Genomic DNA, 69,167 nt, shown 5'->3' on the forward strand with positions numbered 1-69,167 from the left:
GGCCCGGTGGTTTGATCAGGCCCACAGGATAATTTAAAAGTGAAAAAATGCATTAAAGACTCGGAATAAATAGTTTTAATAAGGTGCAATTCATGGAATATCCGCTAGGGGAACCACCGTTTTGATCAGAGGAAAAGACAACATTGTTTTGATCAGAGAAGAAGACAACAACTGCCTCAATGGGTCACTGAGACAGACCCAACACAGCAGACGCTATCAATGACGTGAATATTCTTTACATATATTATAACAATAAATAATCAACATAGATGACTTCTTGCTGGTGTGGCGCACGCATTCGCGTGCACACACACAAACACATTTTTAAATCTACTCACAAACAAGCACATTCACATAAATTCAGACACACACACACACACACGGTTGCCGGTTGCCGAGGGTAACCAAGAAAAAAAGGAAGTACGATGGGATTTTTTTTTCCCAGACAACACTTTGACTTTCAAGATTGCGAGGGGACGAGTGAGTATTTGTGTCAGTATATGTGTTCACGCGTGATTGGTGGTATCCTCCGCTCAGGGGACATTTAAACTTTTCCGATATTGTAATACTATGGAATAGGGTGGCCCGGTGATCCAGTGGTTAGCGCGTCGACCTCACAGTGCAGAGGGTGTGGGTTCAATTCCAGCGCTGGCCTTCCTGTGTTCTCCCCGAGCCTGCGTGGGTTTTCTCCGGGTACTCTGGTTTCCTCCCACATACAATACCTCCAAATACATGCATGGCAGGCTGATTGAACACTCTAAATCAGGGGGTCAAACATACAGCCCGCGGGCCATAACCGGCCCCCAAGGAGGTTCGATCAGGCCCGCAGAATCATTTTAAAGTGAAAAAATGCATAAAAGACGCGGAATTAATTTTTTTAATAAGATGCAATTAATGGAGTATCCGCTAGGGGAGACACTGCTTTGATCAGAGTAAAAGACAACATTGTTTTGATCAGAGAAAATGACAACAGCAGCCTCCAGTCTGTCACTGAGACAGACCCAACACAGCAGACGCTATCAAGGACATGTGAATACTTTATTCTTTACACATATTATAGCACTCTCCTTAGTTTGTAAGGTGTAGGCAGGGATTACATTTAGATTTTATATGCTCGTGTAAATGGTTTAAAAATTCCTTTCTTTATAAATCTCGTTTAATCTTAAAAGTGCATTACTATAACAAATAATTGGTATTGAAAAATAAAGTTTTGTGCCTTTGTACAGTCAGTGGGATCAGTTGCAATGCATATATGTGAATGATAAAAGTAAATTGCACATTTGTCTCAGGAAATCTTAGGTGCTTCTTGAAATGTTTTGTAAAAGACATGTTCATTAAATTTCAACATTTTCCTAGTGGTCTTGTGCTTCTTTAGACCAAAACAAAGGAAAGACATTATTTTGGTTATTTATAGCAGAGTATGGGATAATTTTTAATGGTCCGACCCACTTGACATCTACCGAGGCCGTATGTGGCCCACAATGTGAAATGAGTTTGACATCCCTCACTTAATTGTTAAAATAGGCTTTTTTCACATTTTCAGTTAGTGGTGTGCCGTGCCAGTTTTTCAGTGAAAGAAATGTGCCCTGGCTCGAAAAAGATTGAAAAACACTGGGGTCGATAATTGTCATTTATTTACCTCTTCTTTTTATTTAGTGACCGTAAGGCAAAATTGAAGTGTCACTTTTTATGTTGTTACTTTCTCCCTCTGAAGTGAATAAAATCTGCTTAAAGGTGCCACTTTTATCCCAGTCTCGGAGAACTTGAGACACAACCTGAATAGGTGCTCCCCAACCCGTCTTCCTACCCACAGAAACGACAGTGACATAAATTCATAAGGACCACTTTTTATTCACTTCAGAGGGAGAAAGTTACGACATAAACCATAACACTTTAATTTAAATATACCTCTCCTACACAAAAAGTAGAGGTAAATAAATACATGACAAATATCTAACCTCCTGAAAGGGTTAAAAACAGAAAGGGCCTCTCCCTACTACTATTGCTCTGCTTGAACAAATATTTACAGGGTTGTGTTCTAACTTTCAGCTTTCAAGAAGCTCCAATTGTCATGATTCGGTTTAGGGACCAACAGGTGGCACTGTAGGGCTCCCCCGGCAGCTGCACACCTGTTGGTCATTTGGTAATTAGTTGTTTAAAAGGACTCCCAGCCCGAACATTCAGTGTTAGGTCATTTTTGCTTCTTGCTACTGTCATGTGTGTTGCTGTTTGCTGTTGGCTTCTGTTATGTTTAGTTCATTGTTATGTTTTAGTTTTAGTCATGGGTTTTGTTTGATACTTTGGACTTCGTTTGTTTTGGATTTAGTTTTCTTTGTTTTAAATACAATTCTTCAAATACACCCTGCTCCTCCCTCCTGCCTGCTTTTTGGGGTCCACCACCACCTCGCAACGTGACGGAATGACCCGACCACCTGGACCCCGCAGGTACTACGGATTGGTCCCTGTTCCACCATGTGCCTGGCGGAGCGCGTCTGCGGCAGACACCCCTTTCCCCTTTCAGGCAGCGCTGGTGATGCGGCTGTCCTGTTTTCGTCTCGTCAAGCCGCGTCTACGGTGGGCCGAGCCCCGTCCGCGTCTACGTTGAGCCGAGGCTCGTCACGTGTCTGTTGGAGTTGAGTCACATTCACGTCGACGACGAGCCGTGCCACGTCCACGCCCACGTCAGGCCGAGCCCCTGTTCACGTCTGGCTGTTCCTTGTCCCCCGTTACGTCGAGCTCCGTCCACGTCAGGCCACGCCCAGCCAAAAGGATTGCCGTCGCTTTTGCTCCTGTTCCCTGGCGAGGTGAAGGTCACTGTCGCTTATAGTTCCTGTATTTCGGCGAGGCGAAGGTCGCCGTTGCGTTTGTTCCCGTTTTGCGACGAGGCAAGGATTGCCGTCGCTTTTAGTTCCTGTTCCCCGGCGAGGCAAGCTTTTGAACAACTTTGGGACGTCTGGGATCCGTCCCTTGAGGGAGGGGTACTGTCATGATTCGGTTTAGGGACCAACAGGTGGCACTGTAGGGCTCCCCTGGCAGCTGCACACCTGTTGGTCATAACTAATTAAGGCTTTAAAAGGACTCCCAGCCCGAACACTCGGTGTCGGGTCATTGTTGCTTCTTGCTACCGTCATGTGTTTTGCCTTTGCTACTGTTTGCTCTTAGTTTCTGTCATGTTTAGTTCATTGTTATGATTTAGCTTTAGTCATGTTTTTTTTTGTTTGATACTTTGGACTTTGTGTGTTTGGGACTTAGTTTTCTTTGTTTTAATACAATTCTTCAAATACACCCTGCTCCTGCCTGCTTTTTGGGGTCCACCACCACCTCGCGCACGTGACGCCAACAAAGCATAAAAAATGCACACACCCCGCACCACTCCTGACAGAAGTGAACAATATTTGTTGGTTTTTGCTTTATTTTACAAAATAACTTACAAATTCAATATTACAGTCATGTTTCAACAACGTCCACAAAAATAAGAGACAAATAATAGTGATTAGGTATTTATAAAACACCAAGAATGGCACCAAAAACTCAAAGAAATAAAAATAAATTTACAAAAATAAGATAAATGCCTCTACTGTTAACAAATTAAAATTGTTGATCATCTGAAACTTTCACTTGGCCTTGAGTTATTCCTTGAACATATTGAAGCATTGATCATATATGCTGAAATACAAGACAAGATATCCAAAGATTCTTCAAGAAGTAAATATAGTTTTGAACCATGGTACAAACCTTTTCTAAATTATATTATGTTGGCCTATATTTAAAACACAGGTACGTGAAAATGTCAGTATTCTACCTTTATAGGCAAGGACTGATGGGACACTATATAAATATTCTGGACATCATGTGAAAACTGGGAAACTGGAAAACGGGTGGCGTGATGGTCCAGCGGTTAGTGCGTCAACCTTACAGTGCACAGGTACCGGGTTCAATTCCAGCTCTAGCCTCCCTGTGTGGAGTTTGCATGTTCTCCCCGGCCTGCGTGTTTTTTTTCCCCAGTACTCCGGTTTCCTCCCACATTCCAAAAACGTGCATGGCAGGCTGATTGAACACTTACAAATTGTCCCTAGGTGTGAGTGTGAGCGCAGATGGTTGTTCGTCTCTGTGCACCCTGCGATTGGTTGGCAACTGGTTCAGGGTGTCCCCCGCCTACTGCCCGAAGACGGCTGGGATAGGCTCCAGCCCCAACAACTTAGTCTTTTGCTTCCCCCTGCTGCTCATGCGGGGTAAAGCAGACATTCAAAAGATCTCGTTATGCGCAACAAGTCCATCCATGTGAGGATAAGCGGATCGGAAAATGAATGAATGTGAAAAACGAATATGAAAGGGAGAAATCTGCACAGCATGAAGATCGATTTTTTTTTTTCCAAATTAAGTTTGACTAATCGATGAGCCTCTTGAAAATGTCGGCATAATTGTTGCAGGAAAAACAACTTTCTCTCGTAACATTCCATTTAATTTTCAAAGCGTAATCAATGTGCAGGTCACGGCTTTTCCACAACAGCGTTTTGTTGTTTTTGGCGAGCATGTACAACGCAATCGCCATGAGCATTTTTGAGGTACAACAGTTGGGTCGGGAACCTGGAGGCAGACAAGAGAGACGGGTGGCAGGGCACCAAAGCTATCCTGACGAGAGGTCTGCACAGGAGGTTCATGTTTTTGCATAAATAAGCCTACGTTGTTTTTGTATTACAACTACGTTGCTATTTATTAACGCGGCCCGGTGGACTAGGGGTTATCGTGTCGATCTCATGGTGCAGGGTTCGATTCCGGCTCTGGCGTCCTTGTGTGGAGTTTCAGTCTTATCCCCGTGCCTGCGTGGGTTTTCTCCGGGTACTCCGGTTTCCTCCCACATTTCAAAAACATGCATGGGAGGTTCATGTAACACTCTGAATTGTCCCTATGTGTGACTGTGAGTGCGAATGGTTGTACATCTCTCTGTGCGAGCTTTTTTTTTTTTTAATACCCCCTGCCCCCAAGCTGTTGGCGCCCTACGCGCAGTGCGTGATCAGCACATGCAGAGCCCCGGCTAGTCAATCGCAGGGCACCCATAGATGAACAATGGTTCGCACTGACAATTACAGTACACCGTGGGACAATTTCAGGCAGGGGGAGTGAACTCCGGTATCCTGCCTGTTTGAGATCTCTCCCTACTCTCCCGAACACACCTAATTCAATGGATGATGATTGTTTCAGATTTTTACAGAGCTAGCTGATGAGCTGATCATTTGAATCAGGTATGTTGAAGTAGAGAGAAATCCAAAACAAGCAGGACATACCCCTGATTTAGAGAAACGAGAAACGTTCAATTCTTCATTTAAAACAGCTAATACAGACCTCAAGCGGTACAAGAATGACATGTAACTTCATCCTTGAGAAGCAGTAGCCACTTTATTAGGTCCCATGTTTTATTAGATTAGATTAAAAAGACATCAGACCATTTTGATTGACACCTATGACACGTTTATTTACACCTGCCACAAACACATGCTCCGATTTGAAACAAGTCTTAAGATATATGCCCATTATTGACTGACATACGACTAATTGACAACCGCCACATACAGTACGATGATTGAAATCTGTCATTGACATGTTCATTATTTAGTAACACCTATTAAATACGTGCATATGCTTGACTGACACCTGTCCCCGACACGTTCATAATTGTGCTTGTGTGTATTACATCATACGTGTCTCACTGTTATCTTGTTGCGCAAAAGAGATCTTTTGAATGGCTGCTTTAACCCGCATGAGCAGCAGGGGGAAGCAAAAGACTAAATTGTGTGTGAGTGTGCGCGAAGCTGTGTGCGCGTGAGTTGCGGAGCCGCTACTGGCCCCACAGACCCTGCAAGACTTTCATTCACTCTGCCGCGTTCGTCCCAGAAAGGAACAGCCCAACCACGGGCCGTTGGCCCCTCCCCACTCTAACCACCACCACCATCACGACCACCGACATCATAATCATCATCCTTCCTCCATCTATCTCGAGCACAGATGGCATGTTGAGGTCCAACTGTGAACACATGAGGATCTAAAAACAAGAACCCCATTTGGAAAGTTAACTTTGGAACTTCCTGCTTGGACTCTCTTTGGATCTTCCACCATGGCACAATCTGTCACATTGGTTCTGGCTCTGTCTCTGTGGCAGATGTTTGCTGCGAACACAGTTCTCAATGAGCCCACTGAGGGCCCGGATGTATACCTGGAGCAGCACCCACGCCTGGCTCGCGGGGCCGACGAGGAGGAGCAGCAGTCCACCTCTGGCCAGTACTTTGAGAAAGACTCTGTGACGTCGCCGCAAGTCACCCAACTCTCCAACATGTCAGATCCAGAGGATGCCTCTTGGGACCACTCCCCGGGACTCTTCAATCCTTTCTACCCACTGAGGCAAGGTTCCTTCACTGCCTATACGACCGTGCTGGCAGCTGGCCTGCTGCTGGCAGTAGGTGTGGTGGGCAACATGGCGATCATGTGTATTGTGTGGAACAACTTCTATATGAGGTCAGCCTGGAACTACCTACTGGCCAGCGTTGCATTCTGGGACTTCCTGATGTTGCTGTTCTGCCTGCCTGTCGAGCTTGTCAACTGGCTGTCACACCGGCGCATCCTGCCCGACATCACCTGCCGATTGGTGCCCTACATGGAGGTAGGCGAGGCTTGGGCAGGTGTGCTCTTGAGAGTGTTCGTCTTGTCATGATGACGGTCAACTCTTTTCCTCGCACATGAATTCATTCACTGCCAGCCCTTTTTTAAAACAGTGTATAGCTATATAACGTGTGTGTGTGTGTGTGTGTATATATATATATATATATATATATATATATATATATATATATATATAAATGTGTATATATATATATATATGTGTGTGTATATACATACACATACATACACAACATACACACACACACATATATATATATATGTGTATGTATATATATATATATATATATATATATATATATATATATATATATATATATACATTACATGCATACACAACATACATACACACACACACACACACACACACATATATACTGTACCTTTTATATACAGTATATGTATATATATATAGACACACACACATATACAGTATATATCTGAGGCGATTGCTCTATGACTGAAGGGAAGCTCAGCTTCTGCGAAAATGTCCAAAAATAAGTGATCAAAAACATATGTGTACATACAATTGTGTGCACATGTCATTGACTAAATATGCGCGACAACACGCTCAAGTTTTTTTCCGAAACAGCTTCTTATGACTGGTTACAACACGACTCTTCTCATTCAGTCCAGCAGCTTCACTGCGCTTTAAACTGTGTGGACGCTGGGCGTCGACAGCGCAGACGCTGGGCGTGTAGAGAGTTCAGAGCCCGTTGTCCCAATTCATTGAAACGAGACGAGTCATTGGATAAATGCTGGTTTTGTCCCGCCCATCGGACGCTCAGCGTCTCTGGGAGTCTATGGACAATGGGCGTTTATGGGCTGGCCCGGACGCTGAGCTTTTCTGCATGATGATTGGATGATCTGTCTGAGGCTGAATCTCTTTTGGATTGACAGAGAAATGAGCCAATCACCGATCTTTTGGTGTAGGCATCGTGGGAGCATTTTTCAATTCTCATTCTGTTCTGAGTTGAACTGGCGACTTCTTCTAATCATCTGAGCGACACTCTCTTTGTTGAAAATGACTAGCGACAAATTAATCTTTCATTTCTGGTGGGTTTTATTGTAGTTGCTGTAGTTGTAGGACACTAGTTAAGTCCCTGGAAAAGATGCCTTGTTGGTATGACAGAGTCACAGATAATTTTCTTGAAAATGAATGGAGAGTAGAATCCACGTATAAAAAAACGGACACATTTTATGATGTAGGCCGAAATTGAGCTTCCCCTCCTTGACAGACCAGCATCTGCCACTGATATACTGTATATATATATATATATATATATATATGAATGGAAAGTTTACTTTTAAAAAGTTGCCAGATTGCTACACTGACAAGACCAAAGTGACCTGTATGTTTTGCAGTCGTAAACTGAGCTATTATCATAGCACGTCGAGTCTGAAATACCACACAATGGCCAAGCACACAGCTGATGTGAGTACTCCGCCCCCTCGTCTAAGACAGACAGCTATGGATCATTTCAAATCGAAGAAAATGGATAACACGATGAAGAACAAATTTGCTGAAGCCATAGCTAAATGTATGGCTTCTGCATGCAAGCCTGTCAACATTGTCCACAGCTCGACTCAAGCTGAAATCATTCACATTGCATCGAACGACTCCACTACGGATTGCCAGCGAGAGCCTCCATTACAAGCTATGAACAGAAATTGTACGTAGCGGAGAAGGCTAAGGTACACCAAGCTGGAGAAGACACTGTTTCGGGAGAGAAATAAGAGACTAGGTTGATGAGCCTCTGGTGAATAAAGAGCAGGCATTCTGTTGAGTTCGATGTATGCCACTGACACGATTGTTACTTGTTTGGAACTATTTTGTGTGGAAGGACACCGTGTTCCGTGTCCATATAAATAATGGGGTTGGAGCTTCTCTGTGTTCGTCTGACAGCGACGGTGCGCTGAGGCACGTCGAGAGTTCAGCGGTGCAGTGGTAGCGAACTAGCGACCACAACTGAAAATAAAACGTCTCCAGTGTAGTCATCCGAAATGCTGTCCACACAAAACCATAGAGAGACTTCCGCGCAAGAAGGACCAACAGAATCAACATAGCCTGACTGCTGTGTTCAAAGCAAACTTGAGCAAAACGAAGTATGCAACCATGGCTTAAATCCACTATAGGCTGAGTACTAGTTTACCTTAGATGTGCACTTTATAATTTTATATTGCTCTGTTTTGATTCCCTCAAGAGCTGTTAAAGCAGCTGTTGTGTGGCAAAATATTTTTTTCACTGTTGTTGATAGACAGTAATATTGTGTGGGAGATTATGTGTGAATACAGTGATCCCTCGCTATTTTGCGGTTCGTTTATCGTGGCTTCGGTGCATTGAGGATTTTTTTGAAGTCCGCAAAAATCAGTGTCTAAGTGTTGTTTACTATGCGTGCTAGTGTGTGCGCACTCTGCTCAAGCGCGGAAGGTCCACGTGGGGCACGCGTGTGTGCGTGCACGCATGGGCCGTGCAGTTGAGTGTATGTGTGTTGCTGAGAGAAAGAGAGAGACAGAGAGAGGAGGCTTATAAGAACAAAAGCAGGTCTCTTTCATCCTTAATTGTCTGAATTGACTCATCATAAACACGTTTGATGCACAAGCTGGATCGCTGGCCTGTGTGTGTGTGTGTGTGTGTGCGCGCGCGTGTGTGTGTGTGTGTGTGTGTGTGTGAGTGGCGGGGAGAGAGAGAGACGGAGAGAGGGAGAGAGAGAGAGATTTATAAGAACAAAAGCAGGTCTCTCCTTCCTCAATTGTCTAAACAACCTTAATTGACTAATCATAAACACGTCTGCTGCACACGGGCGGGATCGCTGGCCTGTTTGTGTGTGTGTGTGCGTGTGTGCGTGTGCGTGCGCGCGCGCTCTGCTCAATCGCAAAGGCCCACGCGGGGCATTTTTTAAAATATATATGTTAATTGGTCGCTCCTTCGCGGATTTTCATTCATCGCGGGTGGTTATGGTCCCCATTAACCGCGATAAACGAGGGATTACTGTATACACACACACACACTGTGTCTGCTGTGATGCGGACGTTGTATCGGTCTGTCGTGGTGAAGAAGGAGCTGAGCCAAAGGGCGAAGCTCTCAATTTACCGGTCGATCTACGTTCCAACCCTCATCTATGGTCACGAGCTATGGGTCGTGACCGAAAGAACGAGATCCCGGTTACAAGCGGCCGAAATGAGTTTTCTCCGCAGGGTGTCCAGGCTCTCCCTTAGAGATAAGGTGAGAAGCTCGGTTATCCGGGAGGGGCTCAGAGTCGAGCCGCTTCTCCTCCACATCGAGAGGAGCCAGATGAGGTGGCTTGGGCATCTGATTCGGATGCCTCCTGAGCGCCTCCCTGGTGAGGTGTTCCGGGCATGTCCCATCGGGAGGAGACCCCGAGGAAGACCCAGGACACGCTGGAGAGACTATGTCACCCAGCTGGCCTGGGAACGTCTCGGGATCCCCCGGGAGAGCTGGAAGAATTAGCTAGGGAGAGGGAAGTCTGGGCTTCCCTGCTAAAGCTGTTGCCCCCGCGACCCGGCCCCGGTTAAGCGGTAGATGATGGATGGATGGATGGATGGAGGACTCCTTCTTCAGCTTGACAGCATCCCTTACTGCTGGTGTCCACCAGCGAGTACGAGGGTTGCCGCCACGACAGGCACCAACCACCTTACGGCCACAACTCAGATTGGCCGCCTCAACAATAGAGGCACGGAACATGGTCCACTCGGACTCAATGTCCCCCGTCTCCCCCGGAACGTGGGAAAAGCTCTGTCGGAGGTGGGAGTTGAAACTCCTTCTGACAGGGGATTCCGCCAGACGCTCCCAACAAAACCTCACAATACGTTTGGGTCTGCCAGGACGGACCGGCATCTTCCCCCACCATCGGAGCCTACTCACCACCAAGTGGTGATCAGTTGACAGCTCCGCCCCTCTCTTCACCCGAGTGTCCACAACATGCGGCCGCAAATCCGATGATACAACCACAAGGTCGATCATCGAACTACGGCCTAGGGTGTCCTGGTGCCAAGTGCACATATGGACACCCTTATGTTTGAACAAGGTGTTCATTATGGACAGTCCGTGATGAGCACAGAAGTCCAATAACAAAACACCACTGGAGTTCTGATCGGGGGGGCCGTTCCTCCCAATCACGCCCCTCCAGGCCTCACTGTCATTGCCCACGTGAGCATTGAAGTCCCCCAGTAGAACAAGGGAGTCCCCAGCAGGAGTACTCTCCAGCACACCCTCCAAGGACTCCAAAAAGGGTGGGTATGCTGAGCTGCTGTTGGGTGCATATGCACAAACAACAGTCAGGACCCGTCCCCCCACCACAAGGCGGAGGGAGGCAACCCTCTCGTCTACCGGTGTGAACCCCAATGTACAGGCACTGAGCCGAGGGGCAATGAGCATGCCCACACCTGCTCTACGCCTCTCACCAAGGGCAGCTCCAGAGTGGAAGAGAGTCCAACCCCTCTGACAGAATTTGCACAGAGCCCAGGCTGTGTGTGGAGGCAAGACCGACTATATCCAGTCAGAACTTCTCTACCTCGCACACCAGCTCGGTCTCCTTTCCTGCAAGAGAGGTGGCATTCCACATCCCTAGAGCTAGCTTCTGTAGCCTTGGATCGGACCGCCAAGGTCCCCGCTCTTGGCTGCCTTCCAGCTCACATTGCACCCGACCCCTTTGGCCCCTCCCATAGGTGGTGAGCCATGAGAAGAGGGACCCACATTGCCTCTTTGGGCTGAGCCCGGCCGGGCCCCATGGGTGTAGGCCCGGCCACCAGGCGCTCGTCAACGAGCCGCAACTCCGGGCCTGGCTCCAGAGGGGGGCCCCGGTGACCCGCGTCTGGGCAAGGGAAACTGAGGTCCATGTTTCTCATTCATCATAAGGGTTTTTTTCAGCAAAATTGAGAATTTTTTTTTTTACCAAAAAGACCTACAAATATCAGCCGATTGAACGGTCTGTCTCTTGTTCAATTGAGAGTGCATCAAATGAGGAGGGAGGCTACGCTGAACGCATCTTGTATGACTGTGATTTTTTTTTTGGGATCTTTTTTTGTTCGTGCATCAAATGAGGAGGGAGGATACGCTGAACGCATCTTGTATGACTGTGATTTTCTTTTGGGATCTTTTTTTGTTCGTGCATTAAATGTCATCATGTTATATGACAAGTGGCGACCGATCCGCTGATCGTGGCATCTCTCAGGTGGTGTCTCTGGGTGTCACTTCCTTCACACTGTGTGTTCTGGGCATCGACCGTTTCCACGCCGCCACCAGCTCGTCACAACGAAAGACACGGCGAGTGGAGCGCTGTCGCTCGGTACTGGTCAAGTTGGCCGTGGTATGGGTCGCCGCTGTGCTGCTGGCCAGTCCTGAGCTCTTCTTATGGCACGTCACAAGGACTGCCCACACCACCGCTGTCGACTCCTGTTCCATCAGCGTCTCCTCCCCACCTTCCTTGCTCCTACCCGACTCCCTGCACTCGCTCCTGCACAGATACCACCAGGTGAGACTACACCTACTTTGCCAGTCGACACGCTAACCAGATGCCATTAACATCTTTCCAGCAGGGTTATGATATCCGTCCATCCATCCATCCTTTTTCTAATCCATTTATCCTCACAAGTGTCGCGGGTGTGCTGGAGCCTATCACAGCTGTCTTTGGGCAGTAGGCTGGTTGCAAGTCAATCGCAGGGCACAGATAGATGAACAACCATTCGCGCTCACAATCACACTTCGGGACAATCTCAGACCGTTCAATCAACCTACCATATTTATTTGGAAATGTGGAAGGGAACCATAGTACCCGGAGAAAATCCACGCAGGCACGTATGGGGAGAACATGCAAACTCCAGCCTGGAATATATTTTTTTAAGCTTTCCCGTATTCTATTTCGTGAACGAAACCATTTTTTTTCATTTTTAGTTTTTTGGACGTTTTCATTAACTACAATAACCTTTGGTTTTCAGTACTCGCAGCGGGCTGTGTTATCTTAATATTTTCCAGGCTCGCATGTGGTGGACTTTTGGCTGTTACTTGTGCCTGCCCGTCCTCTTCACTGTCCTCTGCCAAATGGCGACCCGCAACGTCCACAGTGACTCCAGCTCCACCTACAAGCAGCGGAGCCATGACGACATGTCCTCCAATCACAAGCGACATCATCAGAAGGCGCAGGAGCAGCAGCTCAACTGCACATTGTTAGCACTAGCGCTGGTGTACACCATCTGTGCTCTGCCTGAACACATATGCAACATCACGCTGGCGTACACCCACGTCACCATCTCTGTGGACACGGCGGCCACGCTTGCGCTCTTACATCACTTTCTATTGTTCCTCAAGTCCTCCATCACTCCTGTGGTACTGTTGTTTTTATGTAAGGTAGGTAATATGATTTATCTAGAAATCACACAAGTACACATCTGTGTGTACACACAATTATGTGAATATCTGCACTCTGTGTACGGTCCACAGGCGCTGGGTCGGGTTTTCGTGGACTGCTGCTGCTGCTGCTGTCGAACATGTCAGCAGAACTTGGTTGAAGGTTCTCCCGGCTCTGCTCACCTCCCGCTGAAGGCAACCAAAGAAGCAGCCAACTTCTTCGACAAAACAAAAGACGTGTCGCCTATCTTGTCCATCTCCAGTTAGAGATGATACTGCTCCTGCTTCATTCTTTTCTCATTCCGTCCTGCATCCTACTTTTTCACCTTCTGCTCTACGATCTCCCTATATCCTGTCTTTACTTCTTGTCTTCTTCCTCTCTGAAGTGTCATCTGTAGTCACGATAGAGACTGGTAGAACATTTGGGAAGAGGTTTGACAAGGCCACAAAAAAAAAACTCACTGTATGGCACAGATGCATAAAGATGATGTTTAAGTAGCAGTTCCAAATAATTGTGTTAATGTTGAATGTGAAAAGAAAAATGAATCTAGTCAAGGTAGCTGAATTTGAATTGACACAATTTATTCTCTGCCATGATTTTCGTTTGTTGATTTTTTTTAATGTGAAAAATGTCAATTAACAATCTTTAGAAGACTTTAACACACTACATCAGTGTATTTTGTTTGCATTTGAAGACAAATGGCTTGCTGACCCGGTGTCGCCATGGTAAGAATGACATGACATCAAATTGGCTAATGTAAGTCATGTAGTAACCATATGACTAAAGTGACGGTCAATGTTATGTGAAAGAATGACTGTGAAAAATGTGAAATAAAAAATAACTTTACCTTCAGCGTTGATGATATCATCACTTGACAATTATGTCCCGTTATCGACATCGGCAATATAGTACAATAATAAAAAGTAGAATATTTCAATATTTTAAAAATCATCATTGGTGTTAATATACTGAATTTATTCCACAGTATCCATCCACCCATTTTCCAATCCGCTTTATCCTCATAAGGATCGTGGGGGGTGGTGGAGCCTATCCCAGCCATCTTCGGGCAGTAGGCGTTGGACACCCAGAACTGGTTTGCATCCAATCACAGGGCACACAGAGACGAACATCCATCCACACTCACACTAACACCTAAGGACAATTCAGAGCAGGGGTGTCAAACTCATTTCACATTGTGGGCCGCATATGGCCTCGGCAGATGTCAAGTGGGCCGGACCATTAAAATTATACCATACTCTGCTATAAATAACCAAAATAATATGTCTTCCCTTTGTTTTGGTCGAAAGAAGCACAAGAACATTCGAAATACTGTATGTTTAAATTTAATGAAATGCAATTTACTTTTATCATTCACATATATGCATTACAACTGCATACCTGTCAACTTTTTGGAGCGCCAACCTGTATAAACTACCAAAAAAATCCTTATAAAGAGCAAAAAATCCTTATAACATACCAAAGCATTTTATGTCAAAATAACGGCAGAAAAAAACCCACGAAATTTTCAATGATATTTATTGTAGATCTCCATAATACAATGTCTGGTTAATGTCTAATCATCATTCTACTTAGTGGCATTACTGTGTTCAGAGTTGTATTCCTGCATTACTTTTTTTTTTTTTCAAAAAACCCCGGAAATGTTCAGAATCCGTATGATTTGTGCGATACGGCCATATACGTAAGATTCACCACAAAATCCGTATGAACTATGGCTAAACCGTATGAGTTGACAGGTATGCAACTGATCCTGCTGATTGTACCAAGGCACCAAACTTTAACAAGTAATTGGAATTGATAAATACAGTCATGCTCTGATCAAAGCAGTGTCTCCCCTAGCGGACACTCCATGAATTGCATCTTATTAAAAATATTCATTCCGTGTCTTTTGTGCATTTTTTCACTTTAAAATGATTCTGTGGGCCTGATCGAACCTCCTTTGGGGCCGGTTACGGCCTGCGGGCTGTATGTTTGACCCCCCTGATTTAGCGTGTTCAATCAGCCTGCCATGCATGTATTTGGAGGTATTATATATGGGAGGAAACCAGAGTACCCAGAGAAAACCCACACAGGCCCGGGGAGAACAGAGCTGGAATTGAACCCACGCCCTCTGCACTGTGAGGTCAACACGCTAACCACTGGATCACCGGGCCACCCAATTCCATAGTATTACAACATCGGAAAGGTTTAAATGTCCCCTGACCGGAGGATACCACCAATCACGCGTGCACACACACACTGACACAAATACTCGCAATCTTGAAAGTCAAGTGTTGTCTGGGAAAAAAAAAGTTTCCCATCGTACTTCCTTCTTCTCTTGGTTACCCCCGGCAACCGGCAACCGTGCGTTTGTGTGTGTGTGTGTGTCTGGATTTATGTGAATGTGTTTGTTTGTGAGTAGATCTAAATATGTGTTCGTGTGTGTGCCCGCGGCGCCGCGCGCCACACCAGCAAAAAGTCATCTATGTTGAGAGTTTAGTGTTGGAGGTTGTGAAGGTGGCAAAAGACTGTGTGACATCATCACATGAACGCTGGCGAGTGGCCAGGGCTTTGAGCACTGGCAAGCTCATTAGCAGTGATGAGCGCTCACATACTGGTCGAAAACACTGAAACAGACATCCCCTGTTCTCTAATGAAGCCACCAAGACGGCACCCAGCAGTCCTGTGACCATTCATCCCCTGATGTGTGTGCTGCAGACCAGTGTTACACAACCAAAGGGTCACAGGTTTGAGTCCCTCATTGGCTACTTTATTGGTGTTAATAATCGTGAAACAAAAATGTCAGTTTACAGATGCCATGTCTGACTGTTGTATCATGGCAACACATACTGCAGCTATCATGTCATGAAAGTCATGACAACAACCTGTTTTACCCAAAGCCCATATCCCACTGAGGGCCGAATGTTTATGAGTGTTTGCAAAGGTAGTAAAGGTTGGGTTCTCATCAGGGTTCCTTCAAGGTTGCAAACATTCGCCAAATGTTCTTCAGACCTTCGCCAACATTTTTTTTTTTTTGCCGCAAAAAAATTAACGTTTAAAAAAACCCCCCCTAAGAATCACTATGCTGAAGACCCTAATTAGAGGGCCCAGTTGGGTCATTATGCTCTGGGCTGAAGTGTTTCCAGGCCAGCCGGGAGACAAAGTCTCTTCAGCGTGTCCTGGGTCGTCCCCAGGGCCTTCTCTTGACAGAACATGCTCGGAACACTTCACGAGGAAGGTGTCCAGGAGGCAACCTAATGAAGAACCAAGCCATCTCAAGTGGCTCCTCTCAATGCGGAGAAGTAGTGGCTCTACTCTGATGCCCGAGTTCCTAGCCTTACTTCTAAGGGAGAGCCCTGCGGGGCAAACTGATTTCAAAAGTTTGTCTCGAGGATCTTTTTGTTTCGTTCGCGACCCACAGCTCGTGACCGTGGGTGAGTGTAGGAATGAAGATTGACTGGTAAATTGAGAGCGTCGCCTTTTGGATCAGCACTGTCTTCAACACGACGGGCCGATTAAAATTCTGCATCAATGCAGAAGTTGCACCAATCCGCCTGTTGATCTCCTGTTTCATTCTTCTCTCATTCGTGAACAAGACTCCAAAATACTTGAACTTCTCCTTCCCTCCCTTTTCTGACTGAGGACCACGGTCCCAGATTTGGAGGTGCTTAATTTCATCTCAACCACTTCATACTGTTGCGAACCGTTCCATTGGCGATCAGCACTTGATGAAGCCAACTGTACTACATCATTTGTAAAAGATAGATGAAACCCCAAACTGGACACCCTCTCGACTGTGGGTAGAAATTGCATCTGTAAAGGTCATGAACGGAGTCAGTGAAAAAGGGTGGCCTTGGCAGAGTACAACCTTCACAGGAAACTAATCAGACTTATCGCTGGTAATGGTAATGCGAACTAAACTCCGACATCAGTAGTACAGGGATGGAAGAGCCTGTATCATGGGTTTCGGTTCCCTATACTCTGGAGGCACTCACCACAGAGACACATCCAAACACCTTCTCTAAATCCACAAAACACAAGTAGTCTGGTTGGGCAAATTACCATGCACCCTCGAGAACCCTGTTGAGGGTGTAGAGCTGGTCCACTGTTCCATGGGCGGGATAAAACACAATCTGCTCCTCCTGAACCTGATATTCGACTTCCCAATAGACCCTGCTCTCTAGCACCCCTGAATACCTGACGATTGAGGTTGAGAAGTGTAATCTCTCTGTCGTTGGAATACACCGACTCAGAACATCCTAATTTGAGGTCAGCACCCTCCCACCTCCAATCTACACAATGTTAATAGTGCAATGAGATGCCAGACAGAGGACCAGAATTTCTTCAAAGCTGTTTGGAAGCTTCACCGATTTTTGCCTGACAGCATGAAGCTGTGTTCCGCTTGGCCAGCCGGTACCTATCAGCTACTCCGGAGTCCCACAGGCCAAAAAGTAAGTCGGAAGCGTTTCCAGTGAGGGTAGGACTCCGCCACGGCTGCCCTTTGTCGCCGATTCTGTTCATAACTTTTATGGACAGAATTTCTAGGCGCAGCCGAAGCGTTGAGGGGGTCCGTTTTGGTAGCCTCAGTATTGCATCCCTGCTTTTTGCAGATGATGTGGTACTGTTGGCTCCTTCAAGCAGGGCTCTCCAACTCTCACTGGAGCGTTTCGCAGCTGAGTGTGAAGCGGTTGGGATGAAAATCAGCACCTCCAAATCTGAAACCCTGGTCCTCAGTCGGAAAAGGGTGGAGTGCCCCCTCCGGGTCGGGGGGGAGATCTTGCCCCAAGTGGAGTAGTTTAAGTATCTTGGGGTCTTGTTCACGAGTGAGGGCAGGAGGGAGCGAGAGATCGACAGGCGGATCGGTGCAGTGACTGCTGTGATACAGACGTTGTATCGGTCTGTCGTGGTGAAGAAGGAGCTGAGCCAAAGGGCGAAGCTCTCAATTTACCGGTCGATCTACGTTCCCACCCTCATCTATGGTCACGAGCTATGGGTCGTGACCGAAAGAACGAGATCCCGGATACAAGCGGCCGAAATGAGTTTTCTCCCTTAGAGATAAGGTGAGAAGCTCGGTCATCCGGGGGGGGCTCAGAGTCGAGCCGCTTCTCCTCCACATCGAGAGGAGCCAGATGAGGTGGATTGGGCATCTGATTCGGATGCCTCCTGAACGCCTCCCTGGTGAGATGTTCGGGGCATGTCCCACCGGGAGGAGACCCAGAGGAAGACCCAGGACACGCTGGAGAGACTATGTCACCCAGCTGGCCTGGGAACGCCTCGGGATCCCCCGGGGAGAGCTGGAAGAAGTAGCTAGGGAGAGGGAAGTCTGGGCTTCCCTGCTAAAGCTGTTGCCCCCGCGACCCGGCCCCGGATAAGCGGTAGAAGATGGATGGATGGATGGATGGATATGTATCCCCGTGGGGCAATTAGTTCTGAACAGGCACGCTCTGCACAAGAAACATGAAAACAGGGATCTAGGGTGTACCCAGCAGCAAATGTCCCCGAGGGGCAAGTAGGCTCCCCACTGCCTGCTCTTCTCGTCGAGAAAATGTTGTCGATGGCATCGAGAGACCAGCCAACTAATTCCATGGTTTGTTTTTAGGATGAAAGTACGGCAGGAGGCTAGGAAAGTCAGACAAGGACAGCACATAGACTGAGTGGCGAGCAGGGAAGGGTGAGGGGAGGACAGGAGCAGAGCAGAAAAGCGTCCGCCTTCATCAAGAGTCAAGCAGAAACTGTGCCCCTCTCTTCACCCGACTGTTCAAAGCATACAGCTGCAAATCTGATGATCACAAAATTAATCATTAAACTGCGGCCAAGGGTGTCATGGTGCAAAGTGCACATAAGGTGCTTATGTTTGAAAATGGGATTTCTTTCAGAAGCATTCTGCATGTGACGAGCACAGGAGTCCAGGAACACAGCTTGGGTTCATTCAAGGGGGCCATTATTCCCAGGAACGCCTTTCCAGGTCTCACTGTCATTGCCCATGTGACATTGAAGAACACGGAGTCCCTAGGGGCAGTGCTCCCCAGCACACCCTCCAAGGATTCCAGAAAGTGTGAGTACTGTACTGTGAGCTGCTGTTTGGTGCAAAGGCTCAAATAACAGTCAGGGCCCATCTACACACCCAAAATTGGAGACAGGCTACTCTCTCGCCCACCAGGTGAACCCCAATGTACAGGCACCAGGAGTCCAACCCCATCTCGAGAAGACTGGTATTCGAGCACAAGCTCTGTCTGAAAGTTGGACTGTCTCATCAGAGCTTCTCTGCCTTGCACACCAGCTCAGGCACCTTCCCTGCCAGAGAGGTGATTTCATGTCTCCAGAACTAGCTTCTGTCATTGGGGATCGGACCGCATTTGGCTGCCGCCCAGCTCACAAGGCACCCGACCCCTATGGCCTCTCCCACAGGTGGTGAGCCCATGGGAAGGGGACTCATTTTGCCCTTTCTGGCTGTGCTCGGTGGCTACATGGGTGCTCACCAACGAGCTCCACCCCCTGTGTGGGCAAAAGGAAACAATGTCCATTTATCTCAATCATCGCTAGTGCTCATATGAACCGTACTACGTCTCGTTCGTCACCTAGGATGTGTTTACATTGGGTGATCCTGCCATGGGCATAAAGCCCCAGACGGCTTTGGAACATTGTGACACACACTCCCCTCCACCATGGTAAGATGATGATTCATGAATAGGAAATTGGCTGAAAACAAACAAAAAAAAAAAGTAGAAATTCAAGTACAAAAAAAACCAAAACACATCACTTTTGGCTTTGTTTTGAACAAAATTTGCATGTCAAAAAATGTAGTTGTAACGGTTTGAATCCATCCATCCATTATCTGTATTGTTTTATCCTCACGAGAGTCGTGGGTGTGCTGGAGGGTATCCCAGCCTTCTTCCGCCAGTAGGCGGTGTACACCCTGAACTGGTTGTCAGCCAATCGCACGGCACACATAGACCCAAAAATTATTCACACTCAAAATCACTCCTAAGGACAATTTAGAGTGATTAGTTACCCTCCTGTGCATGTTTTGGCAATGTGGGAGGAAACCAGGGTACCCGGAGAAAACCTACGCAGGCCCGGAATCGAACCCGTGATCTCTAGATTGTGAGGCGGACATGTTAACCAGTTGAAGACCATACCATTTGAAAATTTGTTTTATAAAACGTGGTTGAGATAAATTTATTTAAAGTTGGGACAGTTTGAATCTGACAAAATATGTAGACATTGGAGGACGCCCCCCGCCCCCAAAAAAAATCAAATTTTGGCTCTTAATTTATAATTTTGAATTTTAAAAAATGGGTAGTGATAAGACAGAAGACATGGATTTTTGGAATATGTAGAAGTTGGAATAGTGAAAAAGGTTGACAAATGGGGCATGCATGTCAAAAATGTGCAAGGACTAATATATATATATATATCCATCCATTTTCCGAACCGCTTGATCCTCACTAGGGTCGCGGGGGGGTGCTGGAGCCTATCCCAGCCGTCTTCGGGCAGTAGGCGGGGGACACCCTGAATCAGTTGCCAGCCAATCGCAGGGCACACAGAGACGAACAACCATCCAAGCCCACACTCACACCTAGGGACAATTTAGAGCGTCCAATCAACCTGCTATGCATGTTTTTGGAATGTGGGAGGAAACCGGAGCACCCGGAGAAAACCCACGCAGGCCCGGGGAGAACATGCAAACTCCACACAGGGAGGCCGGAGCTGGAATCGAACCCGGTACCTCTGCACTGTGAAGCCAACGTGCTAACCACTGGACTACCGGGCCGCCTAATATATATATATATATATATATATATATATATTTAAAGTTGCTGAAGCCTTTACACAATAAAGTTGACGGTGCAGGATAACGTATGAAGGCCTCACCCTTCACACAATAAAGAATGGGAAAAACATGAGTCAAGGCCTCTTCACACAATAATAAAAATTAAGGTGTAAAGTGGGTGGTCACAGCCCCCTCTGATCTGCCCATGGGGACTGGTGAGATTAAAATTCAACTTATTTTCAGATCGCCACCAAACTGGTTGATATTGATGATTATTCAGGAACTTTTGTTTGTTTGTTTGTTTGTTTGTTTTAACATATACAGGTATGTCTTCCATGGGCAAAGGCAGTAGCATACACAACAGAGATGTGCCTTGAAAGATTGATTCTGCTTTAGCAATGGGAGTGATAGGCTTATCGTTTTCGCCTAAATTTGGGCTAACACACACACACACACACACACACACACACACACACGCACACGTTCTAACACACACACACAAGTTGGCGTGCACATAGACTTACCAGTCCACATTGTTGTATTTGTTGTGGGTGAAAAGCAGGGATCTGGGAGAGGGAGGGGGTGGCCTTGGAGAAGGGCTACCGTTGTCATGACAATGATCACAGGGTCGCCGTGACAGGGAAGTTTGTGGAAAGGAAGCAATTCACTGAAGATTCCTTCTTTGCACATGCGCGCACACAGTGAAAGAAAAGCGGCGGCTTTTGTTGGCGCTGTCACCGGATGGTGCAGAGAAGAGGCGGGGCCATCGGAGGGATTCATGAAGGCGAAATGAACGTTTTATCAGTTTGATCACGTCAACACTGAAACAAGCGGACATGTTTCTTTATATGCGGTGGGGGATTTTTTTTGTTGTTTGTTTTTTTTTTTTGATCGGAGCGCGTGAGAAAATTCCAGTCTGAATGACTGGAGAGTCGAAGGTATCCGACACGGACCCGCTCACGCCCCCTGGTGCTTGATCAAATCCCTTACAAATTCATCAACAAATTGAGGAGTTCACCCAGGTGTTTTCCAGTGGAGGTTCTGGATCAATTTCACTGAGGGCGCCGGGCTGGGGGGGGCACATTCAACCCAGGGCTAAAAAGACAGATTCGAAATCTTATTTGACTTTTTATTTCTTCAAACTTTGAAATTGTAGTCATAACATTACAGTGATGAGAAAAAAACAATATTAGGAGGGCTAAAATGTCTGCAAGCGTAACAATACGCCGTGTCCATCTGTTGAGAATATTCAAGCCAGGGGATGATATGGTACCAGCCTGCCGGGGACAAAAATTGCAAATACACTGAAGCTAGATGTTTTACATGCATATAATTATCCAAATTTTAAAAGGCAATGGCTTATATATTGATCCTGTTAAATAAAAATTAAAATAAAAAGGGAGACTAAAAAAGTTACACACGCACGCACACAACACACACAACACACGCACAAACACGCGCACACACGCACGCACAGGCACACGCACACGCACACGTCGTGGTAATTTCCTTCTCTGCGGACTGCTTCTCATTTTCCCGCTCATTTTTAAGTGATGCAGCGCACTAAAGGGTCCGACGAGAATGATAAATTACGCACTTTGGTTCCACCTTTCGCGTCGGCGACTCGGCGCGACTGCGTAATCTACGCTCGGAGGGGGGGCCACAGGGGGGGCCAGAATCAGTGCTACAGGGGCACTGGCCCCCGTTGCCCCCCCCCCCGAACCGCCACTGGTGTTTTCCAATCTTGATTGAGCCAACGCACCTGTATTGACTGCACTCAAATGCAGGATGCCATGAGTGGAAAAAACGTGTTTCTTGATGCAGGCAGCAGCATTTGACAAGTGTTTCACTACCACCACCTGCTGGATGGGTGCATAAACTGCATACATACTGTAAATACCGACTTTTGTTAAATTGCATTATTTTCCACTATAATTCAAGACATACAGTATAATCCAACAACATTAATAACACATAAGCAACTAAATATTTCCTATTTCAAAAAAAGTAACAGAATCTAACATGCAGCTCAATTTACTCAAATTAACATTCCTCAATATATCGTGGTTTTCACATTGTTTCTGTGTGGTCTTGCTGCATTGTCTGTGTCGGTGTTGTAGGATCATGTGAGATTTGTTTATTGTCAATAGCAGTACCTGCTATTAGACTTGACTTGAGAAGTAATTGCTGGGCTGGTGTCCGCACCATCACCACTCTGGTTCCCAGAGTTCCCACAAGTCATGTCCGGCACTTTTCATCATTTATGACAAGTATAGAGTATCAAAGCTTTCACCAGGCCCAAAAGTGTGTAAAATTTCGTACAAGTATACAGTAGATCCACAAAAAAATCTGATTTATTTTGGTGAAGACAAAAAAATAAGTAGAGCAGCGAAAAAGGGCGCTCACTGCCCTGGCAACGTTGGAATACTGGCACAATGGAATTTGATTTTTTTCCCTTTTTTTTTTGAAGCACATCAAATTGAAAGCTACAGTATTTTGATAAAATATCTATAATATGCGAAAAATGAGGGAAAAATTGAAAGGAAATTAAAAATGGCTAACTTCGTTTTAAATTTAGAGTCAGGCAACTTTTGGTAATCTTGGTGAAACTTTCAATGAGGGTTTTTTCTTTTTTATGTTTTGTGGGAGGGCGGGGCTGTGGGGGGCGGAGGGACAGCACCAATAAAACCAATAAAATGGTGATTACTTTGCAAAGCATGGTGTGTATGCCAAGTTTCATACGTTATAACAAATGTTAAGACCAGCAAAATCAGGCTCATTCAAAATCAGGCTCAAGACAGTGTGTCACTCAGCAACAGCGTTGGGTGAACCACCCATCGTTTCAAGACAACCTGATAAAATCTCTAAAAGGATTTCTATAAAATGTGACCTCTATAAAAGCCTAAAATTGAGGTCAAATTTGAAAGAAAATTCTAAATGGTGGATTTCCTGTTAGGTTGAGAATATGGCTCCAAGACTTTTTTATAGGTGTTGGGCTGTTACAAATGCATCCAACTTTTTGTAGATCTTGCTGAAACAAACAATGGTTGGTTCATTAAACATTTCTCAGGTGCGTTACTCAGCCATTTTTGTAATAGTTACACAATATACTATTAGTGATTATTTAGCAAAGCATGATGTGGATGTCAAGTTTGACATGTTATCATGCGTTTTAAGACCTTCAAAATTCATCATTATTCTTGACAAATGGGATGTCGCCCTGGCAACAGAGTTCCGTAAAATAAAAAGCTTTTCTTTTCCTGGTTGTCTTAACATCTTCAAATGAAACATTCACAGTTTCAAGAGAACCAGATAAAATCTGCAGGAGTTTTAAAAACATGTGACCTCTATAAAATGGGTCCAAATGTGCAAGAAAATTGGCAGATTTTCTGTTAGATTTATCATATTGGTCGAAGAGACTTTTTTGTAGGTCTTGGATGAAAAGACCTTTGCCCTCAGTACAGTCAAGGGTGCATGGGAGTTTGCCCCAGTCTACATGGACTTGTGGAGATGGCCTTTGACCCTGTAGTGTTCTTCTCACGGCTGTTCAGTCCCTGTTCGACCAATGTCAGTTTGTTCGGGAGAAGTCACGATTTGTTTTTCAGTGAGGGTTGGACTGAGCCAAGGCTGCCCTTTGTCATAGATTCTGTTCATAAGCTTTTTGAACCGAGTTTCTCAGCACAGTCACAGCGTTGAGGGGGTCCAGTTTGGTGATCTTTTCGCAGATGTAGTAGTTCTGTTGTCTTCATCAAGCTCTCACTGGAGCGGTTCGCAGCCAAGTGTGAGGCAGTTGGGATGAAAATTACCACCTGCAAATCTTAGACCATGGTCTTCAGTTGAAAAAGGTGGACTGCTCTCTTGTGGGGATAAGATCCAACACCAAGTGGAGGAGTTCAAGTATCTTGGGGTCTCGTTCACAAGTGACGAGAGGATGGAGTGGGAGATTGACAGGCAAATCGGTGCAGCCTCTGCAGGTCTGACGAGGTGACGGAGCTGAATCGAAAGGCAGTCGATCTATGTTCCTACCATACCTATGGTCAAGATCTATGGATCGCAACCCAAACAATAAGATCCCGGTTACAAGCAGGTGAAATGAGTTTCTTCCGCAGGGTGTCCGGGCTCCCTTAGAGAAAGATGAGAAACGTTATCCAGGAGCGACTCAACGTTGAGAGGAGCCAGATGAGGTGACTCGGGCATCTGATTAGGATGCCTCTTGGACGCCTCCCTGGTTAGGTTTGTCTCACCGGCAGGAGGCCCCGGGGACGAACCAGGAGACGCTGGAGCGACTATGCCTCACAGCTGCCCTGGGCACGCCTTGGGAACCTTTGGGAAGAGCTGGAAGAAGTAGCTGGGGAGAGGTAAGTGTGGGCTTCCCTGCTAAAGCTCCTGCCTCCTCAAACCAATCAAGCAGCGGCAGAAAATTAACGGATGGATGGATAAAATTAGAATGTTTTGGCTTTTTAAAAATTGTTTTGTGTTTGATATATATACTGTATATACAGTATATTTTTAATATACCTATTTGATGCAATGTAAACACGTTTTATCAATTTGGTTATTTTGTTTTGCATTTCCCAGCCACCATAGTAGCCTCAACTTGCATTGCCTTTAAGGGACACATGTCCAATAAAATACAAAAAATATTGTGTCAAAATAAACAGCATTGAGTGAAGCAAATACAAGTTTTCAGGTCGTACTTTTTTAATTTCTCATTTCAGTTTTGTGACGTCATAAAAGGCATTTTCACCTAAATAAAAATCTCAAGACAAGATTGACGTTGTGCTCATGAGGTGACGTCTAGGTGCATTCCTTAGAAGTTGAAAAACCTTTGTTTTTAGTAATGGTACAAGTCATTTCCTCCTTTCCTTTTTTTTTTTGTTTTGACAAAATTGACATCACGTCTTCTGAGCACAACATCACATCATATTTCTTCATAATTCATTGAGTCAACATGAACCCAACTTTTACATTGCTCACTTTGTGTTGGAAAAGAAACGTACGGATCACGTTTAAAATGGCCGACATCTACCAAAACAGATCAATGGGTCCGATTCAAATGATTGATAAACTGTTCTATTATTGATATAAATAACATGACCTTTATCACATGACTCGGGCAGCCAAAAAGTGAAAAACACAACAATAAAAATACACAACTCAATAAGCTGTTAACAAAAAAAGATTTTCAACATTGTCATTATTTCTTTCTTCCAAAAAACAAAACAAAAAAATCAAGAGTGCAATAAAACATTTCTGAATGTAAGGAAATGGCAAACAGAAAGAGGACATGAGAGAGGTCAACAAATGAAGAAGACCAGAAGACGAAGGAAACGTGATGTCGAGGACTTTCATTTTGCTTGTGTGGTTTCAGAAGGATGAGTCAAAATGGCTGGCATGATAATGAGGTGACCTGACCAAGTTTAAAACTCTTCTTCTTTGCTTTGTTGTGAAAAACTTTAATTGAGATTCGTTAGACAATCAGCAGGGAGCTGGGGTCATATATAACGTTTTCTGCTTTCTGTCTGGTTTCCCTAAGAGGCAGGTGCTTCATGGGTCGTGTAGTTTATGCAACATGGGAAAAAAAAACATGAAGATGGAAGAATGATGGGGGGAGGGGTTTGGTTAAATGGATGTGGCCAGGCTGGTTGGGTGGGGTGGATATGTTTGGGGTTGTCTACTCTCAGGAACTCCTCTTGGTCCTGGAATGCTGAATCAGCCACTGGAGAGTGATGTCTGGACACAGAAAAATGTAAGTCCATGGTGGGGGGACAGGAAATCGTCAAATGCTGCAACATAGTCAGGTGCTTGGTTTTCTACGCAGCCGGCCAAGTGTCATACTGCAGACGAGGTGTATGGCACCGTGGCAATGTAATATAATGCGGGTCAATGTGATGTGCATTTGGGTGGCGTGAGCAATGAGACATTTGCGCGTGTTACCGATGTTGTCCTTCTCCTTGCAGGAGATGGAGTAGCAGCAGATTTCTCTGTCTTGAATGGCCGACAGGTTCCTGGAGAACACAAACCACAATTAGGAAGTTACGTCTTTGAGGGTTGGGACTGGCGTTCAGATTTTGTTGCGCATGAGGGCAATGGTTCACTGCTTGCAGGCTCTGCAGCACACAGCAAATGTGTACAGTGAAAAAAATTTTTTTTAAACTTGCTGTATTGGCATTTTGCATTTTCATATTCGCCTCATATTTTATTTGGCACATGCGGTTGACGGAGCGGGAAGAAAATTATGTACCCCCCAAAATAATAAATACATAAATAAAATCGGGACACTGTGGGAGCATTTCAGACTGACAGGTGCACCATGCGGTGCAATCACTGTCACACATGGACCATGTGTTCCAGCAAAGACACCCACTGACCTTCATTTTACCATGTCTTGGGTCCTCTGTGCCATATTTGATGTACCTTAAAGCGTTATGCCTGTGGAGGGCTTGGTCTCTGTTAATTATGGCTACTGTCGTGGGTTCTTTATTACCCAATTGACAAGCATAGATATACGCGATACTCGTTATGTCCATATTGTTCCGGATAATTAAAAAAAAAAACAACACACATTGGTCTGATTGCTCAAACAGGTTGAAAACGAGCAAAAATAGTTGGCAGATTTTTTTGGAGATGTGCGTTTTCCGGTGTTGGCGTTGTCCACTCGTCACCTCACCAATACCCTCTTAACCGACCAGAGAAAAGTGCACCAATGCTGAAGTGAGAAAACCTCTTCACAACTGAAGCACAGTACCATGATTGTACATCTAAAGCCAACGTGTTGTAGAATTCACAAGTTCTTGCGTACACACTTTGATGGCTCAGGTGTATTTGGATGCCAAAGGCAACCATATTCAGAGCACCTGTAGTATTGATCATTTTTGACACATCTGTTACAATGAATTCATCTTGAATTAGCCTCCAAATACTTACCACTAAAGACTTTGAATATTGCTTAGCATCATCTAGAGCAGGGGTGCCCAACCTTTTTTGACCCAGGTTCTACTTTTCAAGCAGCAAACGTCCAGTTTGACCAGTTCACGCATGTGCACCCATACACACACGTGTGCATACAGACGCTCGCACACACGCGTGCCATGATGAGCAATCGCCGTCACGGATACTAGCATCAACGAAAAAGAAAAATAAACCAGACACGAGGCAGGTGGGCTATCTGAGTTTGTAAAAAGAAAATCATTGCCCTTCGTGGGAAATCTGTCACACAGAGGCAAGCCGCATTTTTGGAGCGCGTAAAGTGCAGAATTATCACATCTTTGCCTATGCCATCAGTGCATTGCAGAGCAAACAAACAAGATTTGAATGAGAATTTAAAAATAAAATCGTTGTATCTTAATGACTCTGATCGCTAACAACTTCCTGTGATGCAGGGCATGCTACAATGTACCGTATTGGCCCGAATATAAGACGGCCCTGATTATAAGACGACCCCCTCTTTTTCAAGACTCAAGTTTGAAAAAAGACTTTTTGAACACCAAATTAATTTTCATACAGAAAATAATTACAGTACATCTGAAACAAATGATTATAACAATATATTTGAGAGAAAGAGCATGTTATTTTGCCTCATTCAAATCTAAAGTGCAATCACATTCGTAAATGAATGGCTTCTGGTTTTTGAAATGTAAATTACATCATAACTTCTCCTCAGCTGCCGATCTTCGACCCACTTCTCTCTAGATTGTCACTACGTTTCTCCATTTTCTATTATCTCTTCTATTATTTTCTTCTCATTTCCTTCTTACCGCTATTTTTTATTTTTCTTCTTTGTGCTACCGCTATTTTTATTTTTATTCTTCGTGGGAGGAGTTCACTTTGGCCTGGGAAGTCAAGTTCAGCATTCGCTTCAATGATATCTGGCGCCATCTAGCGTCATGAATGGGTATAACATCTAGACCCCGAATATAAGACGACCCCCACTTTTTTAGTCTTATTTCAAAGCAAAAACCATCGTCTTTTATTCGGGCCAATACGGTAAGTAAAAGGTGACCTTAAAAAATATATCTTTATTATTTAACACAAAACCTAATACAGTCATACCTCGGTTTTCGACCATAATCCGTTCCAGAAGGCTGTTCGAAAACCGATTTTTTTCGAAAACTGAAACCACGTTCTTTTTTAAAAAAAAAATCTTTGTTGAACACGTATGCTCACAAAGGAACGCTATGTGAGGAAGCGTCATTTCCTCGTGTAATGAAGGCGAGAGGAGTCAAGTGGCACATTCAAGTGCGCTCAGTTTGGTCGAGAACTGATTTTCGGTCGTAATCCGAGGCATAAAAAACTCGAAATTTTTGGTCGAAAACCGATTTGGTCGAGAACAGAGACGTTCGAAAACCGAGGTCTGGCTGTCATACATTTGCAGTCGAGTTGGGATCCGTTCGCGGTCTACTGGTCGACCGCGATCAACTGGTTGGGCACTCCAATCTAGCGTGATTTGAGAAAGTTCTCGTACTTACTGGGTTAGGTAAAGTCCTTCAAATAAAGGAATATTATGCATCTCAACGCTGTTGCAGAAATTAGTATGATCCAACTTTTAATATTGTTTTCAACTGTTTTTACACTCACATAATGTTGATGTAAAGTGTCACTCGGCATTCTTCACTTCATTTATTTTGTATGATAAGACAGCAAATGGGGAAGCCATAATTTATTAAAACCTATGATTATTAAAACATTCTATTTTGATTTCAGAACAAGTGAGTTTGGGCCATTTCACAAAATAAATTGTGGCATAAAATCCTCAATCCTCAACTAATTCTTACAAAGAGGCTCATTTTATTTGTGAAAGAAATCTCTATCCTCTATTTGATATTTGGTGGTTTGAATTTTTTGGAAACATACCTACAGCGTGTAACTTGTGATCTCAGGTTTTGGAAGGTGTGATAACTGTTTTGACCACCGTGTGCAAGTCTGATCTTTCTTAGAATGCTCAGGAGGTTTGTGTGAATTTTCAGACGAATGGAATATTAGAGGGAACATTGCTCCTTGTGATCTTACATCCTCTCGATGAGCTCCTTCTCATCCAGAGATCCTGGCAGGTCCCGCTTGTTGCCCAGAACCAGAACCTGAAGACATGACACTATGTCACAGCTGTCAATAACTTTACAGTCTTCTTGACTGACAAAAACATGCTTGCAAAAAAAGGATACAGATCACCAAAATAGATATTGAAAGTATTATGATACCTCGGTACAGCAAGTGATATATTCCTTCAGGCCAAAACCCTCTCTAACATGGTGTATTCTTGTAGTAAGTAACATCAGGCAATTAAATTACCTTGAGGGACTTAGCCCCCAGCAACCCCCCCCCCCCCCCCCACCCTTGTTGAAAGCTTGTGACATCTGTTTACATCCTAATATTGCTTTAAATTTCCCCAGTGTGTGGGACAAAAAAAGGTTATCTTATCTTAAATTTCTCCACAACATTCTCCCGGAATTGCCTGGTGTGTTTCTTGGTCCTCATGATCCTGTTTGCTCCCCAATATTCTTTTAACAGACCTCTGAGACCATCACAGAACAAGTGCATGTAGACTGAGATGAGATTACACATAGATGGATTTTATCATTATCAGGCATTTGGGTCATTTACAGGGTTCCCACTCTTACACTCGTTTTTTATTTATGGGCCTTTTAAGGACTTTTGAGGGCTAATTTAGCCATTTTTAAGGACCTTTTCTCTATTCAGCAGGGGATTCACTGTGGATTTAATGAACAGAAAGCCACATCACTCAGCTGGTGTTAAAATCATTGCTGCCAAAGGAAGGTCACATCTTTATTTTTAGGGGCAATCAGCTAACCCAGGGGTCGGCAACAAAAAATGTTGAAAGAGCCATATAGGACAAAAAAAACAAAAAGCAAATGTCTGGAGCCGCAAAAAAATAAAAGCCTTCTATAAAACTTACAATGAAGGAAACACATGCTGTATGTATGTAGGAGACTGGACTGTCTGATTTCTTTTGTTATTCATTCCTTGATTGTGTGTTCACAAACGTCCCCATAGAATTTATTTTGTGATTTCCTCGCTTGATTTTTTGTTTTGGTGCATTGTTTTCGCTTTTCTTCGTGTCAATGAAGTGATCATTAATTTCCGTTTTTCTGAGGCTGTCTTTAAACGCCTCTCGAGTCGAACGAGAAGAGAGAAGGCACGGAGTTGGACGCAGACGTGTCTGTGTTTGTTGAGACTGTTAAAAGCATAAATAAAGTGTACGTTTTAAAAAAACAACACCACAGCTCTCCTTTTTCGGAGCTGCAACATGTACAGTGGGGCAAATAAGTATTTAGTCAACCACCAATTGTGCAAGTTATACTTTAAAAGATTAGAAAGGCCTGTAATTGTCAACATGGGTAAGGCTCAACCATGAGAGACAGAATGTGGGAAAAAAACTCAGAAAATTACATTTGATTTTTAAAGAATTTATTTGCAAACATGGTGGAAAATAAGTATTTGGTCAGCGAACAAAGAAGCAAGATTTCTGGCTGTCAAAGAGGTCTAACTTCTTCTAATGAGGTCTAACTCATTGCCTGTATTAATGGCGTCTGTTTTAACTCATTATTGGTATAAAAGACACCTGTCTAAAACCTCAGTCAGTCACATTCCAAACTCCACTATGGCCAAGACCAAAGAGCTGTCGAAGGACCCCAGAGACAAAATTGTAGACCTGCACCAGGCTGGGAAGACTGAATCTGCAAGAGGTAAAACGCTTGGTGTAAATAAATCAACTGTAGGAGCAATTATTAGAAAATGGAAGACACACAAGACCACTGATAATCTCCCTTGATCTGGGGCTCGATGCAAGATCTCACCCCGTGGCGTCAAAATGATCACAAGAACGGTGAGCAAAAATCCTAGAACCACACGGGGGGACCGAGTGAATGACCTACAGAGACCTGGGACCACAGTAACAAAGGCTACAATCAGAAACACAACGCGCCACCAGGGACTCAAATCCTGCACCGTCAGACGTGTCCCCCTGCTGAAGCCAGTACACGTCCAGACCCGTCTGCGGTTCGCTACAGAGCATTTGGATGCTCCAGAAGAGGACTGGGAGAATATGTTATGGTCAGATGAAACCAAAATAGAACTTTTTGGGAGAAACACAGGTTCTCGTGTTTGGAGGAGAAAGAATACTGAATTGCATCCGAAGAACACCACACCCACTGTTAAGCATGGGGGTTGAAACATCATGCTTTGGGGCTGTTTTTCTGCAAAGGGACCAGGACGACTGATCTGTGTAAAGGAAAGAATGAATGAGGCCATGTATCGAGAGATTTGGAGTGAAAATCTCCTTTCATCAGCAAGGGCATTGAAGATGAGACGTGGCTGGGTCATTCAGCATGACAATGATCCCAAACACACAGCCAGGGCAACAAAGGAGTGGTTCGTAAGAAGCATTTCAAGGTCCTGGAGTGGCTTAGCCAGCCTCCAGATCTCAACCCCGTAGAAAATCTGTGGAGGGAGTTGAAAGTCCGTGTTGCCCAACGACAGCCCCAGAACATCACTGCTCTAGAGGAGATCTGCATGGAGGAATGGGCCAAAATACCAGCAACAGTGTGTGAAAAGCTTGTGAAGAGTTACAGAAAACGGTTGGTCTCCGTTATTGCCAACAAAGGGTACATAAAGTATTGAGATGAACTTTTGGTGTTGACCAAATACTTATTTTCCACCATGTTTGCAAATAAATTCTTTAAAAATCAAACAATGTAATTTTCAGAGTTTTTTTCCCCACATTCTGTCTCTCATGGTTGAGGTTTACCCATGTTGACAATTACAGGCCTCTCTAATCTTTTCAAGTAGGAGAACTTGCACAATTGGTGGTTGACTAAATACTTATTTGCCCCACTGTATCTATATCTATTTGAGCTATATTAGCCTACAATCAAAATCTTTTTCCATTTTCAAACATTTTTTATAAAGCTCCAGGGAGCAACTAGATGCCGCTAAAGAGCCGCATGCGGCTCTGGAGCCGCGTGTTGCCGACACCCGAGCTAATCCTTTATTTGACATACTGTATGTCAAATTGGCCCGAAGTGATAACGTGATCATCATCGGAACTGAGCGGAGATGGCGGGAAAAGCAGTGCGGGAACCAGGAAGGTATGTAGCCCAACAGCGGGGTTTGAGAGGAAGAGCACCAGGCGCATTTTCTGACAAAACTACTAATTGGAAGGGTGGGGAAAATGACATACACACATGAAATGAACACCCCAGGTTAATTTTTAAGGAATTTTATTGATTTTAGAAGCTTTCCCTATAAATTAAAGACAATTAAGAACATAATTCTTTTTCTTGGATTTTCTTCTTTTAAAAAGTTTTTAAAAAGAAGAAAATCATTTAAAAAATCGTTTTTATGGATTTTCATGAACTTTAAGGACCCATGGGAACCCTGGCATTGGATCATTGAAAAATGATCAGGGAACCTCTGGAGTCAGTTGGTTGCACTGAAAAATGGGTGAATAATTTCACAAGCCCTGCTTTTGATATGCTTGAAAAAAAAAAGGTTTAATATTTTTGAAGCCTGAAATGTGGCAAAAGGTTAAAAAAATTCAAGGGGGACTAAAATTGTTAAAAGGCACTGCTATTTCCTATTCACAGCAGCGCTGAGTCGTCACCTTACGGTGTGGAGGGGTTTCTGTGTCCCAATGATACTCGGAGCTAAGTTGTCTGGGGCTTTATGCACTTGGCAGGGTCAACCATGGCAAACAGGTCCGAAATGTGAGACCAGACAAAGCAGGGCTCAAAAGACCTCTTATGATGAGTCCAAGTTTTAGACATTGTTTTCCCTTCCCCAGACATTGATCACTGGGGCACCTCTCTCGAGGCAGGCCTTAAGGTGTTTTGTTGGCGAGCGTCTGGTGGCTGGTTCTGCACATATGGGTCCCAGCCGGCTCGGCCCGAAAGAAGAACATGGGTACCCCTTCAGACGGAGTCACCACCTGTGGGAGGTCCACTGGGGTCAGGTGCTATGTGAGCTGCGCAGCAGCCAAAGGGGACTTGGGCTTTACAATCCCCGGCTATCGAAGATAGCTCAAGAAACATGGAATGTCACCTCGCTGCCCGAGCTGGTGTGTGAGGCAGAGAGATGTCGATATGACATAGTCTGACTCACCGCCACACACAGCTTGGTCTCTGGTAAAATCCTTTCGAGAGGGTTTACAATCTCTTCGATGCTGGAGTTGGCCACGGCGAGAGGCACAGAGCAGATCTGGGAATACTTTTGGCCTCCCAGCTTAGGTGCCTGAAGATTGCAGTCCACTCCAGTGGAGGGTAGCCTCTCTCCGACTTTGGGTGCGGGGACAGGTCAGGTCTATTTGTGCCTATGTGCCTATGCACCAAACAACAGCTCGTACTCACACTTTTTGGAGTCCTTGGATGGTGCGCTGAAGAGCGCGCCTCCCGGCGACTCCATTGTTCTGATGGGGAACTTCAATGCTCACATTGGCAATGACAGTGAGACCTGGAAGGGCGTGATTCGGAGGAATGGCACCCGCGATCAAAAAGTGAGTGCCGTTTTGTTCCTGGACTTATGTGCTCATCACAGATCGTTCATAATGAACACAATGTTCAAACATAAGGGTGTCCATTTTTGCATTTGCCACCAAGACACCCAAGGCCACAGTTCAATGAATGACTTTGTGGTCGGGTCATTGGATTTTTGGCTTCCTATTTTGTTTAATCAGGTGAAGAGAGGGGTGGAGCTGTCAACTGATTGCCACCTGGTGGTGTGTTGGCTCTGAAAGTTGGTGAAGATGCCAGTCCGACTTAACGTATAGTGAGGGTTTGCTTGTAACCACAGGGAGAATCCAGTCAGAAAGAGTTTCAACTCCCACCTCCAGCAGAACTTCGTCCATGTCCCGGTGAGGCGGGTGGACCATGTTACGCACCTCCATTGTTGATGCAGCTGATTGGGGCTCTGGCCAAAAGGTCGTGGCAGGTGCTTGAGAGGACAGTCGGTAGGAGGTTGAATCTCAGATTTAGGAGGAGCTCTGTGCTTTTTTTTGTCCCAGTCTTGGAACAGCTCTACACCCTGAATAGGGTTCTGGAGTGTACTTGGGAATTCAACTAATCAGTCTACATATGTTTTGTAGACTTTGAGAAGGCGTTTGACCAGGTACCCCGGGTGATCTTGTGTGTGTGTGTGTGTGTGTGTGTGTGTGTGTGTGTGTGTGTGTGTGTGTGTGTGTGTGTGTGTGTGTGTGTGTGTGTCATTGAGTGAGTGAAGGGGGGAGGGGTGATCCAAGAAACTGGTGTATCGAATGCCCGAGTACGGACTGTTTGATCCCTGTACGATCTGTGTCGGAGTTTGGCCAGCAGTAGGTCGGATTGGTTTCCAGTGAGAATTGGAATCCCCCAAAGCTATCCACTGTCATAACCTTTATGGACAGAATTCATATGCACGGCAGAGGCGTTGAGGATTTCCGGTTTGGTGGTCCGAGTTTAATATCTCTGCTTTTTGCAGATCTCATACTGTTAGCCTCTTCAAACCGTGATCTTCAATTCTCACTGGAGTGGTTTGCAGTGTGAAGTGGTTGGGATTAAAATCAACACCTCCAAATGTAAGATCATGATCCTCAGTCGGAAAATGGTCCAGGTCGGGGATGAGATCCTGCCCCCAGTGGAGGAGTTAAAGTATACAATACAATAGATCTTTATGTAGCGCGTTCACAACCACTTCAGTTGTAACAAAGCGCTTTCCAGAACATTTAACATAAAATAATACCACAGAACACAACATAAAACATCTAAAAGAACACAATTGTAGCAATTATTCCTGTGTACGTGTTGTTGTTAGAAGGGGTTGTACATGAAAGTGGTGGGAGCTGAGTCAGAAGGCCAAGGTTAAGCAGTGAAGCTGAGACTTCACTTTGCCTAGTCCAGCTTGTAAGGGGGGATCCCGAGGCGTTCTTTGGCCAGCCGGGAGACAAAGTTTCTTCAGCATGTCCTCGGTTGTCCTCAAGGCCTTCTCCCAGTGGTAAACACACGGAACACCTCACCAGGGAGGCGTCCAGGAGGGATCTGAATAAGATGCGTGAGCCACCTCATCTGGCTCCTCTCAATGCAGAGGAGCAGCGGCTGAACTCTGAGCCCCAGCAGGATGACCAAGCTTCTCACCTTATCTCTAAGGGAGAGCTCGGACACCTTATGGAAGAAACTCATTTGGGTAACTTTTATCCAAGTTCTTATTCTTTCAGTCACAGCCCACAGCGCATGACCACAGGTGATGCCAGGAATGTAGATTTGGAGGCGTTTTCATCCCAACCGCTTCACACTCTCTTGTGAACCGTTCCAGTGAGAGTCAAAGATCAGGTCTTAAAGAAGTCAACAGTCCCAAATCTGCAAAAAGCAGACACCCTCAATGGCTTGGGTGCGCCTAGTGAGTGTCGAGCTGATCTCCTATTCAACGGCCAGAAAGAAAACCACACTGCACCTCCTGATTCTGAGATTTGACGCTCCTCTCCAGCACCTCTTAATCGACCTCACCAGGGAAGCTGAGGACTGTGATCCCTCTGTATTGGAACACATCCTACGATCCCGTTTCTTAAAAAGAGCCCCAGTCTGCCAATCCAGAGGAACTGTCCCCGATGTCCATGGGTGGTTGTAGCGGTGTGTCAAACAGGACAGCTCCACAACATCCAGAGCCTTTAAGAACTCAGCACGGATCTCATCCACTATTGGGGCTTTGCCACCAAGGAGTTTTAACCACCTCATGGCTTCAAACCCAGATATAAGAGAGCACACCTCAGGGTCCCCAGAGACCCTGCTTCCCTAAAGCAAGGTGTGTCGGTGAAATTGAGGAGATCTTCTAAGGAATCTCCCTACCGTCTCAACCGTCTACCGTCTGATCAAGGTCAGGAGTGCCCCTTCTCCACTCCACCCAGTGTTAATGGTACACTGCTTCCCCCCTCCTGAGACGGCAAATGGTAGACTAGAGTTTCCAAGAAGCCATCCAGATGTCGTATTCCATGGCCTTACCAAACTCCTCCCATGCTTGAGTTTTTGCCTCGGCAACCACTTGGCCAGCCAGCACTTCTCAGCTGCCTCTGGAGTCCCACAGGCCAAAAAGGCCCAAGAGGAGTCCATTAGCTTGACAATCCCTTACTGTTGGTGTCCATCAGCAGGTTCGGGGATTGTGCAACACAGAGTCAACACACCACCAGCTGGTGATCAGTTGACAGCTGCGCCCCTCTCTTCACATGAGTGTCCAAATTTGAATAATGTGTTGGTTATGGAAAATCCATGACAAGCACAGAAGTCCAGGAACATAACACCACTCGGGTTATGATTGTGGAGGAAGAGAGGGATTGGGAGGAACACCCCGTTCTTCTCAATCACACCCTTCCTGGTTTCACTGTGATTGCCCACATGAGCACTGAATTTAACCATCAGAAGAGTGTTCTCTATGGGGAGCGCTGTCCAGCAACCTCCAGGACTCCACAAAGAGTGGATACTCTGACTAGCTGTTTGGTGCATCAGCACAAATAACAGTCAGGACCTGTCCCCTCACCTGAAAGTATCAGGAGGCTACCCTCTCATCCACTTGGGTGAACCCCAATCAACAGGCGTCAAGCCGGGGGGACAATAAGTATGCCCTTACGTGCTCTCCGCCTCTCATCGTGCGCAACTCAAGAGTGGGGATGAGTACAAACTCTTTTTAGAGGAATGGGACCAGAGCCCAAGCTGTGTGTGAAGGAGAGTCCGACTTTGTCTCTCAGACTTCTTTGCGGTATGTAGTGATTGCCCCAAAAGGTTGTGCGACAAGATATACTGTATTAAGAGTCCCGTAATTTTTGTCCAGGGCTGTTTCATGAGTTTGTTTTGTAAAATTGTTTCTGTTGAACCACAATTCAAAATCAATGTCTGATTTTCATTGGTTATTTTTTATTACATTTTTTTAAATGACTTTGGTCATATTCAAGGTATTTAGGGTTTTTCTTTCATTAACAGAGGGGTAACAACAATGTTTTCCATGTGAGTATTAAACACGAGAGGTTCTGTTGCACACTCACAGGAATTCCCTGCAGCTGGGGTTTGTCCAACAGGTTGTGGAGTTCATTCTTGGAGGCTTCAATCTTCTCCGGGTCGGCCGCGTCCACCATGTATCTGCAAACACAACACAAATCTTTGGGGTTTTTTCCCTGAGAACACCACACATGAAGACGATAAGGAAGAAAGGCGAAACATTGAGGAACACTTACACTATGGCGCTAACTCCTCGGCAATAACGCTCCCACATGCTCCGGAAACGCGGCTGCCCGCCAATGTCCCAGAGCTGTACACACACATACGTTACATTTCCATTGAGGACATTTTCATGGTGACAGAGCGAAGACCCACCTTGATGGTGACATTGCCCTTGGTGATCTTCCTCATGTTGAAGCCGACCGTGGGAATCATGTCTTCACTGAACTGGCCAGACTAGAACAACAATGTCAATCACGTGTCAGTCTTTCATACAGTCACTATTTGGAATCATGTGATGCTGTGTGTGTGTGTGTGTGTGTGTGTGCGCGCGCGGATGCGTATGATCGGCACTGCAGTATCTCCTTTAATAGAAAGTAGATATCATAGGCACCTGAAAACCTGGACTCTCCCCCACTCACCCATTGTAAATAGCACGGTCACCTTATGCAGCATATACGCAGTTGCATATCTGCTAATATCTTATATTTTGTGTTTTTACATTGCATTCTGTACTGGGTACAGTTCCTTTATTTATTTATTTATTTAGTGCATGCAAATACTTATTTTCTACTTTCTTCCCTCCAAACTTTGCTGCTGTAAATTGCTCATTTCTCCATTGTGAGACAATAATGGTTTTCTTATCTTCCATTTGACTGTCGTTGCTGGACAGCCCCGAGGCGATTGTGCTTTGCGCCTGTAATGGGCAGCACTTTCAAAGCCCCGCTTTGTTCAGGGGAGAGGTCGATGCTGTTGGACAGTCTGCGGCTGGATGGTTGCATGGTTTGAGGAGCCGACGATGAGAAGAAAGGAATGTCAGCACAGAGCGCCGATGCGTCTGTGGAACTGGGAGTCGGAATTGAAGTGGATTTACAGTGCTGTTCAAAATAATTTCAGTACAATGGGACTAACCAGATTATCCCTGTTTTTTAGTATATTTTTATTGTTACATGCCAGACAAGTTACCAGTAGGTGCAGTACATTCTCAGAAAACAAACAAGACTTGCTTGGCTCTCGACGAAGGCGGACGCTTTTTTGCTCTGCTCACCGCCTTTATTGTTCCTGTTTTTTCCCCGTGACGTGAACTGATCTGCTGAGTGCTGGAATGGACTGGCAGCTCACCGGTCGGGCCGCATCGCCCCCCCCCCCCCGTCCCCCATTCATCCGCCCCCTTATTACATGTTATGTCTTGTGACTTGTTGTAACTGTCATATGCTTTTGACGTGCTGGGTCTTTTTTTTCCTAGACTTAAACTATCCTCAGTAGAGGATAGTTCGAGCAAGGGTTTTCTTCCCTCTCCTTCCCTAGTGTTTTACTTTCTCAAATAAGATCTCGGGGCGCTGTAGTACCGACAGGCCCTTTGCACTGTATCCCATGTTCGTCATTGTTTTTCATGTTTCTTGTGGAGAGCGTGCCTGTTAAGTCCAAATCACCCCGTGGGGATAAATAAAGTTTTCTGAATCTGAAGACCCAGCATTCATAATAGGCACACTCCGAAGGCTGTGCAATTGGGCAAATAGTTCAAAGGGGTGTGTTCAAAAAAATAGTGTCTGCTGTTGACTGTACAAACTCAAAACTATTTTGTATTACCAAAAAAAAGGTAAGAGTTAGCAATCCTAATATTTAGTTGCATGACCACAGTTTTTTATAACTGCTTCACATCTGTGTGGCATAGAGTCAACCAACTTGTGGCACCTTTCAGTTATTTCACTCCATGATTGCTTAACATTCCACAATTTACATTTCTTGGTTTTGCTTCACAAACAGCATTTTTGATATCACCCCACAGTTCTCGATTGGATTGAGATCTGGGGATTGGGCTGGCCACTCCATAACATTAATTTTATTGGTTTGGAACCAAGACTTTGCTCATCCTACTGGTGTGTTTGGGGTCATTGTCTTGTTGAAACACCAATTTCAAGGGCATGTCCTCTTCAGCATAAGGCAACATAACCTCTTCCAAGTATCTTGACATACACAAACTGATCCATAATCCCTGGTATGTGATAAATGGGCCCAACAACAGAGTAGGAGAAACATGCCCAGACCATGATACTTGCACCATCATGCTTCACTGTCTTCAACGTGTACTGAGGTTTGAATTCAGAGTTTGGGGGTCGTCTCACACACGGTCTGTGGCCCCTGGACCCAAAAAGGACAATTTTACTTTCATCAGTCCACAAAATGTTCCTCCATTTTTCTTTAGGCCAGTTTGTGTTTTTTGGCGAATTGTAACCTCTTCTGCACATGCCTTTTTTGTAACAGAGGGACTTTGCGTGAAGAACGCCGTTCTTCGGAGCAGTGTCTTGAACGACCCATTTTCCTCAAATGCATGTTCAACCTGTGCTGGCTTCATCATCCTTAAATAGGCGCCACCTGATTCACACCTGTTTTTGTTTTTTTCTTTCCCAAAATTGATGAACTCAGAGATTGGTTTGCCACACTGCTATTTTTTTGAACACACCCCTATTTGTCCAATTGCACAGCCTTCGGAGCGTGCCTATTATGAATGCTGGGTCTTGTTTGTTTTCTGAGAATCTACTGGACACGCCCAACACTAAATAAAACTTTAAACATGAAATCATTGTTTTCATTGTTTCCTCAAACAACCTTACAAGAGACAATTTATAATTACACTCTTACCGATTAAATGTGCACGAAGAGCTTCTTCTAGACTTACTGGTAAAACCGTACCCCACATAAGTGTGCAATTTCACCAAAGAGACAGAAAATAATGTTAAAACACCATGCAGAAATTGATTTATTCAAGTTAGGCACTCTGAGTGAGTGGCAACGTAAGACGATCGCTGGTGGCTTCACTTCCCGCAACAGCGAGTAAGGGGCATTGTGTTTCCATTCATATCCAAGTCTGTGGATGTTGCTCACCGTAGTCCAAAGGACGCTCAAACACATGTAAAATTAGCGGGAATATTGCTTCTAAGGCTGCTTCAGGTGCAACTACTTGTCAGTTGCAGGTTATTCATACTTCAGCTGCAACAAATGACCATTTTCGTCATCGATTATATTGACTATAATGGACACTATAAACGCTAACCGTGCGTATGCACCAATTTTTACACTAAATAAGCAATAAGTAAATGAGCACAAGGTGATTTATGAGTTTTTGAAAAAGGCAGCAACACCTTTTTGGTCTGTCCCAGTCCCACTACTTTGCGCGGCAGCCACCGCTCTTGATTCATTCAGGTTTGTTGCTGTTTGCCATGGTGCCAGACAAGATGGGTTGACAAATGATCATGTTCCCGTTATACATCCCTCTGCATTTACAAAGGCTTTACACAGCAACCTTCTTGTTCATACAATCTCCTTTCTTGCAAACTGCAACGTTTTCCAAACAAGCACACGCATTGCTTCATCTTAAAACACTCTGACAACTTGGAATGATGTGCACGAGGGAAAAATGAATAAAAGTTCATGTAAAAACAAATATTCTAACATGAATAAGAAATAAAAGGGTATTGTGAATTTTGAGTGTCAAATTATTTTATTAATTATATTGATTCTATCGATCAATCGTTTCAACATACACACTTTTTTGGCCAAATAAAGAGTTGCAGGATGTTCGTTGTTAATATTAAACCGAGAAAGAGGGCATGCAAATACATTTAAAAGAGATCAAATCCGTTTTCTGAAGATGAGGCTTATTGGGAAATATTCATGATACACAAAAACACAGATTCAAGTGCCAATTCGCAAGGCATCCGAGATGAGCAACCATCCACTCTCACAATCCCATTTGTGGACACTTTAGAGCAGGGGTGGCCAACCCGCAGCTCGCGAGCCGCATGCGGCTCTTTGGCTGGCTCAATGCAGCTCCCGGGCTTTAGAATGACACGCGGCGAAAACGCCTCGGCGGTGGCGCTGCCATTCAAACAACGGTGCTAAATACACAGAACTTACAACGTCAGCCTATCATCAAACCTGGTACTTGATTGACATACAGGGCAACCAATCAGATGGCAACTGAATCACCGCTCATGCGCAAACAACAGTGCTCAGTGCTTAGCACTAAGAACTTCAGACGCAAAAAACTGGAGACATCGGCAATGGTTCGTCCATTCCAAGTGCTGCTTGTCACCCACACCACCATGAAGGTCATTGAGAGGGCCACCTGGGTCCACGCTTCCCACTGTAAAAGAGTGACAAGGGACCTCGCTTCAAGTCCCACGACCGGAAACCAACCCGTGGACAAGCCACCAATAACAGAGTGATTTGAAATCAGCGCTCCTTTGCTTCATGTGGCGTGCCAAGCCACCAAAGAAGACAGAGACATCATCAATGAAAGTACTGAGGCATCCTCTTCGGTCACACCACAGGACGACAGAGGTCATACACGCGATGTCTGACCAAGACTATTACTGCCAACCGTACGACCCAGATGAACCCTGGCTACCTACCAACCCGATATGTGTGGTTTACGGACAACTACCTGTCCCCTTACTCTCTTAGCCATGATAATCATGTTCCACACCAAAACCATCTCATCGGATGGGCCCACAGCGATAAACGCTAACCGTCCCATCCCCTCAGCCGGTCCTTTTCCTAACGTTTCCCAAATCCTTGTCCCGCTGACACATGAACACAGACTGGGCGGCCAAATCACATTCCCCTAAAACCGATGGCAACTCCTGGTGGCACTCTCTTTCCTCACTCGCCGCCAGATGCATTGCCTATTCACCTCCGCCCATTCGACACCTCCTCTGCACTGTGTGCACTTCACGCCCTAACAAAGACCCACGTTGACAAAACGGCCGGAAATGCCTGGCTTGTGGTCGACTCTCTTTCCAAACCCTGCACTCACCCTACTAATTCCACTGTACGCGCACTCAACGCCTCGTCGTTCAAGACCCTCATTGGCACCGTATTTGACACTGTGGCCAGCGTCCACTCACTGTCCTTGCCTGTCCAACATCCTGTTTGTTTTGTCAGTCCAAATGCACCAGCTTTCACAGATTGCCCCATCCATAACAAGTCCTGATGCCCGTACTGACGACCCACTTCCATTTTCTGACCCCCAGGATATAGAGTCTTTTATGTAGCTACGACAATGCCATCCCTCTGCCTTCTGATGCTTTGCCAACTTATCTCAGGGATTCTGTCTTTCCGTAAAACAGTTTTGCACTCTCCCTTGAGTATAAATTTTGGTTCCCACCCCTTCATGATGACCGTTTTCAAACCACATGACCTCTTCAGTCTGATGCTAATTTGGGGAATCTCTCTCTCTCTCTCTTTGCGTATTAGATTGTGCCTTTGTTTTTGTTTTTTCCTGGTTGATCCTTAGGATCAAGAAAGAGGAATTGTAATGAGAATTTGACAGATAACAGCGCTAAATGGAAGTAACGGTTCGTACTATTGAATGCTGAACGTACCTTTGAATGCTGACCAGTTATTTTGCGGATAAGCAAAGTTGCACTAGTCTGTACTCTGTGTAGCTGCTCAAAATGCTGATTGCGCTGACCTTCACCATCTCCCAACAAGATAAAATGAAATCAGCGCTCAGCGTTTTTTCCTTTTCTTTCTTAAATAAATCTCAGCATTTTTTTAAATACTCTCGTTGTCTTGGTTTCCCTGGACAAGACAGTGTGTGTGTGTGTGTGTGTGTGTGTGTGTGTGTGTGTGTGTGTGTGTGTGTGTGTGTGTGTGTGTGTGTGTGAGATGTGGCTCTTTGCAGTAACACAGTAAAAAAATTGGCTCTTTGTCTCTGACTGGTTGGCCACCCCTGCTTTAGAGTGTTCAATTAAACTACCATGCATGTTTTACGAATGTGGTACGAAATGGGAGGTCCCGGAGAGAAGATATGGACAAATTGTTCTCACTCCAAAAACGAGGGGAAAAAAATGATCTGTCCAGCAACCACACGGGAGAGCATGCACATGTATTCTGGTGTGTGTGTGACAGGATTACTTTCACATTGCACACGGAATATGATAAATGTAAGTTTGTAGATTAATGTAAATCAGTTTTCCCTTCATCTGTGTATGCTCAAAGTGAATATGGGAGTGGCTTACAATATGCATTTCAAAAAATAAATCCTGTATTCTCTTTGTATTAATATGAAGTTAATATGAAGGTGTGAAAATAAAGCATGGTAAAATGTTGTAGAAAGAGGCTTCCTTTTAGCATGATACAAATGCATTAAATGTAAAAACTAATAAAATGGATTGAGTATAGAACAAAAGGGGCCACTAACACCAAAGATTAGGATGCATCGATTTATTTGTACATGTATGCACATTACATTTTTTAGTTATGTCTGTTGTTAGAAAACACACAAAGATCCGTCAAAAAAAAAAAACTAGAAAATAACAAAAAGAAAAAAAAACGACTTCCACTCTTGCAGAGAGCACACCATTGGATTCCTGTGGGACAAAAGCAATGTCACCCCATTCGAACATGCAGTCAGCCCCATTCACTTCACACAAATAACCCCCCCCCCCCACACACACACACACAGACACACTGTAGGGGTGTTCACACGGCAAGATTTGGTCCGGTGTTACGCCGGAGCTGCCCCAGAAGAGCGTTCACACGTGCAAATTAGCTCCGGCGTAGCTCCGGAAAACAGCAAAATTTGATCCACCTCATGGAGGTGGTTTAAAAATTTGCTCCAGAGCAAATGCTCGTCAAGTGTTGATTACGTACGGCGAGAATGCGTTGCTTTCGTGCTCTGTCGGACTTCCGTCATGTGTTTGTTTGATAACGACACAAGACTTGGCTGGTAACAGTAGCAAGCACCTCTTAGGTTGTACCATCTCAACTAGAAGGGGGGGGGGGGATAGTCCCCAAACATCATCTTTCCTTTTGAGACTGGACTGTCTCGGAGTTGTTTGTGTAGTTTGTTCCTTTGTTGTGTGTACACAACACCCCGCCCTCCATATAATTAATTTTGTGATTTCCTCTCTCGATTTTCTGTTTGGCGCATTACAGGTTTGCTTTTCTGAGTGTCATTGAAGTCATCGTTGATTTACGTTTTCGGGGGCGGTCACTCTCGAGCAGAAGGCACGGAGACCGAGAAGGAGAAGGACATGCCTGTACAGTAGTCGCTGGAGTTGTGTTAAAGTTTTAAAAAGAACCAACACGACAACTCATTTGTTTTCTGTCGTTTTGCTCCGCTGCAGAAACTGCCGTGTGAACGCAAGTGGAGCTGCACCGACGCTGTGCCGTTGCCGACACGCTCAGCGGCTTTGTACGTGAGAACGCTCTGCAAAATTTGCTCCGGTGTAAAATATATCGCAACAAAATACATCGGTGCAGCACCGGAGCAAATGTGTGCCGTGTGAACACCCCTTTTGTCACGTCCATAAACTTGTTCGACAGGTGGCAGTCATTGCGTTTCAGCACCCATTGCCATCTGCCCTTTCGACTTCTGAATGCATCCTCCACTGAGATTCTGGCCCTGCTTTTCTGGTGATTATAAACTAACTGCTGGGTGGTCAGTCTTCCATTGTCAGTTAAAGGCTTCAGCAGCTATCTTTTTAAGGGGATAAGCTGCATCAGCAAGGAGGAAATGGCCAACATCATGCACACATAAATGTTTGGTCACTTGAGGCTGTAGCATACCCCTAAACACAGGATCCCATACCCCCCAGACAAGCGGAGTATTCTGGCATCATGTAGGCTACGTGCAGCGCCGACAAAAAGGTTCCAAAATTGTCCCTTGCCATCGACCAACAGCCTGCAGAATGATGGCGTGCCATCCTTTGCGGTTCAAGTATTATGTGTGATCTCCGTCTGGGCACAGATTAGGAATGTGGAATCCATCGATGGAACCCACACACCATACGCAGCTATGTCTTTGAACTTGTCGATGATGGGCAACTTCAAGACAGCTACCTCTCTACCACATCACAGAAATCATGGAAGCAACACCTCTCCAAAGTAACGCTGACGCCAAACAAATAAGAGATGCCCCTGTAACTCTAGGATTGGTCGCCAGTTTCCACACTACTCTGTGTCTCTCTTCTCCAGCTGAGGTCCAAGAAGATAACAGAGATAATTCAATGTATCTTCGGAATATGTGAAAATCCTTAAACAAATAGGTCTTGGAGTAGGTTGTAACTCCTGCTTGCCACCATTTATATGTTCTGATGTGCTTTCAGACCCAGCAGGGAACACACCCAAATTGGTAGCAAGCACTCATCTGACACACAAAAAGAGAAAACAGGTTGAATTAATCCATACTTAGGTAAGTGTGCATGAGAAAACTTGAAAGATTTGTTGATTTAAATCAAACCAGCGTGCTTTAAAATGGGTCTGCATCATGCAAAATCCCTGACAAAATCAACTTTTTTAAGGTTGTAGCTGGAAGTGCGGAGGTTATGTGACTGACAGAAGAATTCGTCCATGTGTACATCTTGTCGTAGGCTGTTGGTACTCTGTTTTCGTGTTGGCTTCGGCCCACAGGGGCCTTGTTTGTGATTTATGATCTATGTTGAAATAAATAACTGATGTCTGACGGCATACCCTTGAGAGATGTGACAATATGTTACAGCAGAAAGTAAATGCTCGGACTGCATCTGTCCAAGTCTGCTGAAAAACAATAAAATACTTTATAATGCCACTTTTTCTTTTATCTTTTGATTTGCTTCAATAATGTAATGAACTTAAAATGAAAATAAGGGTTTTCTCTGTAATTTTAGATGAGATTAAAACAGATTAATTAGATTCATTATTATTAGTTAGTTAGTTAGTTAGTTCCGCCCGCTCCTATTTGGAACATTGGGCGACGAGTCTCCTCCATTTGTTCCGGTCACTGGCAACCCTTCTTGCTCCATGCCAGCTGACACCCATCTCACTGAGGTCTTCTTTGGCAGTCTGTCTCCACGTCTTCTTTGGCCTACCTCTCTTCCTCTTTCCACCCTCTGGCATCCAGTCCATGGCCACACTTGCCGGTCTCTCTCTTGGCAGTCGGAGTACGTGGCCGATCATTTTCCTTCTCCTTTCAGAGACAATGTCTGACAGTTCAGCCACTCCTGCCCTCTTCATCACCTCCTCGTTGGTGATGTGGTCTCTCCATGAGAGCCTCAGGATGGATCTCAGGCAACGCTGATGGAAGACATCTAACTTGTTGGTAATGTTGGCTGTCTTCATCCATGTCTCACAGGCGTAAATCGCTGTTGGGATAACCACTGACATATAGAGGCGTAGCTTGGTGGTCGTAGTGATGGCTTTCGATGACCAGATGTTGCGGAGGCGTTGGAACACTCCCGCAGCTTTACCAAGTCTACTGTTGACATCTTTCTCCACACCACCTGTATTTGAGATGTTACTCCCAAGATATGTGAAGCTGTCAATGTACTCTATGTCATGTTGGTGTAGAGTGAGTGGTTGAAGGTGTTGGTGCTGTCCGACGGCCATGGCCTTGGTCTTTTCCTGGCTAATTCGTAAACCGACCTTAACTCCGTGCTCATGCAGATTGTTGGTCAACTCCTGGAGTGCGGGCTGGGTGTGACTTAACAGAGCCAAATCATCTGCAAATTCCAGGTCGGCTAGTCTGCTCCCTCCCCACTTGATACCAACTTTTGCCCCTGTGATGGACTTCCTCCTCACAAAGTCAATTATGATGATGAAGAGTAGGGGTGACAGAATGCAACCCTGTCTTACACCAGTGACAATGTCAAAATCATCAGTTGTGCTACTGTTGGTTTTGACACAACAGGTTGAGTTGTGGTACAATGACCTGAAGATGTTGATGTACTTGAGGGGTACACCATACAGCTGGACGATCTGCCACAGTGACTCCCGGTGGATGCTGTCGAAGGCTTTCTTGAAATCGATATAGTTGATCATGAGTGGTATCTGAAATTCTTGGCACTGCTCTATGATGTTTCGAAGGTTAAAGATCTGTTCGGCGCAAGACCTTCCCTTCCTGAAATCGGCTTGCTCTTCCCTCAAGATGTTATCCACTTCATCTTTAAGGCGATGTAGCAGAACACTGCAGAATACCTTGCTGGGGATTGACAGCAGTGTAATGCCCCGCCAGTTATTGCAGTCTGCGAGGTTTCCCTTCTTAGGGAGCGTGACAATGACCCCACGTCTCCAGTCGGCAGGAACCTCTTCAGCATGCCAAATCAGGTTGAACAGGTGGGTAAGGCTCTCCACAACAGCGTCTTGGCCATGTTTCAACAGCTCGGCAGCTACCTCATCGAGTCCCGGTGCCTTGTTGTTCTTAAGGCCCTTGATTGCTCTGGCAACCTCAGTCTCGGATATCTCTTTCGATGTAATATTTAGAGCTGGAGCTGGTGTCTCTTGATCGAAATTGAAGAGCACGGGAGGCATTGGTTGGTTGAGAACCTCCCTGAAGTGTTCCAGCCATCTTGCTTCTTGTTCCTCGTCGCTTATAAGTGTCCTGCCATCCTTGCTCCTGATTGGCACACTAGAGCTGCTCCTGGAGTTGGTTAGCTCCCGCACGATCTTGTATAGAGTCGTCGTTTTGTTGTTCTCTGCTGCTTCCTGTGCCTCTCTTGCTTTCTCTTCTAGCCACTGTCTTTTATCCTTCCTGCAACTCTTCTTCACTGCCCTGTCCAAGCGTCTGTACTCCTCGTCTTCCATCCTCCAACTCCGGAGCCTCCTCTTTTGTTCTCTTTTAATCTTGGCCACTTTCCTTTCATCAATCAACTTCCAGGTGTTGTCTGTTATCCATCTCTCTTGGTTGGTACCCCTCTTTCTGCCTATAACTGCTTCTGCAGTTTCAGCTATGGCACAAGAGAACATACTCCACTGCTCCTCAATGTTTGCAAGATGTGGTGATACCTTGAGCTTCCTACTCAAATCCTCACAGAAGCTTTCTGAGATGTTGTTATTCTTTAACTTGTCCACTGCGTAAGGTCTCTTGGGCTGCACCTTTTTCACCTTCTTCAGCTTCAGCTTGATTTTACTCACCACAAAGTGGTCTGAACCCACATCTGCACCTCTGTGGGAGCGAACGTCGAGCAATGATGAGCGCCACCTTGTGTTGATGCAGATGTAGTCCAGTTCGTTCCGGGTCCCGCCACCAGGTGAAACACAGGTTACTTTGTGGATCCGCTTGTGCTCAAAAAAGGTGCTGCCAATGCTGAGGCCGTTGGTACTGGTTAGCATCAACAAGTCTCTCTCCGTTGTCGTTCGTGGAGCTCGCAGACCCATGTGGTCCAACTGTGGCATTCAGGCCCCTTCTGTCATTATCCAGTTTTGCGTTGAAGTCTCCAATCAGCATTTTGATGTCATGTCTGGGGATCTCCTCAAGCACGGTCTAGAGCTGGTTGTAGAAGGTGTCTTTATCGTCCGCTGAGGCAGCTTCGGTTGGGGCATAAACTTGTACGATGGTTACTTTGGCATATCTGGTGTAGAGCCTTGCTGTAATAATCCGTTCATTCACCGGCTTCCATCCAATCAATGCTTTTGCTGCACTACTGGAGAGGATGATGCCGACTCCATGGGAATGGTGGTCTTGCTTTCCAGAGTACAGAAAGGTTGCTCCATCAACCATGAGGCGCCCTTGCCCCGTCCACCTCATTTCACTAACGCCTAAGATGTCCAGGCGATAGTCCCTCATATTCTTCAGCACCTGGTCCATGCAACCAGCCTGGAACATTGTGCGCACATTCAAGGTGCCTACTCTGGTGTTGGTTTTGGTTCCAAAGATCGGGGTCATCAGGGGTCGGGCTTCCTGCTGGATTTCACCCGGCCCCGTCATAGATACATCCAAGGATGTGCCGTCTCTTCTTCGCCGTGGTTTACCGGAATGGCTTCCTCTCATCGTTTCTGTAACGTTTTTGTTTTACAGGGTGAGGTTGTTAACCTCACACCCAACCCCCAACCTGGAGGACCAGTTGGATGCAGTTTAACGTCGTACCCAGGACAAATTATTAATTATTATTAATTAATGAATTAATCGCACAATTTTTTAATGGCTTGACAGCACTAAAAATAATGGTCCGAGGAGAAAAAGTACACCTGAAATTTAATGCCGGCACACCCAACTGTGTAATTGGATTATTTGTAAAGTGGTTGTTGTGGCACTTTACTTGTTTCTGGGTCACTCGTAAGAATATGATCAAAAATCGCTAATTTCTTCTCAGTCTTTCTGAAAAAGAAAAAAACAAAAACCACGGGTGGAGGCATCGATCTCCTGCCTGTATGACGCCATCCGTGGCCCTTCATGACTTCCAGACATGCTTATTTGTTCTAATTGGGAAAAACGGTCGCCATGTCCAGCAATTTCCAAATTGTGATTATTTAGGGTATAAGAAAGAAACGGGGACAGGTAATGCATGTATTGTTGCATAGCGTGCCTGGACTCTTTATATATGACCCTGGCCACAGATAGAAGTAAACATTGCATCACTGGCTTGACAAGAGATGTTGATACTGGATTGGGGGATTACAGTATGCCATTTGCATTTTTTTCCGCATCCAGACATTTATGCTTGATAGTCGGGTTTTCATTTTAATTTTGACATACGATTCGGCCGCTCACGAATGTGGAATATATTTATCTTGCCATTCCCATTTTCACTTTGTCATTGGCAAGGTGGTTAATGGGCACCGCACACCAGGCCATGTCGGACATCTGTATTTATGCCCACACAATTGCATGTACTTGCTCTATTAAAAGCAAAAGCAAAAAAAAAAAAAAAAACGTACACAAGTGATACAAAACATGGACACAGAAAGGATGTGATATAGGTTTACATCTTACAGTCGCGTTCTTTGTGAATGTAGTCCTCGCCACCTCTCGTCCTTTTCACAGTTGTGATCCTTAATTGCTTGGAAATTCTGTTTTATAATCAAATGACGCTCACTGATTTCTTTTTTTTTTTTCCAAGATGGCACCCGAGTAGGCAGCCATCGGCAAGTGCTCTTCAAGAGCCTTGCGTTTTTTGTTGTTTTTGTGTTTTGTTTTGTCACTTTGTGTTGTTGTTACGTTGTGTGGACCTGATGTGGACTGTTTTCAGCGGTTTTGGCCACGGCATTCGTCAAAGAAGAATAATCTGTGCTTGGTGGTTGCGCCTTCTTGGCTGCACACGTGGACCAGCACTGATTTTGATTGGGAGCAATGTCTGCGCCATTTGACTGTTGTTGCTGGACAGGCCCGGGGCGCTTGTATTTTGCGCCTGTAATGGGCAGCATTTTCACAGCCCCGCTTTGTTCAGCGGAAAGGTCGGTGCTGATGGACAGTCTGCGGCTGGATGGATGGATGGCTTGAGGAGCCGACGATGAGAAGAAAGGAGCGTCAGCGCAGAGCGCCAATTCGTATGTGGAATTGGGAGTCGCGGCTTGGAGTTGAAGCGGATTTACATGGGACAGGAGATGAGAGCCAATCTCTTTTCCGTTAATGGACACTACAGCTTCTTGTTGCTTTCAAGCTTAGCTTGTAGCAGACGTGTGCACATTCCAGCATGACGTCTTTGATCCACTGGTGAAAAGGACACTTTGATTCGCTCCTCTTTTACTGCTTCAAACAACAAAGTGAATGGAGGAAAAGTGGTTAAGATGGCACGACTGTCTGTTTTATGTGTTGTGTTGTATTATTTTGTCATTTTATGTGAAGTGTTCTTTTGATGGCGGCGCGGGCACCTGCAGCGGCTCCTCTTGTTGTCTGTTGTCTGTTTAAGAGGGAGGAAATTTCATCTGCGCTGCACGTACAGCACATTTGACAATAAAGATGTACTTGATTGATACTTGATTGTGTAGTGGTACACTCGCCTGACTTGTGTGCGGACAGCGTGAGATCGGTAACGGTGTGGATGTGGGTGTGATTGGTTGTTTGTCTCTATATGTGGCCTACATCTGACTGGCAACCAGTTCAGGATGTAGTCCCCCTTCCACTCGAAGTCAGCTGAGGTAGGCTCCAGCTGAGGAACGCACAACCCCGTTCAGGATAAGCGCTGTTGAAAATGGATGGGCGGGTGGATCAAACGACGTTGTCATATTGGGTTTATAATCAACGCCTGTTCTCTTTCACGCAAAGCTCTCCTTGCTTTGAGAACAATTTTGAACATCACGAGGGGGAGCAGCATCTGATTTCCCTCCATTCTGAAGAAATGTGTTCCAACAAATGACAAGATAGGCTTGCCGGTCGCCTTATTATGAAGTCATCGCTTTTATTTGGCCTTCAGCTCCTTACCGCCACATGCTGGACAGAAGGGGTAATGCCCTTTGTTTTTCCAGTACCACAGGTCAAATTCATTGCATTAAATTACCCAGAATTATAAGTCACTGTAGAGATCAAACAAAGATTTCCTGTGGAACTTTTACAACCAAGAGTTCCCTTTCATTACTTTGTTGCTGTGAATTGGGAATTTCTCCATTGCGAGACTAATAAAGGTTTTCTTATCTTATCTTTATCCAGAACTCAACGATCTTGGGCTTGTTAGTGGAGAAAAGTGCTACAGTTGCTTGTTGCTTGTAATACTAGAGTGGCTCAAAGTATCGGAGACAAATTCCTTGGGTGTTTTTACTTACCTGACCAATAAAGCAGGGTTCCCACTCTTCCACTTGCTTTTTATTTATGGACCTTTTAATGACTTTTGTGGACCAATTTAGCCACTTTTAAGGACTTTTTCTCCATTCAGCGGGGGATTCACGGTGGATTTAATGCCCGCTCAGCAATACACGGGCTGAACAGAAAGCCACATATCACTGAGCTGGTGTTCAAATCATTGCTGCCAAAGGAAGGGCACATCTTTATTTTTAGGATCACTTAACCCTTTATTTGACATACTGTATGTCAAATTTTCACTTTACTACCTGTATCACAGGTAGGAAAATGAAAAAAACCTTTTTCAATAATTCTCAAATAAAACACACAAAGAAATTTTTAAATTGAGAAAATATAAAACTTCAATTTATTTTCGAATAAACACAACTCTAAGAACAGAGCTAATGGTCATATGGGTCAGCTGGACAGGGTTTAGAAAAATCTGGTTTCACGAACAGTAGTACTGATTGCCCGTCTTAGCAGTATCCAGTATACCTGAACAGCTGAAATGTATGTCAGAAGTCTAAATCCCAAATGGTCCAACCCTATTATTTTCCCTCATATCACCTTCAATGGTCAGACATGTTTTATAATGACAAATATGAAACTGATATGACAATTAGGGAATAGCAGACAGTGACTTAGTTTTCTCCTCAATCTCTTTTGCAAGTTCTTGGCGATCAATTTTCTTCTGTTTTGCTGTGTGCCTCAATGCATTTGACTTGACCAGGAGGCTATGACAAGTTTTACTTCTCACGGAGATGCCCTTCTTGCACACTCAGCAGTAGGCCGATGTATAATCGCCAGCAATTTTTCCGACCCAAACACGGAACTCCGGCTTCTCCAGCCACACCACTTGACAATCGCATTGTCCCGGAATATTTGTAGCAAAGCGCGTGTAACAAGGGCTACGTCTGTTTTATAATTGTTGGAGATGATAAAACACTCTGGTGCGGACAACGGGTTTCTATTTGGACCAGTAAGGGGACACTAGATTCGATTCACTGGAGCCAATGATGTCAACATTGAGGGGGTAGCATGGGCAAAGAAACAAGACAACAGTTGTAAAAACAATTAACTTTTATATCAAACAAACACATGACAACAAAATTATTGTCAAAAAAACACAGTGAAAAAGTAAATAAATCCAACTTAGTCTCAACCTCTTAGTTGACCTTTCCTTCAAGCTAAATAATTGGTGATCACCTTTCTCAACACCGGTGTGAGGGGTTTTTTTCTTTCAATCTGAATGAAATAACTAAACACAAAATGTTCTCGTCAACTCTTGTCATCCAAAATAAATTCTTCTAAACATTACCAACACAAATAAAATTTTAAAAAGTTTATCAAATGTAATATATGTTCTTTGGTTGGCTCGCCACCACCACTGTACCCCTTTTCCAGCACTTTCGGAAGTCGGGGCACCGTAATGGAGTCCACTATCGACTGCTGAGGCGCGCTTCGCTCGAGTGGCATCGCTACATATTTGTCCGTCACTTGTTGAGATCGATAAATTCGATGAATAGATTTTTCCAGAAAATTGTTATTTTGTTTGCCGAGCCGGCAACCAAACCATCCATTCACTGCCCCAGGACGGCGTCAATCTATTGTTGTTTCTCGGAATGACCCGAAGTGATCACGTGATCATCGTCGGAACTAATCGGAGACGGCGAAAAAGCAGAGCAGGTCCTGCATGTTCCGACAAAACTATGAATTGGAAGGGTGGGGAAAATGACATATACAAACGAAATGAACACTGCAGGTAAATTTTTATGGATTTTAGAAGGTTTCCCTGAAAATTATGGACAATTAAGAACATAATTTTACAACTTCTTTTTTTATGGATTTTTATTAACTTTATGGACCCGTACGAACCCTGCAAAGAAGATTATAATTATCTTGTTCACTTACACTGCTGACACACGTTCACATCAAAACAAAAGCAGCTTGTACAGTGATAACTTTACAGTTTACCCCCAGCGAGTCCCAGGGACTCGCTGATCAGAAAAGAATGAGTCCCATTATGCATTTAGAGAGTCCCAAATTTCGAATTCTGAAATGGTCTACTTATTCAATTGCATATGATAATAACACAAAACAACAACAAAATACAGTACATTGATAATAAGTTTATTTCTTATTAGCAAATGCTGCAAAAATTTAATTAATTCAGGTATACAAGATTTGCTGAGAAATAGGTTATTTCATCCAATTGTTCAGTCTTTGAGTTCATAAATTCTCCTCTCTTTAGTCTGCTTCCAATGATGCAAGGCTTTCTCAAAGTCAACGTATTATCGCAAAAAACTATCCAACTTTAGCTGCTTCCTTGGTATGATCTCCGCAATAAACTTTCGCAACACTTGTTTTAACGTTACACAACTTGGCAATCGTCTGCTTTCCGCGAGGTGAAGGCTGATCTCGCCAATCTCGTCTTGCGAGAGCAGAAATGTCGCCACACGAGATTACTTAACGCGAGATCAAAACAACAATGGCAGCGTTTGTCAAACTGTGATCGTTGCGGGAAAAAAAGATGCACCGTCGCAGGCCTGACGATTTCGGAAATTCACGGTAACCGTTTTTCGGTTCCGTCGGATTACCCAATGGGAAACCAAGGTAACTAATTTTGGGTTCCGTAAACGTTCATCATGGGAACCCATTTTTCTATTTTGACTGATATTGATAATCAAGAATTCTGAAACTCAAAAGTATAATGTTTCAAGGGTAAATGTTTGAAAACTATGCATTAAAAATGAACATTACATCACCAGCTGTGTACTCCAGGTTTATTTAAAAAAGTTAATGGATCAAAATATAATAATAATAATAATTATTATTAAAATATGGTGTACTTATATGGCATCATGAATACAGCATACCACAAAATCAGAGTATTTTTTCCAGCCTCACACTGCAAAGATTAATTTACTGGTAATCATTAATCCAGGAAACTATTGATGTGGCTTGACATCCTCTTCCCAAGATGATGCATGTGTAATCTACGATCAATTTGAGGAAAGAATCTACCACATGTCATCATTAGATCTACCGACAGTTAACATAAGCATTATTACACCTTGTGACGAATGTTTTATTCCTAAAGTTACCATGCTACAACCAGTAAATTATAGAATAACCAAGACTCTTTCAGAATATTTTTCATAGCGATTAGCCCGGGAGTCAACAACACGCAGCTCCAGAGCCGCATGCGGCTCTTTAGCGACATCTAGTGGCTCCCTGGAGCTTTATAAAAAAAAATTTGAAAATGGAAAAAGATTTTAATTGTAGGCTAATATAGCTCAAATAGATATAGATACATGTTGCAGCTCCGAAAAAGGAGAGCTGTGGTGTTGGTTTTTTAAAATGTACACTATTTATGCTTTTAACAGTCTCGACACACATAGACATGTCTGCGTCCGACTCCGTGCCTTCTCTCTTTTCGTTCGACTCGAGAGGCTTTCAAAGACTGCCTCAGAAAAACGGAAAATAATGATCACTTCACTAACACTAAGAAAAGCGAAAATAATGCACCAAAACAGAAAATCAAGCAAGAAATCACAAAGAATCTACGTGGGTGTTTGTGAGCATACAACAAAGGAATGAATAACAAACAATTCTGAGACAGTCCAGTCTCATACATACATACAGCATGTGTTTCCTTCATTGTAAGTTTTGTCGACGCTTTTATTTTTTTGCGGCTCCAGACATTTGCTTTTTGTTTTTTTTGTCCAATATGGCTCTTTCAACATTTTGGGTTGCCGAACCCTGGATTAGCCCATGGATCTAATGACCAAATTGCCTCGGAATCGTGCCCCCCGTCGTATCTCGCTCTCGTCTTCTGTGCATACATCACAGGTGAGTTTAGTGATACGCCCTTCGGACGAATCATACGAAAAATCTAACTGGCATTCCCATTTCTTAAATGTCGTAATTAGTAGACCTTTGTGTGTTTTTTTCGCCGCCATCTCATACTTTCATCTGCGCGATTCCTCAGTTTGCGGACTAAAATAGCAACCCGCAGCGCACATAATGTGATCTGTTCCGCCCTCCCCCCGCCCCAACACTGAAAACAAAACAAACGAAAGTAAATTAGAAGAAACACACTCACACACACCACACCACAAACACGCATACAGGCACAGTGAAATCGTGTTGATCACACAAGAGAGATTCGATCGCGTACAGCCAACTTGTGTGCGGTGATTTTTATGGGAAACGATTTTTCGCTACCGTCAAAATGATGCCACGGAAATGACACGCTACCGGTAACGATCGTTACCGTGAAATCCTCAGGCCTGCCGTAGTTTTTTTTTTTTTTTAATTGTTTTGACTGAGAAATTTCCTTGCGTCCCAAAAACGGACGTTATTTGGAACTGTGCGTCCCACGGGAAAATTATGCGTCTAGGACGCGGGACGCACAGTTAATGAGACGGCTGCTTGTATCTCGGTATCACTCCCACTTCTAGATTGTCTCTCCAGCGAACACTGTGTAGCAAACAAACTTTTATTTTTTTTAATTAGTTTCCCTCACCCACATCCTATGTTTCTACTTTTTCGGGACTATCTTTAGTGATGTGGGAGGGGGAAATGAGACAACACTTTTGTTTCTTTTCATTTCATGGAGACGTCCAGAAAGATGACATCACGTATTCGAGACGTCTAGTAAAGAATACATCATGTCACTGCGTGTGCGGTTGAATTACATATATTATCATCTCATATGCAGTAGGTGTCTAATATCCATGTCAAGCGGCTAATTTAGACGTTAAAATGTTGCTTTAATATCACTTGTTCTGCCTCAAAACCATAGTTTGTTGAAATGTGTTTGCACTTTATAAGTATTGAAAATAAAATCTATTATTATTATTATTATTAGATAAATCTGCTCTCAAAAAGTGCTGATGTTTGATTATTTTATAATGGCAATTTTCCATTGTGTTTTGGTTTTGCAGATAATTTCCCCCAAAAATTCTTCATTGGGTCATTAATTTGATTCATCACAGGTCATTTCACATCATTTTTTTAATGCCTGTGGAAAATCTAATTTCAAGCCAAGATTTGCTGTTCGCAGAATCAGGATTGTTCTCCGCCGAATGAACCCTTTTTCTCTGCAGAATCCTTGAGGGACTAATAAGAACTTAGTGGTTTTCTGCACATTTTGGGACACAATAATCTGCCCATCAAGCTTTCTCTTTTCACTTTATCAGGTGTTGGCATCTTTACTGCTGCATTTGGCTTGTTGAGATGGCAAAGCACTTCTCGGTCCTGTGACTTGCGACAGTGCAAGACATATGAATGAGCAACTTGGGCTGTACTCCATCCCTCTTCAGCAGCAAACAAGATGCTATTATTCATTTCTATGAATACCAGCGATCGGGATTTGTTTCAAGACGTTATAATAATGCCATGAGAGAAAAACTTCCATGTTTCTTTCGGATTCTGAAGATAATTATGCACCACGGACCAGAGACAGAAGAAACGTCTAAAATACGGCAAGCAAAGTGGCTGAATAACATCTCCCATCCTGAACTCCATGGCCAACCCACAGTTTGGGCTCATGCGTGAAGTCATCACTTTGTGAGCGCTATGTTTGTTTACCTTTGAAATTGTCGTGATGAGATTATTTTATATCAACTACAATTAAAAAATGTCAGGTTAAACAAAACTAACCTGCAAGACGCTTATATTTTGGATTTATTAGCAAGCTAGCTAGCTAGGACAAGCTAGCTAGTGGGCGAATCCAGTGTTAGCCAAAAGCAAACTCAGATCGCTGCTATTTATGAAAGCAAATAATTGCAAATTGTTTGCTGCTGACATGGTATAGAATAAAGTCCCAGTTGAATAAGCAATACGACATCCCAATCATTTATCCGTCTTTCACTGTTGCAAGTCACAGGACCGAGAATTGATTTACCATCTCAACAAGCTAAAAGCAGCAGTCAAGCTGCAAACATCCGAAAAAGTTAACAAATGTGAAGCTTCATCATCACATTACTATGTTCAATAATATGCAGATAAAATGCTAATGACAACTTTTTTCATGGTAGAATGACACCCTTACTGCACTGTGTGGTTACTGTATGTGCAATAGAGCCAACCATTACTATACAACTTTAACAACAGTTTACTCACCCATGCAACAATTTAAATAGCTTCTTTTGAGACTATATTGAAGTTTACGCCCATCCACTGACAAAATAGTTGGAACCCTGCAATAATTTGTGTGCTTTCATCTGACATGTATCACAGAGCATGCCGTCATTCCCAAGTAGGAAACAATGTTGAGCTGAGAAATCAGGTTTGGACAGCACGTATGGGTCACTTCCTCTGAACAGAGTAATTTTCTGCCGGTACCGGGGTTGTAGATTAGCTAGCAAGTCATCATAATACTTTGAAAATGCCATCATAAAACAAATTGATGATCACTTAACAGCTGTGTGTGCATGCGTGTGTGTAACTCCTCCAAAATGGATGAGGTAGAAAAAAAAGATCTCCCAGAATGCATTGCTCTGAAATGTATGCAAGCGAACTATACTGACTTTCCTATCATAGGTCAACCATGGATTGACATACGAATGGACTAAAATTTGGTCCCTCGCAACTTAAATCAGAGGGCAGCCATCTTACGTTGCCATTAGGACTGACAACTTTCCATATTTCATGCCAGGATCCCTGTATGGAGTAATCAGAGCTTCTCCAAGAACAAACTTCATTGTTTGCGTCGACATATTACGAGAATATTTTCTCAGTATCGTGAATTGTTATAGAAGTGAGGTTTACACTTTTTTAAAGGCCTTTGTATTCACTTCATCATTCATACCTCTAACAGAACGTTGCAGACGAAACCTTATACGAGGAAATTTATAATTGCATTCTTACGAATGAAATGTGCATGTAGCAGAAAACGTGAAAACGCTGCAGAGAAATCAATGTATTCAAGTTAGGGGCACTTAATTAGTGGCAACATAAGAAGGCCGCCGGTGGCTTCACTATTCGTTACGGCGAGTATGATGCATCGTTACTCCATTCACAGATAGGCCCGCAGGGTCAACCAACTCAAGGTGGGGTCGTCGTATTTATGTTGTCTTTTCTTTACAGACTTGCTCACAGCATGTGCCCGCTTCCCATCATCCACCGGTGCTGATGTCAGTTGACTTAAAATATTTAACTTCAAACAACATGACTCGGCTGTCGTCTGCTATGAGACACGCTTAGAAGCGTATTGAATTCTTATACTTTTAAAACATATACTGTATGTTGGTGATTACAAAGCACGAGGAGCCATTAAAGGCTGACATAAAGACACCGAGGTCAACAATGGATACGGCCAGATGCTAACAGCTGCTTGCGTATAGCAAAGGCTTTCTTACCGCTATCACATTAACGAAGGTCGTCTTCCCGGAATACTGCAAGCCAACGAGGGTCAGTTCCATCTCCTCCTTCCAGAAGAGCGCTTTGAACCAGTCCAGCAGTTTGTTGATGAGCGCTATCATCGTCGTCGGCTGCAAATGCTGAACGCTTGTTTCGGTTACTGCTGCTGCTGCTACTACGAGGAGGCTCCGCTAGCTAGCAAACAGGCTGACGCCCAGAACTCAAGATTTGTCCAAGTGACAAGCTGAGCCAGCGATGGACAACCGAATTGCACCGTGGATCTTTAGCGGCACCGATTAAGAGACGTCTTTTGTCGGTGATGTCACTCATTAACCGAAACCGTCTTTTTGCTTTTACGCTGTTTACTAACGACGCCTTTTCCTGCCCAACAATACAAGAATGTTAGAAAAGTCACTTCCGGCCATTTCACAGTAAAACGTCGGGATGAACAGTAACCTACACAACAAACAATTCAAGTTCAGTCGATCGGATATCGCACCACAAGGCACGGTGTTTATCCCATCATCTTTTAAGACCAAAAATTTAATGAAAAGATCCATCAATAAAAATATGCATCCATCCTTTGTTTCGATCATCCTTAATAGGATTACAGGCATGCTAGACCCAATCAGCTGACTCGGGGGAGGGGGGGGGGCAGAGAAATATTACACTATTAACTGTTCGCCAGCCAAATAGCAGGGCACAAAAAAAAGAAAACACACACACCTACGGAAAACTAAGAGTTTTACTGTAATTCAACCTACCATGCGCGTTTTTGGAATGTGGGAGAAAATCGGTGAGAATTTGAAGAAAATCCACAGAGGTACTGGGAGAACTTGCAAAATCCACACAGCAATGCCAAAGCCAGATTTTAACCCACACACACTCTTGGACGTGCCACCTACTCATCGACCATGCCACCTTTCATTTAAAATATCAACTACAACTGCAAGCAGCAATGAAGGGACCTCTCTCGCAGCCCTGCCATTTTGGGTTACTGCAGGGAGTCCAACCTCGGTCCTCAAAGGCCGATGTCCTGCCTGTTTTCCATCACTCCCTGCTGAAACACACTTGATTCAAAGGTGCAAGCTCTGAAGAAGCAAGATCCTGATACTTTTGAATCAGGTGGGTTGCAGCAGGGACAGTTGGAAAACAGGGACCCTTGAGGACCGAGTTTGGACCCCCCTGGGTTACTGGCATATTGGGATATAGTCACACCATTACGACTGGTGTGTTCTCCTCTGCTCTGTTCCAAATCCTGCATGCCGGCAGGCGAACCCCTTTCGCATTGCCTGTCATGGTCGTTGCCCAGTAATGCACTAGTTATTATTATTATTATCTTTCTTAGTAAAAGTGCCCCGAGCTGTTACAGCACTCTACAGTATCTGCATGTAATATAGCATGATCAAGTTCAGCCTTGAACATGTATATACACGTTTCATAGTTTTTCTTCCTCTTAAAGGTGTCCCCAGTTAAATTCACAGCACTTTATAGGCTATATAAGTATTGTCCTCTTTCAGTATAAGTGTCTCAGACAGGCTTTGTTTAATTTACAGCACTTTATATGTATACAATACAGTAGGCCAGGTCTATATGCTCAAGTTCAGGCTATTACTGTAAGTATTTCATAATGGTTGAAAGTATTCAAGGACAAATCTTTGTTTGATTTACAGCACTTTTTAATAGCCTATAGCAGAGGTGGGCAAACTACGGCCCGCGGGCTGGATCCGGCCCGTTGGTCTTTTTAATCCGGCCTGCCATAGGTTGGTACACATTTAAGGTTCTATGTTAATGATTGCATTCATTTCATTTGGACTTGTAATGACAGGCATTCCAACACCAGGTGGCACAGTTACTTCAAGTTGCAGAGCACAGGGAGTCGAGAGAGTTTGAGAGATCGAGGGAGAAAACTTATCTACCGCCTACGGACTTCTGTCAAACGGATATTCCCGAACCGGTTTAAAAGAGAAAGTATGCATTAAACTTTCTAATACTGTATTTCATCAACGATTAATTCATAACAACAAAAGTTACGGAACCCGGAAGCCATACAGAAGCCCGCAGTCGCGCGCCAACTCAAGCAACTCCCGCTCGATACGACGGAATAAGTGTGTCTGCGCGGCTATTTTCTATCATTGGATCCAAAACGGCGACATGCGAGTGACTCTTTATTACAGTGAGTTTTACTGAAATTGCGAATATTTTTACGTCCTGTAGATCATGGCATCCAAACGAAGAGGAACAGTAATGGCTGTGGAAGAGAAAGTGAAGTGTATCTGATTAAACGAAGCGAGTTACAAAGTACGAAACATTCAGGAGACGCTTTGAATCTGAAAGACTCAAATCTACGAGACTTTGAAAAACGAGGAAGCGATTCTTGCTCAATCCGATTCTGGCTATTTCCATGCTCGGAGTGAATTGCTTGCGGCTCGACGGACAGTCGAGTAAATAAACGTTTCCTGGAATGGGTTGACTGTTATCGTGCTAAAAACTTTCCGCAAACTGGACCACTTAATAAGAGAGGAGGTGAGTTCCATAACGCTAACAAGGAGCATCAAAGACTTTGAAGCGTCCTGTGGCTGGCTTCAAAAGTTCGTTGCACGACATCACCTGAGCAACGCTGTCTTGTGTGGTGATCGAGGGGAGGTCAAGTTCGAGACAGTGAGTGAGTGGAAAGAAAGAAAGTCACCAGGTCTTTTACTCGTCTCATTTTGTAGCAAATAGTCCTAACTTTGTTATATTTTGTCATATATCTGTACTGTATGCTGCAGTTTTTGGCCAATATATTCAGGGATGAAATCTTTCCACTTTTTGGCAGAATTCCGCTTTTTTCCAGTCAAAACCTGACCTTTTTTATATTGTTCCAAATCCGTTAAGAAAATTTTGTGTGTATGTGTGTGTGTGTGTGGGGGTGGGGGTCTGCTGTTATTTCGGGGCAGTTGACTTACTTGTCTTCGGCAGACTCGGGACTCGTAATATTTACAAATAAAGTTTGCAACCATCCATTTTGAATACCGTTTTTTCTCGCGAAGTGTTAGTTTGTCGTTACTTCGTACACAGTGAAACTTCTCTACAACGAAACCTACATGGGCGAAAATACCCCCGAGTGTGAAAAAATCTTCATGCATGAACACCATTCCCACATTCCTGCCCCCCATACAATGAAAAAAAACCCCAGTTGCGTTATACGAAATATTTTTCTCTGCTCTTGCCTCGCGACGAGATTCACTCGTCTAATCCATTTTTGGTCTTAAAAGATGATGGTCAAACAAAGTCTAATCCAACAGCGACCTCTACTGCTTCGTTCGGAAACGGCAACAGCAACCACCCCACTGGTTTACACATGCGCAGTAGTCCAGGAAGTATTTGTTTTTGTTAGTTTCAGACGGAGCAAGAACGTTGCATTGCTGAAATGGCTACAAAACGGACCTTTGGATGTCAAGCAGCTAAGACAAGAAGAGCTCTGACGCTGGAAGAGAGGGTAAAACTGATCAAAATGAAAGACGGAGGAGGCAAAATAAAAGACATTATCCAAGAAATTGATGTTCGTGAAAGTAATAATAATAATAATAATAATACATTTTAGTTATAAGCGCCTTTTAAGACACCCAAGGACACCCAGAATAACAAAAACCACAAAACAATACGGGTTGAGCAGCGGCAGCCAAAACGCGCCAGCGTTCACTCAACCCGGAAGTCAGAAATAAACCACAAGGGAGTGTTGGAGGATGATCAAACAGGGGGAAGTGTGTTGTTGTCGACACGGCGGGATCCCTTGACCGTTCTCCACTTCCCCAGGTCCTCCGCGTGTTCGTTTGATTCGGGCTGAGTTGATGTGCAAAAGTCAGAGGCTGGAAATGGAGAAGTTCTTGCAAGATGTTTTACTGAACGTTCAGGGCACAACACGAATCGATTCGGGCTCCTGTGAGTCTCAGATTTCATCAGGAAGCCCCGAGCAACTACAGTCACACGTACATATAGGCATAGTATGTTAATTATATTAATTAGGGGCGGGCAGTCCTTCCCCTCATGTAAAAATCTGAAACAAAGAAAGTCAAGCAAAGTTCGATTTTGGCATTTTGACAAAGTACAGACCATATCTGTTGGTCCACAAATCTTGAGATTAGGGTTCCTCTTCGAAGGCACTTGACAGCCTTCAGGGACTTTCCCAAGGTGGGAGACGCAAAAGAAAACACTTGGGGGGCTGTTAATCACTCAAGGGGAAATAGGACCGCAGCTTCACACTACATTCTTTGTTTTAAGTAGCGGATGTTCAGGACAGAGACCTAATAGTCAAAGTCGACCTGTCTATGATACAAAGTTTTAAGCTAAACATATAACATATATAGGTGATATCTTCAGGAGGGAGAGGGGGAGAAAAAAAACCCACGCGCGAACTACCCTCAATTTGAGGATAATTTGAGTTAGGCAAAAAATTCCTGCACAAGCATATGACAGTTACAACAGGTCACAAGACATAAACAATGAAGACGGTGAAACAAGGGAATGTATGAAGGAGGGGGTGATGGTGGGGGACTAGCTTCCGTGCATATTTTCATCAGGGGAAGGTCGAGATAGCAGATGTTGTTTTGGTAGCAGGCTGCCCAAGAATTTAAGACAGCCTTGAGTCCGTGGCTTATGTCTCTTTAGTGGCGTCGATCAGCCAAATCCGTGATTTCAGTCAATATTTGAGCACGGATTCCAGTTTCTCCAAGTTCTTGACCATCTTGCAGAGATGCTCCAAAACCACAACAGTTTGTGGTTGAGCACAGTCTGAGTCTGAGTGTTGGACTTCCGCACTATGCCATCCTTAGACCGGCAGCCTCTTCACTTCCAATAGAGCCGCTCCCGTTGGTTGAATTTTGCGATAGATCAGGAAACTGCTAACACCAAACAGCAGCATACCTGTTATCGGAAGGCCGATAATGTAGATGTCATCCACATCCTCAACGGACAGTGTTGACAGGCACACCATTCTCCGCTTCCTCCAAGGATCTAGGGTGTACCCAGCAGCAAAAGTCCCAGAGGGGCAAGTAGGCTCTCCACTGCCTGCTCTTCTCGTCGAGAAAATTTTGTCGATGGCATCGAGAGACCAGCCAACCAATTCCATGTTTATTTTTAGGATGAAAATACGACAGGAGGCTAGGAAAAGTCAGACAAAGACAGCACATGGACTGAGTGGCGAGCAGGGAAGGGTGGGGGTGGGGGTGGGGGGACAGGAGCAGAAAGCAAAAGCGTGCGCCTTCGTCGAGAGCCAAGCAAGAAAGTGAACGCTGATCATAAATTTTGCAATTTCTTTCCCTTTTTTTCTTTCTACACTGATTATATGAAGTGTCAAATAAGTGGATGCTCATACTTATGCACTATTGGAATAAAAAAAATAATAAATTTGTGTGTGTGTGTACACATACATTTGGGTGTGTGTGTGTGTTTACATCTGAGATCAAATTTGCTACAGTGAAAATAACCCTGTTGTGAAAAATGTCTTGCTGAAAACATGATTTCGTTGTAGAGGAGCTTTACTGCATGGGCTAAAACCAAGTCTTACTTGTTGTGATTGGTCGCTATATCGACAAATGCAGAATCACAACCAATCCGTGTTCGCCTTCCTAAACCCCTTTCTCGCGAAGGCCGAATGTTATCAAGACTCTTGACGAAGCTAAAGTGCGTCAGATCGATGCGGATCTGAAAAACAAGTTTCGATGGGACTGGTTGGGTAGAAAGCTGACAGTGTCCCCAGTAGGAACTAGTACAGAGGAACCATTGTTTGTGCTTGTGTCGGATTTCGTGAAAAAGCTCAATGTCGCTGGTAAAGCTGTGTACAGTGTGACGATGTCATTCTATACGGATCAAGAGGATGGAAAGGTTTCCAGAGTCACACAACCTCGGTGAAACACCGAAAAAAGACATTTTTACTGAAAAGTAACAACTGGATCTCAAGCGCTTTTCGATAGCCTGGAGCATGTGAAAAAACAAGAGTTGGATAAAAAGGGTGAAAAAGATGGAGAGGACCAATAAGCGTTCAGCTCTTGCTAAAAAGCTTAAAATGAAGAGAAAATAAACATTCTACATCATGAAACTGTACATAGTTGTATATACTGTAAATAGACATCCACTTTATTGAATAAAATACATTCATAACCCATATATAGTAAACAGTGTGGGACTTCACTATCACTGTATGAGGTAAGAATCAACAGCTTTTTAATCACATTTACACAACATTTTATGAATACAAGTAATGAACAAATCTTAAATATGGCAGCGAATGTGTTTCCTTTTTTAGTTTTGATTTTGAGCAGCAAATTTGAAGTTACATGTTGGTGCTCACCAGGAATGCAAAAGCAAAATTGCATAAAGGTCCATGTCAAATTTTCACTTGAAAGAATAGTCAACAATCATGGGATTTTTTTCTGTGAAAGTCTCTAGCGTGTACATTGAATATGCTTCATCTTTAGCATGTTTAGTATCAAGTGCCAATTTTGTAAGCAAATCGGGAAATGGTATTTCAACAAAAATTGTCACATTTTGTTGATAAAATTAATGGTTTTGAGGCTTTAAAACCTCTAAAACCCATAAACGAATGTATGTACCCCAAATAAACTTCTACTTTAGTATGAAATGTCAATTTTATATGCAACTAGAGGATGGTGTTTCAACAAAAAATGTCACATTTTGTTGATAAAATTAATGGTTTTAAGGCTTTAAAATCTCTAAAACCCATTAGTTTACAGGGGCTTTGCCCCCTGGGCCCCCACCCGGGGCATTGACCCTGGACCCCAGACCCCCGACTGATTTTCAGATTTTTTCATCACTCGCCACTCTCATCCCTGTATATTGTTGCATGTTGTTGACATACTTGGACGTTCATACAGGACATATAGCATAGTTGTTTCACTGTTCTCATTAAAAAAAGTATGGTAAGACTTCAATGCTTTTGTTTTCTTGATGTTGGGTATGGACTGTCAACATATGCAGTTTTTTATATATACCGTATCTTGTGCTGACCCAGCCCACCTGTCAAATTTAGAAATCAATTTGGCCCCTGAGCCAAAAAGTTTGCCCACCCCGGGCTTATAGGCTATGCTTAGGTTCAGGCTACTTCTTTCTATAAAAAAGAAAATGAAGCCCATTTCAACTGCAAGTACGTCTATATGATTTCTTGACTTCTCCTTCCTAATTTACTGACCACCAAGTGACCCCAGGGCCTGGAGGCTAAGATGACAGGTTTAAAAATGTCAATTAAATCAAAGCATTTTTTCCATGTAAAAAATACATGTGATGCATTTCAGGGTTTGGGGGAGCCAAACCCTCAAATTTCTTTTGCCCGTGTGGTTTTGCCATGGCGGTGTCCCTTATTTCCAGATCCGAAAGGTGGCAACCCTACCCTTAGAGGACTAGAAGCTGCACGGCCAAGACATATGCAATGAAATGAAGACAAAAGACTTTTGGAAATAAATCATTTCCACTTTAAGTTGTAAATGTAGGTCTGTGTTGCTGATCATGTTTGCGCCTGCAGAGAAGGCCTTGAAGGCCCTGACGGCATGCCACTGTTGTTGTCTGGGCAGTACTTAATTCATCCATCCATCTATCCATGCATTTTCTAATCCGCTCATCCTCACGAGGGTCGCGAGTATGCTGAAGCCTATCCCAGCTGTCTTGGGGCAGTAGGCGAAGTACACCCTGAGCTGGTGGCCAGACAATCACACATCCGCGCTCACAATCACACCTGTGTTCCATTAACCTGCCATGCATGTTTTTGGAATGTGGGAAGAAACCAGAGTACCTGGAGAAAAACAGGGGGCAGACTCACCCAGGAGGTTGCAAAAGAACGTAAAACACCATCCAAAGAATTCCAGACCTCACTGGCCTCAGTTCAAGTCAGTGTTCACGACTCTAGGATACAAAAGACACTGGCCAAAAATGCCATCCATGGGAGACTGCTGTCCAAAAAGAACACAAAGGCTTGTCTCACATTTGCCAACATCTTGATGATCCTTGAGACTTTTGGAAAAACATTTTGTGGACTGACGAATCAATTGAACCTTTTGGGAGATCTGCGAACAGTTACATCCGGGTTAAAAACACTACAGCATTTGATTTAAAACAAAGGAAAAAAAAACACATTATGCTAACAGTGAAGCATGGTGGTGCCCATGTGATGGTCTGTGGCTGATCAGCTACTGCAGGACCAGGACGGCTTACTGTGATTGATGGTCAATGAATTCTGCTGTCTACCAGAAAATCCTCAAGGAGAACGTTTCGAAAATCAAAATTAAGGATTTCGAGTGGTTAAGTCAAAGTCCGGATATGAATCCAATTGAAATGCTATGCTGTGACTTTAAAAGGGCAGTTCATGCTAGAAAACCTTCCAATATGTAGGAGTTGAAGCAATTCCGCGAAGAAGAGTGGGCCAAAATTCCTCCACAGCGATGTGAAAGATTCATCACTTCTTATTACAACCGCTTGATATCAACTATTGCTGCCAAGGCACAACCAGATATTAAGTTCAGGGGCAATTACTTTTTCACAGAGGGACAGGTAAGTTTGGATGTTTTGTGTGTGTCTCAATAAATTAAATTGGGATATAGAAATGGCATTTTGTATTTCCTTCGGTTGTCTCAGTGTGATACAGTATTATAGTTGGTTTAATGAACTGACATGGTTGTGTGTGATAAGTATGCGAAGAAAACAGAACTTAGGAAGAGGGCAAGTATTCTTTCATGGCATAGTATAGTGTGCAAACATTTTGAGTTGTTGGTTATTCTATTTATTGAAATTGATGAACAGCATAAATTTGTGTGATGATCGGTTTGTCAATATTGAAAAATGAGGCAAGCATCTCAGTTAGGGTTGGGGAGGAGGGCCTTTATCTGATGGTCAACCACGCAGTCTATGAGTCGGTAAAGGTGGCCATGCCCAAAGATGTGAAAGACTCATTTCCAGGTACAGAAAACACTAACTTTCAGTTGTTGCTGATGAATGTGACCCAACCAGGTATTAGGTGAAGGGGAAAATGTTTTTTTTTTTACACAAGGCCAGAGAATTTAGACATTTTTCTTATTCATAGAAATTCACTATTTAAACATTGCATTTTATGTTTATTTGATTTCTTGTCTGATATATACTGTATTTGTTTGATTACTTGAACTATTAAAATGGGTAAAAAAAAAAGCATAAACAAAAAAAGTTTGGAGGCCCGGTGTTTTACTGGTTAGCACGTCCGCCTCACACTGCAGTGGTGTAAGGTTCGATTCCAGAATCAGAATCATCTTTATTGGCCAAGTATGTAGTATTCCAAGTATTCCAGGCCCTGACTTTGA

At 44.2% G+C, this 69,167-nt stretch overlaps 2 protein-coding genes across 4 annotated transcripts; one reads left to right on the forward strand and one right to left on the reverse strand.

Moving 5' to 3' along the window:
- The first annotated feature begins 5,895 nt into the window (after nucleotides 1–5,895).
- Nucleotides 5,896–13,892, forward strand: gpr37l1b (G protein-coupled receptor 37 like 1b). The gene is made up of 4 exons (XM_086127503.1): nucleotides 5,896–6,655; nucleotides 11,868–12,167; nucleotides 12,668–13,039; nucleotides 13,133–13,892. Exons 1-4 carry the CDS (start codon nucleotides 6,113–6,115, stop codon nucleotides 13,304–13,306), a joined length of 1,389 nt encoding a protein of 462 aa, XP_085983629.1. The 5' UTR covers nucleotides 5,896–6,112; the 3' UTR covers nucleotides 13,307–13,892.
- An 11,598-nt stretch (nucleotides 13,893–25,490) lies between these two features.
- On the reverse strand, nucleotides 25,491–60,270 carry LOC147211486 (ADP-ribosylation factor-like protein 8A). 3 transcript variants are annotated; one of them, XM_086127515.1, is made up of 7 exons: nucleotides 59,844–60,264; nucleotides 38,154–38,234; nucleotides 38,015–38,088; nucleotides 37,826–37,919; nucleotides 29,821–29,888; nucleotides 26,749–26,819; nucleotides 25,491–26,544 (listed from the first exon to the last, which is right to left on the reverse strand). In XM_086127515.1, the coding sequence occupies exons 1-7, from the start codon at nucleotides 59,964–59,966 to the stop codon at nucleotides 26,492–26,494; spliced, it is 564 nt and encodes a 187-aa protein (XP_085983641.1). In that variant the 5' UTR covers nucleotides 59,967–60,264; the 3' UTR covers nucleotides 25,491–26,491. The 3 variants fall into 3 exon arrangements, with proteins under 3 accessions (XP_085983641.1, XP_085983659.1, XP_085983650.1); XM_086127533.1 differs by lacking the exons at nucleotides 25,491–26,544; nucleotides 26,749–26,819; nucleotides 29,821–29,888 and adding an exon at nucleotides 30,157–30,322 and having other exon boundaries at nucleotides 59,844–60,269; XM_086127524.1 differs by lacking the exons at nucleotides 25,491–26,544; nucleotides 26,749–26,819; nucleotides 29,821–29,888 and adding an exon at nucleotides 33,031–33,754 and having other exon boundaries at nucleotides 59,844–60,270.
- Nucleotides 60,271–69,167: the final 8,897 nt, after the last annotated feature.

This window comes from Hippocampus guttulatus, chromosome 1, assembly GCF_054856545.1.
Source record: "Hippocampus guttulatus isolate MCC_2025c chromosome 1, RoL_Hgut_1.0, whole genome shotgun sequence".
NCBI lineage: Eukaryota > Metazoa > Chordata > Actinopteri > Syngnathiformes > Syngnathidae > Hippocampus > Hippocampus guttulatus.

Bases quoted from the DNA above. Each gene is read 5' to 3' on its own strand.
- gpr37l1b (XM_086127503.1), top strand. From the start codon at position 6,113: ATGGCACAATCTGTCACATTGGTTCTGGCTCTGTCTCTGTGGCAGATG. The intron at 6,656-11,867 runs GTAGGCGAGGCT...GGCATCTCTCAG, and splicing joins GATTGGTGCCCTACATGGAG to GTGGTGTCTCTGGGTGTCAC. The intron at 12,168-12,667 runs GTGAGACTACAC...AATATTTTCCAG, and splicing joins TCCTGCACAGATACCACCAG to GCTCGCATGTGGTGGACTTT.
- LOC147211486 (XM_086127515.1), bottom strand. From the start codon at position 59,966: ATGATAGCGCTCATCAACAAACTGCTGGACTGGTTCAAAGCGCTCTTC. The intron at 37,920-38,014 runs GTAAGTGTTCCT...TTGTGTTTGCAG, and splicing joins CGAGGAGTTAGCGCCATAGT to ATACATGGTGGACGCGGCCG. The intron at 26,820-29,820 runs GTAAGATCACAA...TGTGTTCTCCAG, and splicing joins AAGGAGCTCATCGAGAGGAT to GAACCTGTCGGCCATTCAAG.